Genomic DNA, 72,089 nt, shown 5'->3' with positions numbered 1-72,089 from the left:
GGTGGAGGTGTTTCTTTTATGAGGTTTGTACTTTGTAACAGGGCATGAGCAATGATGCCTTGCATGATACTAGCTGTTGATGTGTGATTCAGAGCTGAAGGACTTGAATCCTTTGGTGATAATAGAGCATTCCAACAAACAGGGAAAGCTGGTAATTTAGTGGAACTTTAAGAATAACTCTGCCCCTGTCTTCTTCCTTCAGTTTTCTGGGTAGCAAGAAATACTCCAGGGATAGGTGGAAAGAGATGCTGCCCTTTCCTCCCAGTAGAAATACAAAACTATGAACTCATTGTAGACAAAGCACATGTCCTGCCTAGGCAAGTAGAAGCCTGAGTTTTTTGGTCAGCCTCATCTGTGTTTGTTCTTTTGTGAGTATAGTTGACTGTATAGCAGTCTCAAGATGGGCATGCTGAATCTTGAATGCAGCCATGGGAGTTTGAGAAATTAGGAGACTTGAGGTCTTCCACCAGAGATGACTGGTAGCAGGGAGATTTCCTTCATCAGAGCAGATACCATCCACAAAAGAAAGATCTCAACCCGTGGTCCAACTTGCCAGGAGACATGATCCTATAGGGAAGTATTTGGACAGTGCAAAATCTAGGTGACATGTATATACATATGTGTGTATGTGTATATATTTATGTTTTTATATAAATATCAACTTCCTGAGAGAGTAGTTATAACTCATGGTATCCTATTTTTAATCTTTCTAGTAATATGCACAGATGACAGTATTTTGTGATAAGCATTTCTTCTGTGTGTAGGAAAAATTTTGTCCTATACCAGATTTACATTGTATATTGAACACCTTTTTATTTCTCAATTTGGCAAGACCCTAAACCTAAGCCAAACCTAAGCTTTAAATAATTTTTCCCTTGGGGTACTAGGATAAGGGTGTAATGAGCCAAAGAAGCTGAAGAAAGGAATCTAACCCCTCTTTTAGGAGATCAGGCTATTTGAGGATTGAACCTGCTCCATTCCCACTTGGATCCAGAACAGAAGGGCTTGTGAAATGCTTAGCACAGTGCCTGGCACATAGCAAGTGCTATATAAATGAACAGGGGGGAATCTGGGTGGCACAGTGGATAAAGTGACAGGCCTGGAGTCAGGAAGACCTGAATTCAAATTTGGCCCCAGACACTTACTAGCTGTGTGACCCTGGGCAAGTCACTTAATTGTTTTCTCATCTGTAAAATGAGTTGGAGAAGGAAATGGCAAACTTCGCGAGTATCTCTATCAAGAAAACCCCAAATGGAATCATGAAGAGTCAGACATGACTGAAACATCTGAGCAACAGGAACAACAAATGTAAATATTAGCTATTATTTTTATGATTTATTATATTTCATTATATATTATTATAATACTAAATAGAAATTTTTTTATTAGTGAAAAGACAGGTGACAGCATCCTATTATATTGGTTTCAACAGCAGTTGTTATTGTCAGAGCTTTATAAAGTCACTGAATAACCACAGATTCATGAAAATTAAATCAAGACCATATAAACAAGAAAATACTGCATTTTTCTGGCTTTGTCTTATACTTTTTTTTTAAAGAGTGAGAAATAAGTAGTTCCACCAAACTCTCTGCTGTTAAGACCACATCTAGAATAATGTGTTTAATTCTGGTGGGGCATATTTTAGGAAGGATATTGACAAATTGCAGTATGTCCAAAGGAGGGGGCCCCAGGCAGTTATTAGGCTAAAGACAATATCATGTGTGGATCATGTGAAGGCACTCAGGATGTTTAGCATGGAAAAGGGTCATAGGATGATAGATTTAGAGCAAGAAGGGACCTTTTTGTTGTTTTGGTTATTTCTCAGTCATTTCCAACTCTTCATGCCTCCATTTGGGGTTTTCTTGGCAAACATACTGGAGTGGTTTGCTATTTTCTTCTCCAGCTTATTTTACAGATGAGGAAACAAAGGAAAAAAGGGTCAAGTAACTTGCCCAGGGTCACACATCTAATAAGTGTCTGAGGCAAGATTTGAACTGAGGAGGATGAGTCTTCCTGATTTCTGAACCAGTACTCTGCACTATACCACCTAGCTGAAGGCACCTTAAAGATTATAAAATCCAACTCCTTCATTTTATAGATGAAGAAACTGAGGATGACAGAGGCTAAGTGACTTGCTCAGAATCATACAATTAGTAGTTATTTAAGGCAGGATTCCAACTCATGTCTTATTGACATTTGCAACACAAACTGGAGGTGCGTGGTAGTGTGTGTGTGGGGGGGGTCGGTGTTATTGCTATATTTTTCTTCAAGTATGCAAGAGGGATTAGATTTACTTTTATTTGGCCCTAGAAGCAGAAGCAGAATTAGGAGCAATGGGCCCCTCTCAGCATTATTTTGTATTTATATTTACTTATCTTCTGCATCCATGTATCTTTTGTAGAATATAAGCTCCGTGAGGGCAGAGACTTTCATTTTTGTCTTTGTAGGTTTAAAGGGTAACATAATGATTTACATAGAATAGTTTAATTGCTTATTGTTTCTATTTTATTTTATATTGTTTATATGTTTCTTGTTTAATTACTGAACTGAATTGAACTGTATTGTAGAGAGACAAATTTAGACTTGGTGTATGCAAGAAAACTTCCTAACAATTTGACAAACAAAAACCTAATGGTCTGCCTCAGGATGCTCTCTAATTGGAGGTCATCAAGCATAGGTATGTATTTGTGTACAAAATTCTATTAAATTTAAAAATGGATAAACATTGGTAAAATATGTTATTTCAATGCTTCTTCAATATGCTTATTTTATCTTTTATCTATATGTGATATATGTATTATGATACAATACATTAAATATATTTCAAAAATATTTTACCTTATACATAAAAGTTCAAAACATGAACATTCCTGAATTTTATTTTAGTTCATTTCTAACAGAAAAAAATGGAAAGTGTCACATCTCATTTTTTTTTTTTTGGCAGGGCAATGGGGGTTAAGTGACTTGCCCAGAGTCACACAGCTAGTAAATGTCTGAGGCTGGGTTTGAACTCAGGTCCTCCTGAATCCAAGGCTGGTGCCTTGTCCACTGCACCACCTAGCTGCCCCCATCTCATATATATTTTTTAATAACATCCTCATTGGGTGGGCTTTAATGGTATTACCTCTAAATACTTTTATTAGCATGTTGTAGTTCTGCAAATTTTAACATGTGAGGATATGATTTCTTTGTATTTGCCTTAAGGGTTAAGTGATATAAAATTGAAGTCCAGATTCAGCCCATAAGCATAGTTTCCACATCCCTGACTTAGGTCTTACAACACTCATAGAAGGTGGATGTCATAATGCTTGTTTTTATTAGATTAGTGAATTTAATGGCACAGAGGTCATGAGGCTTGCTCAAGACCACATAGGAAGTCCTTGACCAAGCAGATGATAGAATTTGGGTTCATGGACCTGAATCAGTTTCTAAGAATTTCTCAAGACTTCTCATTTATTTAAGCAATACATATACATTTATCTATCTATCATCTATCTATCTCTCTCTCTCTCTCTCTCTCTCTCTCTCTATCTATCTATCTATCTATCTATCTATCTCTCTATCTATCTACCTATCTACCTACCTACCTATGAATCCATCTATCTCATTATCAATTTAACTTGGGTCTCTTGCTCAATCCTAATAATACTTAAACACATGATAAACTACCCTAATAGGGCATTCCATATCATGCAGTCATATAATTTTTTTAATTGTTTTTTTAGTGAGGCAATTGGGGTTGAGTGACTTGCCCAGAGTCACACAGCTAGTAAGTGTTAAGTGTCTGAGGCCGGATTTGAACTCAGGTACTCCTGACTCCAGGGCCGGTGCTCTATGCACTGCGCCACCTAGCTGCCCATATAATTTTTTAAAAATCATAGAATCTTGGGGCAGCTAGGTGGCGCAGTGGATAGAGCACCGGCCCTAGAGTCAGGAGTACCTGAGTTCAAATCCGGCCTCAGACACTTAACACTTACTAGCTGTGTGACCCTGGGCAAGTCACTCAACCCCAATTGCCTCACTAAAAAAAAAAAAAAAATCATAGAATCTTAAGGAAGAAACTATCCTTAGATATTTTGTTCTTCACCTTATTTTGTGTACCCATGGGGCCCCTTTGACAGTCTGGGGTAACCTAGGGCACTTCTCAGAATAACAATTTTTAAGTGCAGGATATAAAATACATGGGATTACAAAGGGAAATAATGATATTAAAATAGTCATAAAACATTTATAAATGGTCAGGGACCCCAGGTTAAAAATCCTTGATTTAGTCCAATTCCTCACCCAATGCATGAATCCCTTCTATTGTATGTATAACAAGGAATCAGTTTCTGCTTAAATATCTTCAGTGATAAGAACTCATTATTTGAAAAGTTGGCTTCTTGCATTATTAGACATTCATTTCTAAATGTTACCAAGCTTCCTTTTTTATTAAGTTGAAATCCGACTTACTGAAATTTCTACCCATTGTTCCTTGGTTTGAACATTAATGTTTCACATATATATGTATATATATATATATACACATATACTTATATGTATGTATACACATATGTATGTGTATATATAGATACAGATTATAACACAAAGAAAACAAGACTCAATTTTAATTGCTCCATTCATGTTTTTGGCAAAGAGATGAGATGAAGATGCAGATCAACCCACATACGACTTATACATATGTTGGATAAAATAGTGCTAAAGTTATTTATGTATTTTATGTAAATCTTTTATTCAGTGTATACATCTCTAACTTATTTGTCAATCTCTCTAGGGTAATAATTCTAGGATGAAAACTCTGAACTATACAGCATACAACCATGAACCCCTTGGGTTTGGGGTCAATATCTCTCATTTCATTCATGTAAGAGCTGCCAGGTGAGGAAATATATGCCCATATTAATATACCAATAATACCTTATGCCAATGCAGATAGGTTTCTGTTCTGCAATAGTCAGAGGCAACTGAGAGGTAAAGTGATGTGTTTAGGGTTGCATAGTCAGGATGTGTCAGAGGCAGGATTTGAACTGAGGTCTTTTTTGACTCCTAGGTTAGTTCTCTATTTACCATGCCATGCTGTCTTGTTCCCTGATCCCATTCCTTGGGGTATTTAATTCAAATTCTCTAGTTCTCATTTTCCATGAGCTCTTGGGTGAATTAGCCACTGTTGATCAGCATCTCCTTGACGCCTCCTATTCCCTTAGCATCCAGGAAACTACGTTCTCTTACTTCTGCAAGCGCATCTCGATGTCACCTCATCTTCTCTTGTTCTCTAGCTGTGGGCAGTCATCAAGTTTCCATCTTCTCTTCTTTCTCTATAATGACTCCCTGGGTGAACTCATATATTCTTTTTAAAAAAAGTTTTCATAAAAAGATATGATGTTTAAAAGGTTCAAGAGACATAGATTCTGGGTAATTAGTCATTTTATTAACAATGCTAATAGATAATTAATAAAAGGGGTCAGTGGCACTCTCAAATGCCCAACCCACTAAGGTGGGTGTTCCTGAGGGTGGCAATCAACTCTAATTGGTTAACAATTAATGAGAAAATGAACATTTTAAAGAGATGTGGGCTCATTCTATTGAGGGTCTTGGGGGTACATAACTTTGATCACCCAAATCTTGGTCAAAGAGACTTATTAAAATACCAATCAAAGAGGGAATCCACTTCTACCCCAGACCTGTCTGACCAAATACAGTGATCAGGGATTCACCAGTTCTCTCAGCCTGGATGGGTAAGTTTTTCCCAAGATTTCTTACCATGGTTGATTTCTGGATAAGGAAGTAGAAAACCTTTTAATCCTAATTCAATAATTGGTTACTAATATAAAAAAAGAAATATCAGAGATATTCTCAGCTAAGATATAGCAAGGACAGAAGTACAAATATTTTCCCTACATGTTTTCTGCTTTTGGTCAACAGCACTACAATTTCTGCAGCTTCTAAGACTTCTCCACTTGGAGTTAATGTGAGGAAATGGGTAATGGTCTCCTTTCAATAAGGATATAACCGTCACCATTCAAATTACACTCCTCCAGACCTGTTTGAAGACTAAGGTCTCAGTCCCCCTTCCCTCCCCTCTAACAAACAGAACACATGGCTCAAGTAGCCCTGAGCTGGTCTTAATGAGGTCCTCTCTTCTGGGCTGTGTCCATATAAGAGAAGATTGAAGAAATGTCCCTGTGTCACCTCCCCCATTGGCTGAGAATCCAAAGAATAATTATGGAAATTAGGGTTAAGAATACTGCTTTCTAGTTAGCTAGCTTTCCCGGGTAGATTGTAACCCTTAAGTAATCCAGCCAGTGATGAACAAGGGGAGGGTCCATTTCAGTTGGGGACTAGGGATTAAAAATGGACCTGTGAGCCCTCACTTTCTGCACTTGCACTTGTTGGCTGTAGTACATATTTGTAAGTGTCCATTCTTGGGAGAATGAAAATAAATGATCATGCCTTTGACACATTGCTGCTGAATTCCAGAAAATTATTGAGCAGGGGTCACTTTCCTCTCAGCTAACATGGATTCTTTCCTCCTCTTTGAGGAAACATATCCCATCAGAAAACTGGAGGAACTGCTATTTACCTACAAACCAAACCAGGCTACCAGACACTATGTCTTGGAGCAACTCCTATCTTGAGAGCATACTGATTCCCCTTAGTTGTTTTCTGGCCTGCCTCAATGAGCACAGCCCTCACTTTCTTCTACCTATGACTCAGGAATTTTAATCAACTTCCTTCCTTCCTTCCTTCCTTCCTTCCTTCCTTCCTTCCTTCCTTCCTTCCTTCCTTCCTTCCTTCCTTCCTTCCTTGCTTCCTTCCCTACACTAGTACTCATTTGTTTATGACTTGCCAGGGAATTGTTCTCATTTATTCAAGTTTCCTTTCAGGAACTGGGTGACCTAATAGACAATAACACATTGAGGAACAGGGAACACACCTCTCCCCTCCCCCCCTCTCTCATGAAATCTGGCAAGGACAACCTACTAGAGGCTGCTCAGCAAATGAATGAATTAGCTGAATGAATCTGATGATGACATTGGCAATAAGATCAGGTGGTACCACATTCCCATTGGGGAACATATGTCTATCTCTAATTGTAGGAGGGAAAATATTTCCTTGGACACCTGGGAGAGAAGTGTGGGAAGGGGAAATCACTTTTCATAAATTAGCATTGTAGGCAGCTTCAGAATTAACCACGGGGGGTGTGTGTGTGTGTGGGGGGGAATCAATATTTTCCTTTAACTTGTTCTACTTTGTTCACTTACTCAGGCAAGGGCCAGAAGGACACTACTAATGATAATAAGGGGAGCTGCATTAGCAGAGGTAGGGATGGCTGGAATTCACAGGGCAAGTGTATTATAGGGTGAGTAAAGAGCCTTAACATTGGAAATAAAGCCATCAACCAGGGAAAAGCCAGAGGAATTAGCTTGTATTATTTGAATGGGAGCTTGAATTCCCATAGAAGGAAACTGAGTGTCAGTGGAAGAAACAAGTCTTGAAACTCAGAAAATGAGAGAGTTGAGGAATGTGAAGAACCCTGGTAAAGAATAGGGTCCTCTCAAAAGTCAAGTCGACAAGCATTCATTAAGCTCTTACTGTGTGCCCTGCGCCATGCTAAAACAGTGTTCATGCTCTCATAGTTAATGGAAGAAGCATTAAAATAATCGTGTACATAAAAGACACATATATATTATATGTACACACATATACTTCCATATGTATACACATATACATACATGTATATGCATGTGTGGCTATATGCATATACATACATATTCCTATATACATATATATCATCCATATATCCATATATCCATACATACATACATACATACATGAAATAGGAGGTAGTCTCAGAGAGAAGCACTAGCATCAAGAAGGACCAGGAAAGGCTTCTTGGAGAAGGTGAGATTTGAGCCAAGTCTTGAAGGAAGCCAGGTAAGCCAAGGGAAGATGAGAAGGGACAGTATTCCAGATACAGGGGACAGCCAGTAAAAAGCTAAGAAGTGCCTTCTTTAGATACAAAACGAAACGGGAGCACAATAGAGTCCTACTCCCCCAGGATCTTGACTCAGGCAAATGAAAGCTGCTGAAGTAGTTTGTTTAGAAAAGTTTCCCATCATTCCAGAGTACCAGTGATAAAGCCCACTACCTACCTCTTGTCAGAAAACTGATAAACTCAGGGTGTAGAATGGGAAATGATATCGTTGGACAATGCCAATGCTGGAATTTGTTGTGCTTGACTATGCTTATCTGCTATAAAGGTTTAGTTTTTCTTTTTCTATTCTCCTAGAGGGTTTTGGCGGGGGAGGGGGGGGACTGCCAAGAAGGAGAGAAAATACCTGTTTGTTGATGGAAAAAAATCCAATTTTATAATAAAATAAAGAAAGGATTTCAGAGACTGGCTTGCTATCCTCCAACCTGGGAGCCTGGGAAGGATGAGTAGAAGAGATGCTGACTACAGAGTGAAACCAGGAGCTACTTTAAAGAAAATGGGAAGGCTGGGCAAACTCCAGTGCCTTCTCATAGTTTAAGCTGCTTGAGGGATTTTCAATGCATACAAGTTCTCAGCCCTGTGATACAAAGGGAAAATGAATCTGGCCCTATTTGCATTTTTCAGAAGGGAGTTAAAAAAAAGACAGTCAAAACTGACATCATTCTGAATCTCTTGATGAATTGCAATGGATTGAATGCCTTCCAACAATGAATATGATGGAGAAATACCATCTTGTTGAGTTTATTATTACCTAATAATAGCAATCAATGATAACAGTTGTTCTTTTTAACCTTGTGGTTGAGATAAAAAAAAATCTTTAGTTCAGGGGTTATTGACCTTTTTTTGTGTATCTTGGATTTCTTTGGCAGTTTGGTCAAGCCTATGGATCCTTTCTCAGAATGTGTTTTAAATACATGAAATAAAATACATAGGATTACACAGGAAACTAATCATATTGAAATGTATCAGTTAAAATATTTTAAAAACCAACATTTTTTTTAAAAATACAGATTCATGGACCTTAGATTAAGAACTCTTGTTGTTGTTGCTGTTCAGCCATTTAAGTTATGTTTGACTCTGCAAAGCCATTTGGGATTTTCTTGGCAAGGATACTGGAATGGCTTTCCATTTTCTTCTCCAGCTCATTTTACAGATAAGGAAACTGTGGCAAACAGGATTAAAGCCCAGGGTCACACAGCTAGTAAGCATTTGAGACCAGATTTGAACTGGGGAAGATGAGTCTTGCTGATTCCAGTGTGATAAACTAATAGGATTTGGCAGACACCCAGGGCCACACCTGAAGATTAATTTAGAATTGTTTGAATTGGGTGAGACTGAGAAACTGACTGAGTATCTACTTAAGAATGATTAAATTGAGACCATGCCTGGCTGGCCCTGAGTGGGGTGTTGTTCTCAGAGGCTGTGGACTACTGACATCAGCAGGAGACCACTCTCAACCAACCATCTTGAAGGATCTCCCCTTTGGAGGAGGAAGATAGGAAGTAGGAAGCAGAGGCTAGCTGGCTGGATCTCCCTTTTTGTCTGGAACTGGCTTGGTGGCAGCAGGGACAGAGAACAGGAGGACCCCACTTTCTGTCCAGGACTTTGGTGTAGTGAAGAACTTCATGTGGGCTGCTAGGAAGGGAGGGTCCTTCTTTTCGTTTGGGACTTTGGCTTGGTGGGAGACAGAGAAAAGGTGGATAGAGAAAAAGAGAGGAAAGTAGATAGAAAGTAGATAGACTTTTCTGGCGTTACAGGATACCAAGTGTTGTCTTTACTTTTTAATAAATCCTTAAGAGCCTAAACTCTTTCTGAATTTATCAGTAAATCTTAGCCAGTTTCCCCCCAAAACTGGAGGAGGGGCAGGTTAGGATGTACATTAGATTTTTTTTTTTTTGGTGAGGCAATTGGGGTTAAGTGACTTGTCCAGGGTCATACAGCTAGTAAATGTCAAGGGTCTGAGGCTAGATTTGAACTCAGGTCCTCCTGAATGCAGGGCCAGTGCTCTATCCACTGCACCACCTAGCTGCCCCCTACATTAGATTTTATACATCACACCAGGCCTGGGCACTTTATCTGGGCAGCTAGCTGCCCAATAAAACTTTCTTTTGACCAACAAAATGTTTACCATCATGACCTGTTACCAATAGCCTGAATACATATAGCACTGGCATAGAAGGTCACATTTTCAAATTCTTATTTAATTTTTTTTTCATAGCCCAAGTGCTAAACTGGTATATAAGAATAGACTTTTAATATACTGAGGCGATATGACCTCTAATACACTGCATAGATTCTTCTTTGGGAGGAATTTATGGGATAGTATGAACAGGTTTTGCCTAGTGTAAAAATATTTTTGATTGACTGGGTCTGATTTTGGGGGGCTAATCTGACTGGAGTACTAATTTTGGGACTGTTGACTAACTGGCTATCTGACTTTTGTTAATTTAATGTGGGCTGTTTATAAAGTTCCACCACACTGCTCCACTCCCAAATTGATAAGCAAAATATTAAGAAGCCTCTTAACTAAATAATCAAAGCAGAGTTTATTTATGAGATACTATTGAAAATTAAGAATACAGGGAAATAAAATGTACAACCTGACTGCTTTCCTGCAGTCTCTTTCCACTGCTTCTCTTTCCCAACTGCTGCCCTTCGAACTCCTTGAATACAATAAGGGCCTTAGCTGCCACCGGCCTCAGGGCACATTATACTTTCCCTGCTCAGCTACTTTCTTCTAACTCCTCTTAATCTTCACTTTCTCCAACCTGTACCCTGTGCTGACCGCTTCTGTGCTCTCCGCTGCCTCCTTGTAGCCCCATCTCTAGTCTGCCGCGCTCCAACCTCTCTAATCTCGCCAGCCCCCATACCTTGTCAGCCCCCCCTGAGTCTAACCCCCAGGTCTATATATACCTTTTCTTCTCTCCACTCAAATCTTGGGGCTTCTTGCACCCACACACCAAGTTAATCCGCTAGCCAGGGCTGCGGTGGGGGGGGGGGTGCACTCCAGCTTCACATGCCTCAGCACAGGCTATCCAGGATCTCTTGGATAGTTCCTCTCATGTCGGAGGGAGCTGGGGGCTTTTTCTTTTCCCCCAGCTGTCTGACCTGGCATCTTGTACAGCCCACGGGGCTTTTGGGCTCAGTTGAAGCAGAGGGGGAGGGGAAGAGATCCTGAGGGCCTAAGGCTTTATAATCTCAGCCTAAAGGTAGGGTCTCCAAATCAAAATAAATTTCCACACTAGGATAAGAAGGCATGAATGAAAGCCCCAGTGAGGAACCCATCCACATTGATGAGATCAGAGAACCAATCAACTTGCATCAAGCTTTCTATTTGCCCTCACCCTGATCACTCTTATTCAAGCAGCCCAACTTGCCAAATTACCATTCATCACTCAGTCCCCTTGATGGTGAAATTTCTCTCTTTTTTGGGAGAATTTGCCTTCCTTGGGGAACACAATGTATCTTGAAGTTGGTCCATTAGGAGCCCCAAGCATGAAAAATAAGGAAAGGGACAAAGTCTTGGAATCAAAGGTAGTAATAATTATAATAACAATAGATACTTTCTCTGATTCTCCATAAGATGCACTTATATCCCAATTCTCTATCTTCACAATAGTCTATGAATATTAAACATAATAGAATAACAACTTACCCTTAGAATATTTCTTTCTTAACCCCATCAACAAAGATGAGAATAAGATAATATCACACGGTTTCTGAGATATTATTTAAAAACAGTCCTGAAAATAATCAGTTGAAGTAGGTATTTGTTAGATAGGTAATTATTTTCATTTTATGATGAGGAAACAGAGAAGTTCAATGGTTGACCCTAGTGGAAAGATAATTAGATTTGTTGTCAGAGAGTCTGGGTTCAAATCCTACCTCAGCTATTTGCTACCTACATGAAGCCTTAATCATTTGGCCTTTTTTTGTTGTTTAGTTGGTTCAATTCAGTCTGACTCTTCATGACCCCATTTGGGGTTTCTTGGCATAGATATTGGAGTGGTTTGCCCTTTCCTTCTCCAGCTTATTTTACAGATGAGAAAACTGAGGCAAACAGGATAAAGTGACTTGCCAAGGGTCACACAGCTAATAAGTATCTGAGACTTGATTTGAAATCAGAAAGATGAGCCTTCCTGATTCCAGGACCAGCACTGTGCCACCTAAAGACTCCTAAAATTCAAAACAACTTGAAAGGGCTGAAACTAATTCTTCCAATTCCAATTTCATTCCATTTCTTGTGTGGGGCCAACCTATGAAGACTTATTCTATTTTATATATATATATATATATATATATATATATATCTGTGTGTGTGTATGTATGTATACATACATACTTTTGTCTACAAAACTGCACCAGAGGGAATAATGTTTTACCCTTGTGAAGGTTAATTTCATTTAGCATGAACCCTCTTGAAGGTTTGCTAAGAACTGGAAAGAATAGACTTCAAGGAGGATCTGAGATGTATTTGTCAGCTGGGGTACTCCACTTATGCCTTAGTTAAATAGGGCCTAGGGAGTTGCTAGAGGTACAAAGACATTAAATGGGGTTAGAGGGTTAAAGTAACACAGCTAGGAGCTGTCCAATGGTGGGATTGGAATCCAGGTCTTCCCAATTCTAAGTCTAGCATTTTATTTACTGTGCTGCTACCAATGCCCTTGACAAGAACTGGGGGAAATTCTTAAAACCCATTTGTTCCATTTTTTTTTTTTTGCGGGGCAATGAGGGTTAAGTGACTTGCCCAGAGTCACACAGCTAGTAAGTGTCAAGTGTTTGAGGTCAAATTTGAACTCAGGTCCTCCTGAATCCAGGGCCAATGCTTTATCCACTCTGCCACCTAGTTGCCCAAACCCATTTATTCCTAAAGGTTTTTTTTTTCTCCACTGAGTTCTTTAGTGTTTTATATATGTGTGTGTGTGTGTGTGTGTGTGTGTGTGTGTATAGATGTATATGATATATAGGTATAGGTATATATGTGTGTATATGTATGTGTATATATGTATATGTGTATTATATATTTAGTTAGTTAGTTAGTTTTCCACCAATGAGAACCCAAGTAGGTAAAAAAACTGGATTTAATTAGTGGGTTGGGAAAAGGGAGCCTACTTTAAGAAATAAAACAAGTGTTGATTCTAAATACAATTCTTCATTGCAGTGTGATAGGAGGCAGCTCAGCTCTCTCACAAAGAGAAACAGAGCAATTTAATAGCTTTTAGTGAATGTTAAAGGCATTTTGAAGCTAGTAAATTGACCTCCTAAGGTGACTCCTGCTAGAAAAATACCAAAGGTTCTTGGAGAGAGCTCTCTGCTCTTGTTCCCTTTCCCCTGCAAGAGTCTGGCCTGCAGAAGATCAGATAACATTCTGACTTCTTTCAAATTGTCTTCAGCAAGTCTTTACTAGAGGCTGAAGCCTTCATGTTCCTGGAACTCAAATGCTTTTGTGAAATGGTTGTTCTGGAAGGGGAGAGTTCTTTTCTATTCACATTGGTGACCCAAGGAAATTTATGTGGGGAGTTTTCTCCTCTTCTTTCCATGCCTCCCTCCCCCCTCCTCTAGGAACCCTATCCCCTGGCTTCCTCCCATATACTAGAAACAACCCTGATCTTTGTCATCCTTAATCCTGGTTCAACTTTCTCAAGCCATTTTGAAGGAATCTAGGTTTCTACCCCACAAACACTTGACTTCATCCCATTCCCACCCAGTTTTCAGTGACAAACTGGTAAGGATTCCATAAGCTAATTCAAAGGTGTCAATAGTCGATGATGGTTTAAACACAGAGAAGCATGGCATCTTTCTGTCTTGAGGCACCTTAAAGGTGATCTAATGCTTCTATATTCCAGGGACATTTAAGATCAGAACTGATCTAGTTCCTTTTCTCAGAACTATCATGTGTCTCCCCACCCCTAGTTTTCCCTTCTTCAGCTGATCATATCATCTGAAATCAAGATCATTCACTATCCTCACTTCTCTATGTCTACCCTCCAGTTTATCAATGCCCTTCCTAAAATGATGATTCTTAGAACTGAATGCAATGCACCAGATGAGATTTGAGGAGGGCAGAGTATATAGTGGGACCATAACCTCCCTATTCTTGGAAGTTTGGCCATCTTTAATGCAGCCCAAGATTGAATTAGCTCTTCTGGCTGGAACATCAAACTGTTGACTCCTATTTAACAGAGAACACTTAGAAAACAAAATGATTTAACTGGAAACAATGAAGCTTGAATGGTGAAATTTCAGGCATTCTAGCAGACTGTATAGGGAGAGAATTATGAAGCTCTGGCAGGAGAAGCGCCAGGTTTGTGTGGTACATTTAAATGAAGGATGTAGCCTACTACTCGCTGATCCTACAGGTAGAGCTAACTTGTTTGCTAGCATTTGTATAGTGCTTTAAGGTTTATAAAGCTCTTTTCAAATGTTAGCTCATTTTATCCATGTAACCACAGTGGGAGGTAGGTGCTATCATTACCCCAATTTTAGAGATGAAGAAACTGAGGGAGATTGAAGTTAAGTGACTTGCCCAGGGTCAAACAGGTGGTAAGAGTCTGAAGCTGAATTTGAACTCAGGTCTTCTTGCTCTCTCCACCATCTAGCTTCCAGTAAATTTATTCTGTGTATGTTGGGTTCCTATGGGTGGCATATTACAAAAACTTTTTAGCAAGTCCTCAATATCGTAAGATCGTGGATTTAAGGTTGACTTCGTAGACTGACTCTTTCATTATATAGATAAGGAGACCAAGGCTGAGAGAAGTAAGGCAACTTATTTAAGGTCATAAGAATAATCAGTAGCGCAGCCAAATATTATGAGACAGCTAAGTGATACAATACAAAGCTTCTTAAACTGTGGGTTGCAACCCCATGTGAGGTTGCATAATTGAATGTGGGGGTTGCAAAAAAATTGTTAACAGTAAAAGATTATGTTTAACTATTTTATATACCCAGGGTCACATAAACATTTCTTGGGCAAAAGGGGTTGAGAGTAGAAAAGCATAAGAAGCCCTGCTATAAAAGTGTAAGAAGCACTGGACCTGGAGTCAGGAAGATCAGAGTCCTGTATTGTCTCCACCCCTTCTGGAAGAGTCAATCTGAAGACCTCCTTTACTTTATAGCATAAATAAGAAGATCCTAACTGCTTGCTCTTAAGGATTAGAGTTAATAATTTGATCCTGTGTGTGTGTGTGTGTGTGTGTGTGTGTGTGTGTGTGTTTAAGGTGCAGGATTAAGCTGTGTGATCCCATACCCTAGAAAGTAGCCAAAAATGACATCTCTTCCCAAAGTTGCCTGGCAATATATTTGCATAGCAGACTGCAAATTTAGAAGCATGGAGCAAGATTTCCTATGGCTATGTTGTGTGTGGGTGCCCAGGCCTGGTTACTGTGCAAGCTAATTTGCTGGGGGAAAGAAATCTGGGCATGGAGTGAAGGAGTTCTTCATTTTATAGACCAAGAGTCAAACAAATATTTGATTGGTGGAAGGAAGGCATATACAACTGACTGCTGTTGCAAAAGGGATAACTGGGAAATTCCTGATTTGTTTGATGAAGCCAGAGCCTACATTTTGTTGTTGTTGTTGCTGTTTGTTTCAAAAATTGCCATGGATCATAGAAGGTGAGGTGGGGGTTTGAAGAAAAACCTCCTGTAATGTATTATCTTCAAAGGCACTAAGGCTGATTTCCTACAACTTTTGCTTTTAGCTCCTTTCTGAGGATGATGGTGTTTATGGAAGGAGACGGAAATACAAACTTTAGAAGCCATTAAAAAATATCCACAAACACAAAATCCTGTGTAATCATTTTTCTCTTGACCTCAGATACCCCTCCACACACTGCCAGTTCAGAAAGCTCTTTCCAGAGGAAAGACAGATTCTCACACAGACATTTGGCTAAAGTTGCCCCAGTTTTTCTTTTCTTTCTTTCTTTCTTTCTTTCTTTCTTTCTTTCTTTCTTTCTTTCTTTCTTTCTTTCTTTCTTTCTTTCTTTCTTTCTTTCTTTCTTTCATTTTATTTTTTACAAAAGTCACCAAGGGCACAGGAATAAGGAGAGGCAAGGCGAGACTGGACGGCCAAAATGACCCCATTTCACTCATGCATGTTAATCATGTGGGTTGTCATATCCTGTCTGGAAAGGTCATCCCTTATTGTCCGAGCTGGAGCTGGACTTTGATGGGACCCAGAGGAATTCTGTTAGAGCTGAATCCACTGTCTCATTCACTCCACCCTGGCTCACAGGAAGATTTAAGAAGTGCAAGAGGAAAAAGGCCTTCCTGTTAATGGGGTAGACAGACAAGTTGAGTCCTCAAGCAAAAATATCAGAAAGAGACCACAAATGTCCAGCTCCTTCATAGCAAATAGCCACTTGAGTGCTATTTAATCCAATAGAGGGGGGAAAAGGAGCAGCAAGCCCAGACTCTGCCTCAGCCTTGTTCGGCATTGGCTTTGGCATCTTCTTTGTCCAGAGCACCATGAGTAAGGAATATCCCTGCCCCACTCTCTAAGTTGGGTAATTGGGCATCAAGTAGTAGCAGTCAACAAATAAATCAAAGAAGGAAGAAAGGAAATAAGCATTTATTAAGTGCCTACTATGTGCCAGGAACTGTGTCAATTATTATCTAATTTGATCCTCACAATAACCCTGAGAAATAGGTGATATTATTGTGTCCATTTACAAATGAGGAAACTGAAGCAAACAAACATAGCTAAAGGACTTGCCCCGAAGGTCAGGGCTGGATTTGAACTCAGTTTTTCCTGACTCTAGGCCCAATCCTTTAATCCCTGAGCCATCCAGTTTCCTCCACAAGCCTTTATGAAATGCCTGTTATATACTCTGCTAGATGCTACCGATACAAATAAAGAAGTGGGACAATTCACTTGAGAAGCTTTCATTCCACTGGGGGGATACAGCATGTAAATAAATACAGGACACATATAAATTGAATATACAGTAATTTCCGGGTTGGGGCACTAACAACTAGGGGAATTGGGCAAGGCTTCTTAGAGTTGGTCCTCGATTAGAGCCTCGAAGGCAGTTGTCAAGATACAGGGGTAAGAAGACAGAATATTTCAGGCACATGGGGACAGCCTGTCCAAAGACATGTGATATGCAAAGAACTACAAGTAGGCCAATTTGGCTAGAAAGTAAAATATGTGAAGGGGAAAAAATGTGTTAATCAGGCTGAAAAGACAGGCTGAAGCCAGATTGTGAAAGACTTCAAATGCCAAATAGAGAAGTTTACATTTTATTCCAAAAGGCACTAGGGACCCCCTGCAGATCCTTGAGCAGGAGAGTAACATGGCCAGACTTGAGCTGTATAAATAGCAGCAAGTTTTGCTGAAATCTCAGGAGGTAGTGAGTACCCCATCACAGGAGGTCTTTAAGTAGACTATATATCCAGGTGTCAGGGATCGCATGGACAGACTCTATACTTCAGATTCAGGTTAGACTAGATGACCTGCACTTGGTCCTGTCCTTGTTCAGTTGTTTCATTAGAATTATTGGGAAATTGGGTGGGGGTTTGGGGTAGGGGTCCTTAGGAATTCCTCTTTGAAGAATTACACCCTCTTGCACACAAATCCAATTAGAATAAAAGAATAGTTTATTTAGGGGCTAGGGAAAGGAAATCAAGAGAGAAATACTTGGACTTCTTCTCATGGGGAGAAGGCATGGCACAGAGGCATGGCTCTGAGATACTTATCTCCTCAAGCAGGAGACAGGGAAGTCCTTTTATAGAAGCCTAATAGGGATGATCATCTGACTGTGGAAAGTTCCCTTATATCCTCATATCACAAAAGCAGCAGCCACAGCTAATTTTATCTCCCTGAGGGGTAGGGGAAACTGGAATGAAGGGTGGTGGTCCTGGAGCTAATTCAGTCCTGATCCAGTACCACTTATCTCTTTAGGTGTGTCTCCTTTGAGTTTCTCAAGGAGAAGGTTCTTTGATTTACCCCCAGAAAACCTCTGAGGTACCCCAGTCCATTCAAATGAGATAACCAGACCCATAACACTTAGTGTCCAGCTCTTTGTGACCCCATTCCGGGTTTTCTTGGCAAAGATACTGAAGTGGTTTGCCATTTCCTTCTCCAGCTCATGCTATAGATGAGGAAACTGAGGCAAAAGGGTTAAGAGACTTGCCCAGGGTCACACACCTAGTAAGTGTCTGAAGCTGGATTTGAACCCAGGAAGATGGGTCTTCCTGACTACTAGCCCCAGCACTCTATCCACTCACTGTGATGAATTCAACTCCAGCCAATACACATTTACAAAATGTCTACTACATAGCATTGTGCTTGGTACTGAGGAATACAGAGAAAGAAATGAAATAAACCCTGCCCTCAAGAAGGGCATTCTAGGGGCAGCTAGATGGCGCAGTGGATAGAGCACTTGCCCTGAAGTTAGGAGTACCTGAGTTCAAATCCAGCCTCAGACACTTAACACTTACTAGCTGTGTGACCCTGGGCAAGTCATTTAACCCCAATTGCCTCACTAAAAAAAAAAAAAAAAAAAAAGAAGGGCATTCTGCCCAAGTTTACATTCTATGCAAGTTACAAAGGATATACAATTAAGTAAATTACAGGTAACTTGAAGAGAGGAGAGCATTTGTTAGTGTGTTAGTGTGTGTTGCAGGGAGGGAATTGTGGTGATGGTAGTCCATTCAATTTAATAAGTGTTTAATTAACAGATCTAATGAATATTCAGTATTTACTGTGTCCATAGCACTGTAGTAGCTCTGGTAGAGAGACAGCGTTTGGATAAGATATAATTCTTCTCCTCATGGATCTTATATTCTAGAAGAAAGATATGACACAGATAACTATAATCCCAAATTATTCATAAATTCATCATAGAAGTACAAAACAATGCACTTTGCATAATCTAAGGGAGAAGTTATTGCCTGGGGGACATTAGGGAAGGCTTCATGGAGAGGATGGCATTTGAAGTAGACTTTAAAGGATGGATACTGAGGCCATCACCAGTCATCTTGACTTATGTATTGCCACTGGACTCTGATGACTCTGGAAGTGAGAGCAGGGAGGCTGGTGAGTTTGTCCAGCTCTACCTCACTTAAATCTAATTCACTTGCAAATCAAAACATCACCTTCCTGGGGTAGCTAAGTGGTGCAGTAGATAGAGCACTGACCCTGGAGTCAGGAGTACCTGAGTTCAAATCCAGACTCAGACACGTAACACTTACTAGCTGTGTGACCCTGGGCAGGTCACTTAACCCTAATTGCCTCACTTAAAAAAATTAAAATTAAAAAAAAACCCAAACATCACCTTCCTGATGTCATTGGTTCTCTTTGAGAAGGAAGGATGAATAATAACAAAGAATGGATAAGAATTTAATAGGCAAAGCAAGGAAGGAAAAGTATCATACATCCAGGGAATAGTATAAGCAATGGGAGGGTCTGTTCAGGGAAAGAAGGGTGTTTTAGTTTATTTTAACTTCAGTTCCAAATTTTCTTCCTCCATTCCTTCCCTCATCCATTGAGAAAGAAATTAAGATGATACCCATTCTGCATAGGGCATTTTAGTTTGGCCAGAAGATAGAGTATGTGTTAGAGAATTGCATGGGAAAAGGAGGATGGTGTCAGACTGTGAAAGAAAGAGGGAGAGACAGTGGTCATCTCCCCCTTACTTTTTATGTACCCCATAACTATTTATGGAGGGACAAAATTCCTGAAGAAGGCCCTGGTTGGAGTAAATGGAATTCTTTTTGTGGGATTCTAGCCATCAGGGCATCCTTGTGAGTCAGTTCCCTCCCATGACCCTGGGTTTTGCAATTGCCCAACTCTAGCTTAGCTTACTAGAGCCAAAATCTCACTTGTCCTATTAAACAGTATTGTTCTACCAGGCTAGCTAATCTCTTGCCATTTAGTCTGAAGAATCTTTAGAAGGAGGTATGGCTTGCTTCTTTTCCAGAACTGAATGCAAGTATCACACGACCTCATCAAATCCCTAATCTGAGGCCAGAAGTTTTCACAATGCCTCTTGAAATTGAAAAGATTCAATTTAGGAGGCCTAATGTTTATACTTCCTGCAGAGCAAAAAAAGAAAAAAAAAGGTTTTTCAAAACAGCAGCTTTGAAAGGGGGAAAAGTCACTTCATTCATCCATAAGTTATTTCATTCATCCATCCATTTGTTCATTCATTCCATTTCATTCAAACATTTATTGAATGCCTACTATGTGCACAGAATAATAACCAGCTGTTGTGGAGGAGAGACTAAAAAAAAGAAAAAAAAAGAAAAGAATGAAGAAAAGCAGAGGCGTGATTCCTGATAGACCTATCCCTGGACCAAATTGAGAAGTGGGTCTTTGGCATTACCCATCCCACTTTTTTTTTTTTTTGGTGAGGCAATTGGGGTTAAGTGACTTGCCCAGAGTCACACAGCTAGTAAGTGTTAAGTGTCTGAGGCAGGCTTTGAACTCAGGTCCTCCTGAATCCAGGGCCGGTGCTCTATCCACTGTGCCACCTAGCTGCCCACCCATCCCACTTTAAGGATACAATTCATATCCCTTTATCTGTCTCCTCAAAGAGAAGGGACATTAGAGAGCATGTAGTTCCATGCTCCCCCTGCCCTTCCCCCGACATTTTAGAGATAAGGAAGCTGAGGTTGAAAGAAAAGAGGTGGAAGCAATGCATCCAGAATTAGAAGGGATGCAGAAAGCTGGGAAACAATTTTTGTGGCCAGTACTTCTGATAAAGGTCTCATTTCTAAAATATATAGGGAACTAAATCAAATTTATATGAATCCAAGTCATTCCCCAATTGAGAAATGGTTAAAGGATATGAACAGGCAGTTTTCTGATGAAGAAATCAAAGCTATCTATTCCCATATGAAAAAAATGCTCTAAATCACTATTGATTAGAAAGATGCAAATTAAAACAACTCTGAGGTACCACCTGACACCTATCAGATTGGCTAATATGACAAAAAAGGAAAATAATGAATGTTGGAGAAGCTGTGGGAAAATTGGAACACTAATGCAATGTTGGTGGAGCTGTGAACTGATCCAACCATTCTGGAGAGCCATCCAGAATTATGCCCAAAGGGCTATAAAGCTTTGCATACCCTTTGACCCAGCAATACCACTTTTGGGTCTTTTTCCCAAAGAGATCATACAAAAGGGAAAAGGACCCACATGTACAAAAATATTCATAGCTGCTCTTTTTGTGGTGGCAAGGAATTGGAAATTGAGGTTTTGCCCATCAATTGGGGAATGGCTGAAGAAGTTGTGGTATATGAATGTAATGAAATTCTATTGTGCTGTAAGAAACAATGAGCAGGAGGAGTTCAGAAAAACCTGGAAGGACTTGCATGAACTGATGATGAGTGAGATGAGCAGAACCAGGAGAACATTGTACACAGTATCATCAACATTGTGTGTTGATCTACTGTGATGGGCTAGATTCTTCTCACCAGTGCAATGGTACAGAAGAGTTCCAGGGGACTCATGATGGAAGGGGATCTCCACATCCAGAAAAAAAAGAACTGTGGAGTATAGATGCTGATTGAACCATACTATTTCTTTTGTTTTTGGTGCTGTTGTTTTTCTATTTTGAGGTTTTTCCTCATTGCTCTGATTTTTCTCTTATAACATGACTAATGCAGAAATATGTTTAATATTATATATATATATATATATATAAAACCTAAAAAAAGAAAGAAAGAAAGAAAAGAGATGACTTATCCAAAGTTACAAAGGTATTAAATTATGAACTGTATGACCATAGGCAAATCACTTAACTTCCCTGGGTCTCGGTGTCTTACTCTGTTAAATGAGAAGGTGGGATTAATTGGCCTTTGAGGTCCCTTCTGGTTCTAGTCCCATGATCCTCAAAGAATTGGAACTTGCCCCCAGGTCCTTTGACTATAAATGAAGTCCTCTATGTTGGCTGCTTCCTGACCAACCTAGGCCCTCCTACTGTGGTACCCTATCCACTCTGGATTTCTTTCCCTTCTTCTCCCCATCCATAAAGAATCAATCTATCTTGCTTGAAATCTTCCCCTAATAACTCATCTGCCCTATCTCCCATTTCCTCAAGGCCAATAAATCTTATAACATGATCCTGCTAAGATATTAATGAAAGATAATGACCCAGTGTTATCCCTCTAACTCATATTTTCATTTTATAACTGGGGCATTCAACGACTAAATCTGAAGGAGTGATTAATATGAGAATTTCAGCTACTATGGGCAGGATACTAGGGTAGGGGTGGGAGGAGAACAATCTTGAACAAGGGGACCTTTTGTCACACCTTCAAATGACACTACAGGAAACATGATTCATAAGACAGGCTTTGGATGTTGTAATTTTTTAACCTATTTACTGAACTAGTTTCAGAATTAAAGAAATTCTTTTGACAATAAGGATTTGGGGAGAGCTTACTTTAGCAATCTATAAACCCCCCTCTCTTTTTATTGCCGGGCAACGAAGGTTAAGTGACTTGCCCAGGGTCACACAGATAGTAAGTGTTAAGTGTCTGAGGCCAGATTTGTACTCAGGTCCTCCTGAATCAGGGCTGGTGTTTTATCCACCACTGCACCTAGCTGCCCCTTATAAAATCTCTCTTGCTGAGGTTTTTATGAAAAGACCTGTCCTTCACTTGAAGAATTTAATGCTTCTCTGATGAATTGAGTCAATCAACAAAAGGAACATTGAAAGAAGAAGCATTATGACTTTCACATGTGAACATCAGTAATGGTTGGAAGGACCAAGCTCTTCAGAGTCTACAAAGCATTGAATGAGAAGAGAGATCAGAAGGAATTAGACAAAGTGCATGTTAGAAAGGAGCCAAATACATGAAATCACCTAGTCCTTGGTTTGTGTCTGAGTGACTCTGACTCATTAGACTAAATATTTCCCCATTTCCTCATCTTGTTGATAAATATAACATGAATGCTGTCTGGTAAACTGGTGAATCAAAGCAGACAATATTTCATTTGTATTTCACCTGGTAAACTAGTGAATTGACATAAAATATTTCATATTTTGTCCAATTTATATCCTATTGTCCAAAAAAAGATACTGTTTTCTGTTGTGCTCTGTTGGATTGCTCTAAATTTACAAACATTTATTAAATATTATTCGAAGTCAGTGGTTCTAAACCTTTTTTTAATGTCATGGACCTCTTGGCAATCTGGGCTGCCTTGAACCCTAACTCTAAATGATGTTTTAAATGCATAAAATAAAATACATGGAATTACAAAGGAAACCAATTATATTGAAATACTGTTATATTACATTGAATATAACTCTGAGTATATCTATAGATCTATAGAGAGCTAAATCTATGTGGATATAGGTATATCAATATACATATAGCTCTAAATGTAGATAGGTATATAGACATATAACAATGTATCTACCTGCCTATCTGTATAGAAATGTAGTTATATCGATATGTAGCTATAGATTGTGTATGTATATATACATACACATATGTACATATACATCTGTATAGTACTATGGCTATATATCTACATGTAGGTATGTGGATATATAGGCATATAAAGTTAATGAATCCTAGATTAAGAACCTCTGCAAATTGTTTATAAACCCTATACTCATTTGGATCCATTACTCTTTGGGTTTTTGAAATCTCTCTATTTTAAGCTATGTCTACATGAATCCAATACAGTTCAATCTAAAATGCATTTATATTCTTCAAAAAATATATTTCTCTTTTTACATTACAGACACTTGCAGGTTATCTCTATTCTGAGAGATATTTTATGAGAAAACAATTACTAAAAAAAAATAACTACTAAAATAATAATATAATAATAATAATAAAATAATAATAATTACTAAAAAAATAACATCATTGGATAGTGAATGCAATATTACACAGCTGTAGCATTCATCCCCTATTTTTTCTTCTTTTTTAATATTTAATTTTTATTTTTCTCAATTACACATAAACAAATGTTTTTTACATTCTTTTTTAAAATTTTGAGTTCCAAATTCTTTCCTTTCCTCTCTCCCCTCCCTGATCTTTGAAAAGGCAAGCAATTTTATATAGATTATACATGTGTAGTCATGTAAAACATTTTCATGTCAGCCATGTTGCAAAAGAAAATTCAGACCAAAACCAAACCAAAACAAGAAAAATGAAGTAAAAAAAGTATGCTTCAATCTGCATTCAGACTCCATCAGTTCTTTGTCTGGTGGTGGATAGCATTTTTCATAATAAGTCCTTTGGAGTTATATTGGATAATTTTATTGCTGAGAAAAGCTAAGTCATTTACAATTAGTCATTATTACAACATTCCTGTTACTATGTACAATATTCTCCTGGTTCTGCTCGTTTCACTTTCTATCAGTTCATGTAAGTCTTCCCAAGATTTTCTGAAATCATCCTGCTTGTCATTTCTTATAGCAAAATAGTATTACATCATAATCCTATACAGCAACTTGTTCAGCCATTCCCCAATTAATGGGGATCACCTCAATTTCTAATTCTTTGCCACCACAAAAAGAGCTACCATAAATATTTTTGTACATATAGGTCTTTTTTCCTTTGATCTCTTTGGGTACAAACCTAATAGCATGGCTGTGTCAAAGGGTATGCACAGTTTCATAGCTTTTTAGGTATAGTTCCAAATTTCTCTCTAGAATTGTTGGACCAGTTCACAACTCTACCAACAGCACATTAGTGTTGCTATTTTTCTACTTCCCCTCCAACATCTCTCATTTTCCCTTTCTGTCATGTTAGTCAATCTGATGGGTGTGAGGTGGTACCTCAGAGTTGTTTTCATTTTAATTTCTCTAATCAATAGTGACTCGGAGCATTTTTTCATATGACTATAGATAGCTTTGATTTGTTCTTCTGAAAACTGTTCATATCCTTTTTTTTTTTTTAGTGAGGCAATTGGGGTTAAGTGACTTGCCCAGGGTCACACAGCTAGTTAAGTGTTAAGTGTCTGAGGCCGGATTTGAACTCAGGTACTCCTGATTCCAGGGCCGGTGCTCTATCCACTGCGCCATCTAGCTGCCCCTGTTCATATCCTTTTAACCATTTATCAATTGGGGAATGACTTGTATTCCTATAAATTTGACTTGGTTCTCTATATATTTGAGAAATGAGGCCTTTGTCAGAAAAACTTGCTGTAAAATTTCCCCCTGTTTCTTGCTTTCCTTCTAATCTTTGCATTGGTTTTGTTTGTGCAAAACCTTTTTAATTTACTATAATCAAAATTATCCATTTTACATCTTCTAATGCTCTCTTATCTTTTATTTGCTCATAAATTCTTCCCTCATTCATAAGTGACAGGTAAAATATTTCGTACTTCCCTAATTTATCACCCACTATCTTTTTAAACGCATTTTTAAAATTAAGAGACTAATTTTCCTTCCTTCTCACCTCCATAACCCATTGAAAGAGAAAAGAAAAATAAATTCCTCATAATAAATATATAGAAGCAAGCAAAACAATTCCCTCATTGAGTGAATATACACACACACATACATATGCACATGCACATACCCATGCACACACCCATGCACACATATACACACAATACACATACATGCACACGTGCACATACACATGCACACATATACACATATGCACACACACACATATATATAAATACATATATTATTTTTACAATATCAATAAGCATTTATTAAGCTTCTGCTGTGTGTGAGACTATTCTGGGAGTACAAAGACAAAACAAAAAACAGCCTCTGCTCTCATGGAACTTACAATCTATTGCCTCTGGAACAATAGCCCAGTTATTTCAAAACTTTGGTTCATTTAGTAAAGGAGGCAGCCAATCCAGACTCAGGCATCAGGTGGACCAGATGGGCAGAAGACTGACTAAAGTTTTGACTGAACTGACTGGGCGTTTTGGTGTCATGTAGCCACAGTAAAAGAAACTTGTTCATAGGACAAACAGCTTTGTGATAGAGCAGAGACATCTGGAAGAGTGCTGAGGAATGGTACAATGAGCCTGGTAGTCTAGATTCTACAAGGAACAAGAGCAGAATGGAGGAAATTGGGCCAGACGTGATATAAATAGTAACTCTCAAACCAAGTGGCCAGAAAAATATAAACACTGAAGCCATCCAAGGCCTGGATAGAAAGAAAGCTCCCTACTAGATTCTAAAACTTCTTGTAAACAACAACTCAATCATTTCTACTTTTAAAATGAGCTAATTGGGTTTTTTTAATAAAGTAAGTTAAACTTATTGTTTCATCAAAGATTAAAGAAAGCCTTTGTTTTCTCAAATAGTTTATAATTTCCCTAAATAATGCAGCTATGCATTAGAGAGTCCATGGGACTGGGGTCAGAAGATCAAAAGATTGGGATTATACCCCTATAGCTGGAAGGTTAAGATTCTAGTCCTGGCTCTACTATTTACTAACAACCCAACTCTGTTATTGAGCCTCAGTCTCCTCATCTGTTAAATAGGGATACTCTGTGACCTGCCTACCTGACAAGCCTGGAATCATAGTGAACCTCTGCTTCAGCCTCAGTCTCAGTCTTTCCCTCTCCTCTTCCCTCAGCCCCCTCCTCATTCCACCTTGGCCGAAAGAGGACGATATGAGCTAGGAAGAGTCTGGAGAATTTTGTACTTCCTTTGTTCCCATCAGCTTTGCCAACAGGAGCATCTGTATCAGAAGCCAAGGACAGCCTGGATGTTCTCCTGGAAGAAAGCAGACTAAAGTCTTTACACTGAGCCCAGCAGCAAATGACCTCATACCTAAGGGGACTATCTTGAGGATACCAGTGGAAAGATTTCCAGGAACTATGAGTTATCCTTTTGCTGCCTGTGCTTAGTCTCTAAGTTTGAACCCATTTTCTCCTACATGTATGCACTTGTGGGTCATTTTGTATAAAGGCAAAGTCTATGTCACAGATTTGTTTTAGGATATATTTTATACTAATTATTCTTATAATACTTCCTTAGTAAATATCCCTTTAAAAAAAGAATTGTCTCACTGATGTGGGATGGATTTAAGGACAAATTGATCATGAGTCAAAGAATTACAAGACTCAGTGACTCAGTTTCTCTCGTGTTATTGCAATACTCTGAGTGACCACAGGGAGAGAACCAGAAAAGTGGAAAGGTATCTCTCAAATAAAGAAAGAAAATACAGTAATATTTATAGTATGGTTAAATTGATTATCAATCTCATTATAATAATCTCTGCCTTAGGGAGGTACAGGGGAGGGCTTATCCTAATTTGGAGTTCCTGGGGGCTTAAACCAATCCCTGAGGAGGGTACCTTTTTCCATGGAGGTGTGTTTTGGGGGTTTACATGTCATAAGGTGAATCTGGGGACAAATTTGGCCTTTTCTGTGCATGTCACCTTTTCATTTCCATGTCTAGTTTCAAAATATTTTCATTTATCAGTCTGAATTTCTATACCCTGTCAATGTATCATTGTTATAGTTAAGGTCTCTATGGCCTGCCTTTTTATGTTCTTGTTATGAGTGCTGATTAATGTGGGTAACAAGAATCTAGGCCCTGCCTTGTATTAATGAAGACTCAAGTCTTAAGTTATCCATTAATTGGGGTCTGAATCCCTCTTAGAGCTCAGATCTAAATGAGAGCTTGGGTCTTAGGTTTTTCTGTTAACCCCTTTTTTGCCTCCTACATCATCACTATTAAGATGGCACTAATTGAATTAAAAGTTGGACTAATTGATCTCAATGATAACTGGGGCAGAAGCACACACTTGGGAGCTAGTGAGTGGTAGTATTAAGATAGAAAAACAAACCTAACCCCTTGGGGCTACCCTTAGAATTCTGAGGGGAATGTAGGGGCCAAGCTCTAGGGACCCTACTTCTCAGTATGTGTGAGATATGGGATAGTAGTTTGATATCAGAGGTTAGATTTGAACCCAAGTCTTCAAATCTAGCACTATTATCTCTCTCTCTTTCATTATGCAAATAACATTTCTAAAAGTTAAAAAAAAGGGGCAGCTAGGTGGCCCAGTGGATAAAGTACCGACCCTGGATTCAGAAGTACCTGAGTTCAAATCCGGCCTCAGATACTTGACATGTACTAGCTGTGTGACCCTGGGCAAGTCACTTAACCCCCATTGCCCCACCCCCCCCCCAAAAAAGTTAAAACAAGGTTGTTGCTGTTGTTTCAAATAAAGAACATTTTGCAGTTGTGGTCATCCCCTCAGCTGGCTTTGCATTACTAGGCTGAAATCACTGCATCCCCTTCCCTTCCCCCTACCTTTCCCTTCCCCCTTTCTTTCCTCTTCCCTTTTCCCTTCCCTTCCCCCTTCCTTTCTCTTTTTCCTTCCTTTCCCTTTCCCCTTTCCTTCTTTCCTTTCTATCTTTCCCCATTCTTTTTCCCCTTCCTTTCCTTTTCCCTCCCCTTCCCCCTTCCCATCTCTTTTTCCTTCCCTTTCCTTTTTCCTTTCTATCCTTCCCCACTCCTTTCCCCCTATCTTTCCTTTCCCCTTCCTTTTCCCCTTTCCCTTTCCCTTCCCTTCCCCTTTCTATTCCCTGTTTCCTTCCCCCTTCCCTTCTTCTTTTCCTCTTCCCTTTCCCGTTCAATCCCACCTTCCTTTCCTCCTCTCCCTTCCTAATCAAATTCTTTCAAAGGATTCCTTTAGTTTTTAATGATAAAATCTTTTTTGTTTCCTTGCATTGGCTACCTATGTGTCTTTAAAAAGCAACACAGTTGCTTTATGATTCAGTTTTCCCATTTGTAGCCTGGCATAATGAATGAAGTTTTGAATTGGGAGTCAGGACATCTTGTATTTGAATCCTAATCTTGATATATATATTAACTATGCACCCATGAACAAGTCATTTATACTCTCTGAGCCTCAGTTTTCTTATTTGTAAAATAGAGACAATAGTTCCTATAGTACTTTCTGCAGTTGCTAAAAGGAACAAATGAGATAAAATACAAAAAGCTCCTTGCTATCTTTACAATGCTATAAAAATCATAGCTATGATTATTCATAAAATCTATTTATGATAATGCTTGTTTCTCATTAGTTTTCTCTTCCTTGACTAGATTACAATGTCTCCAGGACAGGAGCCATATCTTTTTTTTTTTAATTGTACCTCCCATAGCACCAGGTACCATGACTTGCAGGTAGTAGGCAGTTAATAAATACTTGAGTGATTGCTGAATCCATGTCTATGCATGTCTCCCAAATTTATCAGAAATCAGTATGGGTGTTCCTCACTAAGAAAAACTGATCACTGGGAAACACCTAAACTTTCAAAACAAACAAATTAAGGGATAGAATTCACATGCTAAACTGATTCTTTGCTTTAGAAAGTGATTCCCAATGGGAATATTTCCTATTAATGCCATAATAAAACCAAATTTGGTGTAGATTTTTAAAGTTAAAAAATTTTGAAAGTTACTTGAATTTTATCCCATATAGCAAGTTACTTTACAATGTAAAAAAAGCACAACAAACAAATGTGTAAAAAATTGAAAAATGATTTTCATAAAATGAATGTAAGATGAATGTAAAACATTGTTATAAAACATAGTAAAAGTTTCCATTTAAGATGTAATGGAGCTTCTAACTTCATACTTAGTCACCACAAGTTTATTAACATATCTGAAAATTTATTTTAAAATAGTCTAGGTGGTACAGTAGATACAGCAACAAGCCTGGCATGAGGAAGACCTGAGTTCGAATCCAGCCTCAAACACTTAAGAGCTGTGTAACCCTGGACAAGTCACTGAACCTTGTTTGCCTCATCTGTAAAATGAGCTGGAGAAGGAAATGGCAAACCACCTTAGTATCTCTGCCAAGAAAACCCCAAATGGGGTCACAAAGAGTCATACAAAACTGGACGACAACGACAAAACTACACTTAAAATCTTTTAGTTTGTCTTAAGTTTTCTATTGCATATAAAACTCAAGCTCCACTCTTGTGTACCAAATGAATTTAAGATATAAATGAATTTGCAATAACTCACTTTACAAATAACTTTTCTACTGTGCAAAGCAATGTACACTGAAAAGTATGATGATTTATCATGACATACAGTGACCTGTATGAGTCATGCAGGCCCTCCTCAGGGTACCTGCTCCTAGCTTCCTTATCTGGTTCTTCCAGACACCACAATGGTCCCTTAAAGCAAAGAGGACCTTCTCAGATGGAAGGGAAGGGGGTGGGAAGGGGATGGAAGGGGAGGGAGAAAGGAAGGGAGGGAAGGAGGGAGGGAGGCAGGAAGGGAAGGAAGAAGGAAGGAAGGAGGAAGAAAGGAAGGAAGGAAAGAAGGAAGGAAGGAAGGAAGGAAGGAAGGAAGGAAGGAAGGAAGGAAGGAAGGAAGGAAGGAAGGAAGGAAGGAAGGAAGGAAGGAAGGAAGGAAGGAAGGAAGGAAGGAAGGAAGGAAACATTCATTGATCTCTGAGAATACAAATACAAACAAAAAATAAAGGCAGTCCCTCCCTCAAAGAACTTACATTCTTAAGGAGGGGGAGAGAATACATAAAAGGAAACTGAAGGAGTTAGAAGTGGGAGGTGAAGGCATCCTGCTATTCCTGGTTGAAAAGTCCATAGGATACTGAGGGAAGTTCCAGGATGAGACACTAGAAAAGGTATGATTTTAAAGTCAGAAGTTCAGAAACAAAGCCTGCAAGGGAGGCCCTGAAGTCTCTAACCAGAGGGCAAGCCTGCATATAGCTGCAAAGTCCTATTAGACAGACCTCTAGTTAGCAGCTCAGACAAAGGAGATAAATGCTCCTGTCTGAATGACTTCGAGTTAGCTGCTATGTACAAAGGACACGCTAGTAAAAGATGACATGGTTGTTAAGGAGAAGATACAGAAACAAAGAGCTCCCTTGGTAGGGTGAAGGAAAAAGGTGAGAGGGATTTACTTTGTATTGACTTTGTATTTACCTACTTGTTGGCATATTCCTCAATTAGAATGGAAGCTATTGGAGAGCAGGAGCTATCCTGAGGGAGTTATCATTCACTTGCAGAAATCTCCAATATAATTGACTTTTAGAAATTATTAAGGTACTTTGGACAGGATGATAATATAAATTTCCTTCAAAAAAGCTAGAGTAGCCACAGTAACTTAAAAAAAAAAAAGCTTTTAGGGAATTGTGATTATCCTAAATTCAGACCATATCAAGAGTTAAAAACAAAGAGTTCTTACTAAGAGGAAGCTTTTATCAATAAATCATTTATTAAGCATCTATGATGTCCCAGGTACCATGCTAAGCACTGGGAATACAAAAAGAAGCAAAAAATAATCCCTACCCTCAAGGATCTTACAATCTAATGGAGGAGACATTTTGTTTGGTCATTTCAGTCCTATCTGACTCTTTGTGGCCCCATTTGGTAGTTTTTTGTTTGTTTTGGTTTTGTTTGTTTGTTTGAGGGGCAATGAGGGTTAAGTGACTTGCCCAGGGTTACACAGCTAGTTAAGTGTCAAGTGTCTGAGGCCAGATTTGAACTCAGGTCTTCATGAATCCAGGGCCAGTGCTTTATCTACTGCACCACCTACCTGCCCCCTTCATTTGGGATTTTCTTGAAAAGACATTGGAGCAATTTGCCATTTCCTTCTCTAGCTCATTTTACACATGAGGAAACTGAGGGAAACAGCGTAAAGCAACTTGCCCTGGATCACACAGTGCCCTAAGTGTCTGAAGCGGGATTTGAACTTGGGAAGATGAGTCTTCCTGACAATACACAAATATATACAAAGCAAGCTATGTGCAGGATAAACAGGAAATAATTAATGGAGGGAAGGCACTGGAATTAAGATTTTATGATCTGGTCCTCTCCTAACACCTAGTTCAGCACCTAAGAATCAACCGACCGACCAACCAACCAATCAGCACACATCTTTATATGATACAGTGGAAAGACTCTAGATTTGGAAGACCTGGGTTCAAATCTCACCTCTAGAGGATGCTCACTGCTTGTACGACACTGGATAAATCAATTTCACTTTCCTCATATATAAAATGAGGGAGTACAATAATTGGCCTCTATGGTCTCTTTCAGCTCTAAATTGGTCTTCTTCTTTGTGCCAGGCACGGGACTGGGACTGGGAACACAAAAATGGAAAATCAATCCCAAGCATTTTAAAATACCTTTATTGTGCCAAGGCACTGTGCTGGGTCATGGAGATGGAAGGACAAAAATGAACCAGTTGGCACATAGTAGTCATTTAATAAATGTTTACTGAATTGGGGGAAACTTTAAAAAAAAATTTTTTTTTGCATTGGAAACAAAAGGGAGGCATCTTTTTTTTACGTTTGTACTTTTTTTAATGCAAGTATAACTCTTCTGGCTTTTCATTGTGGGAATAAACAGACGGCCCAGCTCCATGTACTGGATGGATGCTGTGGACAGCTGCTTGCAGGAATTTTAATAGAAGTGCTATTTTGGGTGAGCCCAACTTCATAATGCCAAAAGCCAGAGTCAATGCAATATGTCCACTTAGGGGGAAAAAAAGTTCCCATTATTCAGATATTCATCTTAATCTTCATAGCTTAAATTTAGGAGTGATCCTACTTTTCAGAAAACTCCTTTGTGAAGGCACTTCACAATCCTCTCCTTTCCAATTCCAATTTCAGCACTGGGATTTGTGCCTTGATATTAGATCTACCCATTTGAACCTTGACCCCTCACTGATGACTCCTGCTAGATTTGCTGCTTCTCAGATCTGTGAATAACCTGGGATGGCTTGATTCCATCTCAGTTCTTCTGCCCTGACTAGCTAATTGAGGAGCTGGAAAGAAATATGTGTCACAGTGCCGGCTGGACAGTGATTAGGTCAGCACATCTGCCTGTGAGTCTGAAACAGCAGGGAGAGACTTCAGTCAAGTAAGTTCCAGTTTCAGTCAGTCCAGACGATGATTGGATAATGAGCTGTAATAGAAAATTGCAGTGGAGGATTGCCCAAGTGTGTGTCAGAATGGAGTGCTTCTTTATCCAGATCAGAAATTCAGAAATGGGCAGCCAACATCAGGCCCTGCTATTGAAGAGGGGGAAAAATTAGGTCATTTGGAAAACAATTTAATACTCTTCCTGGGAAATGAAATGGCCCAAATGGATGGATCTTGATAGGCAGAGTGTACCTTCGGTAGTATTTCTCACTTTCTGAAGTTTCATCTGGCTTTGAGGTAGAGCTCTATTTTTAGAGTCTATTATATGTGGCAATACATGAGTGAGAGATATGTGTATGTGTGTAGTTATCTTTTTTCCCCCAACATCAATTACATTTTAAATAGGGGGGGAAAGTAATGGGGGTAAGAGTAATAATGATTTTCAGCTTTCAAAACGTAGAGCTTTTGATGCAGCGCTTTGCTAAAATACTAGCCCTGTGGTATAACATGATAACAATTTTTCCTTTATGTCTTTCATCTAAAAGGCCTCCAAGCAGATTACATATATATTGTGCAAAAGGGGAATGTAGTATTATTTATCCTTCCAATTCTCTGCTTAGGAGGTAGTAAGTCTGATTTATTTTGATGTTCTCTAGGGGGGCAGTGAGATGTTGTACCACATCCAATGCCAAGCACCCTGTGGGTGCTTAGCAAATGTTAATTGAATTGAGGGAGGACTGAGTCATTTGGGAGGTCAGGGATGACACCAGTAGGGGAGCACATCATAGGCTGTGCACAAGCTGGTCAGCGCCTGCACCTACTGTCAGCCCAGGCATGGGCTGGACCCTTATTGGATGGTAAAGGAAATGACCTCTTAATGTTACAGGGCAATAATCTGATCCCCGATTGGATTAACTAAAAGGCCAGAGGCCAAGCTGATCATCACTGGGAAGGCATTTGCGAATTGCCAAGGCAAGCTAGAAGGGCAATGGCATTCTGGCTATTATAAAACTTTAGTGACATTAAATGAACATGCTTCATTTCTAAACTATCAAATCCTACTCTTTTCTGTGGGCACCAAGCCCATCCATGGCTGAGCTGCCTGGGATTTCTCAAGAAAGCATCACTTCTCATTTCTCATTTATTAATGGAGCCTTAATGGAATGCTCTCCTTAAGGAAAGGTGATAATAAAGTAATGAGCTGGCAATGGAATCCGTAGGCCTTAGAATCATGTTTGTTTTCCACCCCCATGAGGTAGCATTACCTCCTGTGTTAACTCAGGCTGTGTTTACCTCCATGCTGAGTGAATAACAGCTATTTTCTTTGTTAAGCAGGGTTCCCTAAAGGAGCCGGGCTCCATCCTGTCTGATCTCACTATGAGAAGATAACTGTGTGTTGATATAGCAGCTCCTTCAGGTGGGCTGAGCGAAGCCCTCACACATATCCACCAGTCCACAAGTTATCCCTGCATGAAGGCAGATGTGCTAAAAAGACAGATGTGCAGTCTGGGCACCATTCCATGACAAATGATGAAGGGGGCTTTTCTTTAACTTATACTTCATGTCCGCCATCAGTGGGATGGTGACTGGACTGGAGAAAGGAAGACATGGCCTTGAAATCTATGGGAGACCCTTGTTAGCTGCAACCCTGGTCAAGTCACTTTATAGCTCTGAGCCTCAGTTTCCTCCTTTGTAAAATGGACACAATAATGCTGCCTACTTTAATCCTCCAACATTCTACCCGAAATTTTTAAGCGGCTAGAGGGAGCTAGGTAGAGAAGTAAATCAGTCAATCCATCGATAAGCATTTATTAAGCAACTGTTATGTTCCAGGCACTATGCTAAGAGCTGGAATGGAGTTCTGAACCTGGAACAGGAAGACCTGAGTTCAAATCCAGCTTCAGGCATTTACTAACTAGGTGACCATGGCCAGGTCTTTTTGTCTCGATTTCCTCATCCATATGATGAGGATAATAATAGCACCTATCTCCCGGGGTTGTTGTGCAGATCAGATACAGATGATATTTATAAAGTACTTTGCAAACCTTGCCACTACCACCACCACCAGCAATTCGACTGCTGCTGCTACTACTACTATTCGCTAACATTTATTTGGGCTTACAATGTTCTAGGCACTGTGCAAAGTGTGCTAAGTACATTACAATTATTATCTCATTTGGTCCTTACAACAGCCCTGTGAAGTATGTGCTATTGGTATTCCCATTTTTCAGATGAGGAAACTGAGGCAAGCAGAAGTTAATCCACTTACCCACAGTCACACAGCTGAGAAGGGACTGAGGTTGGATTTAAACTTAGGTCTTCCTGACTCCAAGTTCAGTGCTCTATCCAAGCACTGTGGGGGATGTTGAAAACACAAAAACAACAATAAAATAATTTCTGTCTTCAAGGAGTTTACAATCTACTGGGTAAAATAAGCATGTAGATAGATAAGTAAATAGAAAATATATTCGTTTGGGGCAAGGCAAGGCACAGACAAGTGGGGCAAGCAATTAGGAGAGATCTCTTGTAGGAGGTCTATTTGAACTGAAAAGGAAGGGAATAAGAGATCCTAAAGGATCCCAAAGGCCCTGTGCAAAGTCATGGAGGCAAAAATGGGATTGCTATGAATGGAGAACATGCAGTGGATCAGTTGGGCTGGGGTGCAGGATGCATGAGGGGAGCACAGGGCATGTGACCTCAGCTTGGAAAGGGGCGTTGGACCCACACTGCAAAGGACTTTAAAAGGCCAGGCAGAGGAGGAGTCTGTGTTTTATCCTAGAGGAAACTGGAAGTCACTGAAAGTATGTTGTGAGGACAACAATTTGAGGATGCTACACAGGGTATCCCAAATGTCTTCAGTACAATTTCAAGCTTTGTTGTTCTCATTTACTCTTTTCAGTAATGTCTGACCCTTTGTGACCCCATTTGGGCTTTTCTTGGGAAGATACTGGAGTGGTTTGCCGTTTCCTCCTCCAGTTCATTTTACAGAGGAGGAAACTGAGGCAAACTGGGTTAATTGACTTGTGCAGGGTCATAGATCTAGAAAGTATTTGAGGCTAATTTGAACTCAGGTCTTTTTGACTCCAGGTCTGGCACTCTATCTAATGCACCACAACCTTGTAATGTTGATGATGAGGCAAGCAGCAGCTAAATAACTGGCCCAAGGTGATGCAGCTAGGAAGTGTGTGTGTGTGTGTGTGTGTGTGTGTGTGTGTGTCTAAGACTGGATTTGAACTCAGGTCTTCCTGACTCCAGGCTCAGAACTCTATGCAAGCACTGTGGGAGAGACTGGACATACAAAAACAATAATTTAGGCTACTGAAGCTTAAGATTGCACTTCGACTTTTGGGACACCATCTATAAATTTGAATTCTAATATTAATCGCCCCTCATAATTCTACAAGTATATCAGACGAGTATTATAGCCCCACCACTTACAGGTAGAGAAATTATGACCCAGGTGGGTTAAGGGACTTACTTAAGGTCACACTGCAGAAAGTTAGGTGTATGTAGACCTGAGTCTTCTTTTTAGTCTTACATGCAGCTTTATTTTCACAATGACTCCTTGAAGGGAAAGAAAAAGAAGGGAAGGGAGAAGGGAATAAGGATTTATATAACACCTACTACACGTCAGGAACTATGCTAAGTGCCTTTTACAAATATGATCTCATTTGATTCCCACCACAACCCTCCAAAGTAGGTGACATTATTTCCCCCATTTGACAATTGAGGAAATGGAGGCAAACAGAGGTTAAGTGACTAACCCAAGGTATGTCATCTATGCTTCAGTTATGCTCTGAGGCCTTGGTTAGAAAGATCTGTTCCATCTATAGAGATCTGCCTCTTTGTCCACTGGACCACCTTTTATGTGGGCTTCAGCTGAGCCTTCCTTTTGGTCAGTGGTGTCAAACTCACCACTAAACTATACATAAAGATCTCCACAGCTGCATATTGACTTAGAAAACCACAAATCAACATTATCTATGTTCAACTGTATTTTTTACTAATTTGTATAAATATTTTCCAATTTCATTTTACTCTGGTTCTGGGGTACTCTGGAGTCCTAGTCAGTCCATGGGTGGTATGTTTAACACCTTTGTCCTTAGAGACACTGCTACCCAGAATGCAACTGCTCCACCAATGTCACCTTCTAGTCATTGGTAGCTTGACTTCAGCTTGGTATGATGTTTTGGGAAGACCCCTGACTCTCAAGTGTACTGCCTGGGATTAGAATCTTTACTCTGCCATTTACCTGCCTAGCCATCTGTGCCTCACTTCCCTTTCAAATGAGGAGGTAGGGGGTCCTCTCTAAAGTCCCTTCTAGAATGCCATAACATTCTGTGATCCAGGCTTCAAATTATACTTTGTAAAATAGTCTTGCCCTGCTGTCCTTCATGATGTTTATTTGGCCAGTGGGCCTGCATTGTGTTTGTCCACTCTGCTTAAGTGTTGAGCTGGTAGCTAGGATACTTAACTTCAAATACACCATTCTCTGTGCTCATAGATAAGGGGATTGGGGGGAAACCTAGAGAAAGAGATCATGACCATTTCACAGACCTACAAACAGAGGTGCTAAGGAGATTAAGTCACTGAAGAAACACCAAAAAAAAAAAATAGGAAGAGGCATAATTAGGAAGCTGTAAGGAATCATTCTTTTTACCAATAGCACTTGCTATTTGTAAATTACAATATATACAATGGCTCTCAGATGCCATGTGGGAATCCATATGGGGTTCTCCCTTCCAGTGGTACAGATTAAAATTAATCCATCTCTGCCTTATCATTCTATGAAATACTGTTCCATGCCCTAAATCTACCATGTGATAAATCTACCACTGCCATTTTGGTGTTCTTCTGTTTGATCTCTTAACATGATTTGAGCTCTGCACAACCTCCTCTATCCTCATCCCTTGCTCTTAATACCTCACTGGCTTACCTTTTCTGGCTATACATGTCTTTGATAAATCTTTTATTGTCACTTCTTGTGTCCAGACCATCATTACTATTAAGCTGCTATTTACATCTATAACAAACTTCTTCTTTACCCTTTGGGTGACCTTTAATCTGAATGTGAAATATCTTGACATATCACAGTGTCATGTAGGGGGCTATGATATTAGAATCCTAATATTGTGGTTCTAATAGCCCTTGACAGAAAAAGTCGTCTGTTATAGAAATTTTGGCAGAGCTTTTCCATTTTTTTGTCTGGTTCTCCCCCCTTTTTCCAGTTGCAACCTTAAGTACTCTCATCTGACTTAATTAGATCTCATGACAAGTTTTCTATTAACTCATTTTCCCCTTCATTGTGTCCCACTGTTTTATGAGTCAATACTACTCATAACCATCTCCTATCCTCCTTGAGAATATTTTGCAAATGAATTTATATTCTAGCTAGTGTTGCCTTTGGCTGTCTTATCTTTTTGGCTGGCCTGGGGCCAGCCAACCTTCATCAGAGCTGTACTTCTGATTTTCTGAACTTTGTTGCCTTGCAGTGGAATTTCTCTCAATGCCTGGGGCCTCCTGTCTTTCGAACATCTATTTCCCCCTGTTGTCTTCTCATCCTGGACCATCCCTCTACTATACTGGCCTCTTTTTCCCATTGACGAACTCCTCCCAGGGCCTCTCTTTTGGGGAGGGGCCCAGATCTGCCCACCTTCATTCCCCTCCTGGCTCTGCTTCCGATTTTCCAGACAATATGCCCAAGCACAGGTACCTTCTGCCCTCCACCTCCACCCTACAATTTCTTCAGCTCCCTTTTGTTTGTTATCTTCTCCCATAAGAATGTAAGCTTCTTGGGGGCTGCTAGGTGGCGCAGTGGATAAAGCACTGGCCCTGGATTCAGGAGTGCCTGAGTTCAAATCCGGCCTCAGACACTTGACACTTACTAGCTGTGTGACCCTGGGCAAGTCACTTAACCCCCATTGCCCCGCAAAAAAAAAAAAAATGTAAGCTTCTTGAGGGAAAGGTCTTTCTTTTTTGCTTGTATTTGTATCTCCAGTACTCAGTTCAGTGCCGGGCATGTAGTAAGTGCTTAATAAGTGCTTGTTGCCTTGGCTAGGAGAGCAAATGCTTAATGGTTAAGGTGGTCTTTAGGCTCCTGTGGCCTCCTTGTTGGATTTATTGCTTTGCATTGCTTCAATTTCCACAGGTAATAGAGACAATCCATGTTGATATTTCTTCCTTCCTTCCTTCCTTTTTTGGTGTCAACAATGTTATGGGAATGTAGTGGGACCCCAAGAAACCTAAATATCCCAACCTCCCAAGATGGAGGGAAAAGCAGCTCTCTCTCCCACCTCAGGTATGAGATGTGGCAGGACATGACCCCAGTATGCTGAGAAGCAATACTAAGGTCTACAAGAGGATATGCAGGATATGGTTGGATGCTGCATATCCTACTGTTACCCTGTAATTAAAGATCCCCACTTAGTTATTTGGCCCCAGTCTTTGTTTTTCCCCTTACCTTGTAATTCCCTTCCCTTTCTTTGTTTTGTAAAGATAGGAAAGATCAGTCTTCTCTTACTCCAGTGTGAGAGTCAATAAGGTGATCTGTTCCCTGGCCATACATTCCTCTCCTAATAAATCTTTTTATTTTATAAGATTTGTGATGAACCTCCAATTCTTTGGGTGAGCTAGCCCCCCAACTAGGTCTCAAAGTCCCCCCCAAAACAAATTACATGTTTAAGTAGGTCAGATTAGAAGTATTTTACTCCTATGTGTAAATGAATGAATGAATGAATGAATGAATGAATGAATGAAAAAGTGTTCATTAAGCATTTATATGTCGGGAACTATGTTAAGCATTGGGAATATAAATATAAAACAAAATGAGACAGTTACTGCCCTCAAGGAATTTGTACCCTAATAGAGACAATATATAAAAGAGATTGGAAAGTAGGGAAGGAATTTTTAGCCTGGGAAGTCAGAAGGATGGTTTGGTTGATCTATAGAGCCACATGCTTCTTCCAGAAGTGATCATAGTATTGATCTGATTACTGTGCCCAGAAGAACAAGTGGAAAGCAGAAGTTAGGGGGTAGGTATACAGATATGTTTGTGGCAGTAGAGTAGTTGATAAGATGACTCAGGTGGTGTTGGATCAGGTATGAAGCATAGTTTGGTCTTCAGATGGTTAGATATAGTAGGCTAAGTGAGTTTATTCTTATTCAGGAATCAATACAGCTCAGTGCTAAGGCAAGGGAATTTCATAACCTAAGAGATTAACTCCCCCAGGGACTAGTGATCCAATCTAGAGGACATATCCATTTCATGCACAAGTCAAGACATCACCCTCTTGATGTCATTGGTCCTCTTCTAGAAGGAAAGAGGAATAACAAATAAACAGTTCCACATTGGGAGAAATAGGGAAATAAAAGAGCTAATGACAAAATGGCCCCAGTCCAACTGGATGGAATGTGAACTCATTTGTTGGGCATATCTTCTCATTTTCATTTTTCCAATTTGGTATTGATTTTGATCTTTGTTCTAACAAGTTGATGGTCAGACTGAAGAAAGAAGCTAATTGAGAAATAATTCTCATGATACTAATCATGCTTTTTCAGTCCATTAAGAGTTGACTTCCCTTTTTTGTTTTGGTTTTTTGAATGTAAAATATACTTGTGGGCAGCTAGGTGGCACAGTGGATAAAGCACCAGCCCTGGATTCAGGAGGACTTGAATTCAAATTTGACCTCAAACACTTGAGATTTACTAGCTGTGTGACCCTGGCAAGTCACTTAACCCTCATTGCCCTGCCTCCCCCCCCAAAAAAAAAATATATATATATAGTCATGTTTAGTGCCTCTCAAATCTTTTTCTCAAAGAATGTATTTGTGATAATAAAAAAAGCATGAGATACCTGAATGGATTATAAGCATTTCACCTTCTTCATTTTTTATCCTAAACCCTGTTTTCCAACACTTTCCCCACCCCATCCCCCTGCTCCCATGCCTACCTTAGCTTTGAAGACAAAGAGTATCAAATCATATGCTGATATGATTTGGGGGGGGGGGTCTTATAGAGTTCTTGGGAGAATTCCAACATCCTCACCTTCTGCCACGTCTATTGGTACATAAGCTTTATTTATCCTCAAAGTGACCTCTTTGCTTATGCTTATCATGAACCCTGAAAGTCTGGAAGACCAAACATCCCATTAAACAAATGGCTTTTCTTGTTCCCTTCTCATGCATGATAAAACCAATTCCACCAACTCTTTTGTTTGTTTCTCCAAGAAGAACCTGTGAGCTGTATTTCTAGGTTACTGTGACTTCTTTATCTCTTTTGGTAAAATTTACAATAAAAACCTTAAAATTGGTCATTCAATTCTTCCATTTGGTTTGCTCATCGATCAAGTCAAAGACTTTACATTCAGAATTTAAACAGATTTTTCCCTTATATATTTTATTTTCCCCCAATTACATGTTAAAGTAATTTTTAACATTTTCAAAAAGTTTTGAGTTTCAAATTCTAACCCTCCCTCCTCTACCCCTCCCTGAGTTAGTAAGCAATCTGACATAGTTTATACATGAAGCAGATAAGACTATTTTTTAAAGATAAGATTATTTTTTTAATTTAATGTCATTTTGTTTTCTCCTCTCTACCTCTCCCTTCCAATTAAAAAAAGAAAAAGAAAAACAAAATCTTTGTAACAAATATGCATGGTCAAGCACAACTAAATTCCTATATTGATCATCTCTAAAAAATCACATGTCTTATTCTATAACCTAAGTCTATCTGCACTTTGTCAGGAAGTGAGGAGTATGTATAAACAGTTGAATTAATGATGAGGTGAGGAGGCAGTGGAATTATCACTAGGCTTTGGAGTCAAAAAACATGGATTGAAGTCTTGCTTTTGTTGTTGTTGTTTGTCCTTCATTCTCAAAGAGGACCATGACATCAGGGTGATACCATGACTTGCACTGAATTGGATTTAAATGAGAGAGGGCTGTGCAAGGTCACCAACCTCACTTTCTCCTCCAGAGTCATTTGGGTCCAGTGGCAAGATATACATCAGGATGACAGGAGATGACCCTGGATGTTTAAAGCAATTGGGATTAAGTGACTTGCCCAGGGTCACACAGCTAATAAGTATCTGAGGTGAGATTTGAACTCATGTCCTCCTGACTCCAGGGCCAGTACTTTATCCACTGGGCCACCTAGCTGCCCCTCCTGCCTCTGTATAACATGGGGTGAGCCACTTGCTTCCTCCTCTATAAAATGAAGGGGTTGGACTCCATGGCCTCTGAGACCCCCTTGCAGCAGTGATCCTGTGATTTAAAAATTAGGTGACCCTTAGCACCATCTGATCTCTTTCCCACTACTTTTCCATCATCCATTCAGAAGGAGAAGGCAGCATCACAGAATCAGTCATTTTGATTTTTCCCTTGTTTCATGTATTATCATGGCCAAAGAAATAAATCATCACTGGCCTGTAGGTGATGAGCCTCTCTGTACCTAGCTAGGCTGGCCTTTGGGCATTCTCTCATTGGGATTGTAGTTAACATCTTCCTGTCACAGAAGACCTGCCAAGGCTGGAGTCCGCAGGCCTAGACTTTGAGAACCCAAAGGTGTTTCTATAATGCCCTAAGGCATCAAAATAGGGTGTTTGTGGAGGCTACTATTCTTTTCTTAAAAACAAAACAAAACTTGCTGCTCCTAGTACAAAAAAGAAGAAGAAGAAGAAGAAGAAGAAGAAGAAGAAGAAGAAGAAGAAGAAGAAGAAGAAGAAGAATCTGAAAGTTTAAATTTCCCTGGAGGGGGTCAAAGGATTAAGTATTTTGGGAGTACATGTCTCTAGATCTTTAAGAATTTATAATCAGCTATACTGTATGTAGTTAAGCAGACTGCCTACCTTAGCGAGCTCTCACTGGCCTCTCTTTTCAATTCACTAACGCAGGGCCCCCATCTCAGATCTCTCATCTTTCTCTCTTATCCCTCGAGTGGTTTCGATTCTTCTTTCATTCCTCGGCAGCTCTATTATTTCTGAAGTACATTATGTACTTTTATGATTCTGCTTTCCTGCTGTGACATCAGCACTGAACTTTAATAAGAATGTAAACACCATTTTTTTCAATGCCTTTTGCGGGCTTTCAATTCTGCCATTATTCTGGGTTCATTTGTCTCTCCATGAATAAATAAATCTTGAACCAAAAAACTAGGGTGAGAAAATGTATTTCCTTTGTTGTTACAGCCTTTCTTGCTCAAAGCACTGTGACGGCTGGTGGTACTGAGAGTAGTACCCCCTCCCCCATCTCTCTTTTCCTCTCTCTCTCTCTCTCCCCCTCTCTCTCTCTCTGTCTCTGTCTCCCTTTCCCTCTCTCTTTCTCTCTATATATATCTCTGCTCTCTCTGCCTTGTCTTTTCTTTCTTTGTCTCTCTGTCTTTATCTTGTTCTCTCTCCAACACCTCCCCAATCATTTCTCCCTAAAGGGCAAAACAAAACAAAACAACCAGCTGGAGTATTCTCCCTCTCACCTGTAATGAAACATTCTTTGGTTGTTACGTTGGCATGTAAGTGGTGCACTTTACCACTAAAGCCAACTGGAACAATTGAGCACTCAGGAATGTCTGTTAATAAACAAGAAGCCAAACAGGAGATTTAGGGTATGAACCCTATACCTTTGGTTGGTGGTATGTGCAAAGGAAGAGACAACAGATGCTGAACACAGGGTTGACATTCAGTAAATGTAAAGCACAAAGTTTTGAATACATCAATTATATAACCTTGGTGCTTAGAAGTTTTATAATATGAAATTCTGAAGAGACAAAGTATAGGTTATTTTGAAACGTAGCTAGACAGGGAAAGGAAGAAAGAAGTTTTTAAAATTCAGTTTTCAGCATTGTACCATTGTACAACAGAAAAAGCATAATCTCTGGAGTCAGAGGACCCGAATTCAAATCTCATTTCAAAAACTATCTGTGTGAACTTGGCCAGGTCACTTATCTTCCATGAGGTGGCTGGTGGTTACAGTGTACTGGACCTGGAATTAGGAAGACCTGAATTCAAATCCAGCATCTGGCATTGACTAGCTGCATGACCTTGGGCAAGTCACTTAACCTCTTTTTGCCTCAGTTTCCTCAATTGTAAAATGGGAACTAATTTCACATGGTTGTTACAAGGATCAAATGAGATAATATTTGTAAAGTGCTTAGCACAGTGCCTCACACACACTAGGTGCTATATAAATGTTTATTCCCTTCCCTTGGCCTTAGTTTTCTCACCTGCAAAATGAAGGGTTGAATTGTTGTTCAGTCATTCTTCAGCTGTTTGTGGCCCCATTTGGGGTATTCTTGGCAAAGATCCTGGAGGGATTTGCCCTTTTATTCTCCAGCTCATTTTACAGATAAGGAACTGAGGCAAATAGGGTTAAGTGACTTGCCCAGGGTCACAAAGCTAGTAAGTATCTGAGGTCAAATTTGAACTCAAGAAGAAGAATCTTCTTGACCCCAGGCCCTACATTCTATCCACTGCACCACTTATCTGACCAGGGTTGAATTATTTGATCTCAAAGACCCTAAGTCTGTGATTATCAGCCTTGGAGTTTAGGACAAATGTTGCATCCAATTCCTGGGTGCTGATCATATCTGTTTAAGTTAGTATTTTGCCGACATTTGGGGGCAGGGTGGCACCTCCTCATCCTCCTGCCTGAAGAAAGGGCTGGGATAGAAGGAGGTATGAGGTTCCTTCTTTTTCAGCAGAGGGCTATCTAGGCCAAGGGGCACTCTTCCTCAGGTTGCCTGAATTTTGAAAGCAATGACAGCACTTTCAGCCCATCAGCAAATAGAAATGACCGAGTTTAACATCTAATTAGCAAGAATAATTAATTAAGTGGGAAAGAATGAATGCATTTATTAAATGCTGTCTATGTGCTAAGCACTGTGCTAAGTGCTGGAGGCACATATACGAGCAAGCAGGGCAGTCCCTGCCTCAAGAAGCTTATAGTCTAATAAAGGAAGACAGCATATGTAGGAAAGTAGGGACTGAGAGGAGTTTTTCAGAGAGGAAAAGTCAGAAAGAATGGAAAGGGGCAGAGTAGTAAGACAGAGGAGGCAGCATGGCAAGAAACTGGCTGAGACCAGGAAACAGAAGGTGAACTTGGGAGTGTGCTGGATCCAGCTCTTACTGGCTCTCATGAGCCACTGTTCAATTTTCACTGTGAGAATGTATACCATGGGATTGGCAAATGGCACAAAGCAGGACTTGATTTATTGTTTTCTTGACTGTTTAGACTTGAGAAATTGATGGGGAAAAAATTTAATGATGCAAATTAAACTTAAAAGTGCATTGTGGGTACCTGTTCTTTTTTTCCCCCTCAGAGAGCCAGTTGTTAAACATTTACCTACACACTCCTGCATCAATCAGAGCCTAGGATTTTATGGATGAGAATTTCAAATTCTTTCCTCCCCACCTGGGGCTGCACCAGGTGAGCTCCTCCCAAGCATACTTCCTCCCCCCTCTGTCATTGGCCTCTCTGGTGGCCTCATGTTGTCCTCTGACTTACCTTAAGAAGTTGACTGTAGGGTTTTTGCCTGTAGCATGTTTTGTGGTGTTTTCCCTGCATGTCAGAACTGTTAGTTGTGGCTCCTCTTTTACACCAGAACATTTAATTACTAGTACATCTCCTCTTTCTCTTCCCAAAGATTAAGTCAAACAGCAGACAAATGTCAGAGGAATAAGGGCCTCTTGAACCACTACTTCTTGCATAAGGGGAATATCTCTTTCCCTGAATGCAATATGAATGCAGGTTTCCAGGATTTTTTTCCCCAACCGAGGCAATTGGAGTTAAATGACTTGCCCAGGGTCACTGCTAGTAAGTGTCTGAGGGAAGATTTGAACTCAGATTCTCCTGATTCTATCCACTGAGCTTCCTAGCTGTCCTTTTTCTCTGACTTTTCACATGAGAGTTGTGCAAGTTTATGAAAATGAATTTTTAAAAATTGAATCATATATTAGAAGTACTGGAGAAAGCAATCCTTTTTGTAGTTTCTTTTTTCTTTTGTGGGGCAATGAGGGTTAAGTGACTTGCCCAGGGTCACACAGCTAGTAAGTATCAAGTGTCTGAGGCTGGATTTGAACTCAGGTCCTCCTGAATCCAGGGCCAGTGCTCTATCCACTGTACCATCTAGCTGCCCCAAAAGTGATCCTTTTTACAGGAAAACTATGGTCAATCTTCATAAAGTGGGAAATCCTTTGATAATGCAATAACCACTAAATTTGTTATATTGGATTTTCTTGCAGAAGGGAAACCTTTGCTTCAGTGATGGGGTGCATATGTGCAGTAGCAAGAGGACAATTCTGGATTTATATATCTAGCCTTGCTCTTTCTCCTGAGCCCTAGTCTTGGATTACCAATCACCCAGTGGTCTTCTCCACTTGGGTATCACACTGGCACCTCAAAGCTCAGCATGAATAAATCAAACTTAACCCCTTTTCTCTGAAGCCTCCTAACAGTGCCATAAGATAATAGATTTAAAATTGAGAAGAAGTCAATTCCCCATTTCTCTCAGTGACAAAAACCATTTTCCTAGTAATTTAGGCTTCTAACCTCAGACACCTATTAACCCTCTCATTCTGGACAGCATGTTTCTTTTTAGTGCAGCCATGAATATTATTAATTTTTCTGACTACCTCCATTAAATCCTGAGATTCTCCTCCCCCCCCCACCCCTGCCCCCAGGAAATCTCTCTTAGCCATACCTCCTCAATTTCCTGTATCTGTAGAGTTGATTTAATTAAAAAACAAAACAAAACAAAACCCAAGCACAGCCAGGTCCCTTTTAGTACAAATAACGGGTCCTGTGAAATGATCACATATCTTTGAATTCATACTATTTGAAGATATACTTATACAAAATATGATAATTGGTTCCAGCCCAATGTAAATATGCAATGTGAATTTGAATAATGCAGTGACTTCAAGGGATTAATTATCCCCACTAAATTGGACCTAGATTTTGTAGAACTTTTCATTTTTCCCCACTAAATTTCATCTAATTCAACTCAGGTTATTATTCTTTCCTTTGGGGAACTTTTTGGACTCTATGAAATCTAGGGGGTTAGCTATCCTTTCTGGCTTGTAGAATCTGCATATTTGATGAGTGTTCCTTCTGTGTTTTCATCCACATCGTGGTGCATCTTTTTGGGGGGAGGTCTTAAATATCAAAATGATAATATTTCATGGGCATATGAATATAAGGACCCCTGGCTATGACTCCTTAGTTCCCCAGGGGCCGTTAGTCCACTGGCTCAGAAATATTGATCTAAAGCAAGTAGTTTGCAAAGTGTGCAGTCCAGGAACCCCTGAAAGTTCCCAAGATTCTTTCAGGGGGATTGAGAGGTCAAAATAATTTTCATAATAATATAAATGCATTTTAATTTCTAATACAGTATATATCTATACATATAGCCCACTAAACAAAAGCACATTGGGGAGGGGGGGGGAGTCTAAATAATTTAAAAGTTCAGAGACCAAAAAATGTCTAAGAAATCCTAGTCTAAAGCTTTCTCCAATTTAGTCATCATAAGCAGAAAAGCAATTAAGCTAATTTGGCATTATTTATTTTAAAGAACACATGTTGTCTTGTAGTAATTACCATTTGGATTTTAAAAAATCAATCTCTTCATAAAAATTCCACTAGAATTTTGTAAGGAATGGAAATCAAGTTCACCAGCCTATTATTTTAAGAAACTCCTTTCTTGGGCAGCTAGGTAGCGCAGTGGATAGAGCACCGGCCCTGGATTCAGGAGTACCTGAGTTCAAATCCAGCCTCAGACACAACAATTACTAGCTGTGTGACCCTGGGCAAGTCACTTAACCCCAATTGCCTCATAAAAAAGAAAGAAAGAAAGAAAGAAACTCCTTTCTTCCCATTTTTGTAAAGGAAGACAACTTTTGCTTGACCCTTACTCTTATAAGAGGTTTAACAATTCAATTAAATTCTACAAACATTTTAAAGTCGACTATATATTTTCCTAGGTCAAGGTTGCAAAGTTAGAATGCCTTCAAGGCCAATGCATTGAAGAGGGATGGGGAAAGGGCTGGAATCAATATGTACTTAGATAAATAAATATAAGGTTATTTGAGGAAGATGGACAAAACAGCTGGATTAAAGATAACTACCTGTTATTTTATTGATATAGGGAACCCCTGATGAAGAAATTCCCTCTGCCAGTAAAGGCTAGTCCCTCTCTGTTACTTATAGTCATAAAGTGTCGTGAGTAAAACTATTTGTGGTAGCCTTATTTCTGTCCCAAGTTTAGGGAAAATTAGCTGGGGTTTCTAATATATTTGTTACATATAAAGTAGAAGCATTAGCACCAGTTTGGGGCATTAAGCATTTATTAAAGCATACCAAATCTTAGTAAAGAGAGAACATGTCTCAGAAAGTTAAGAAGCCTATCTACTATAGAGGAGAGATAAGAGCTCAGCCCAGTCTGCTTCTTCCTCCAAGTCTTCCTCCATGAGCATGTTTCTGACCCAAATTGAGAGTGGAAGCTTCCTCTGGGTCTGAGGAGAGGCGGTCCTTACACACTGCTTCAAGTTAATTGGCCAGCATCACCCAAATCCACTGGTTCACTGGACTTGAGGGCGGTCCATGAGCAAAATGTGCTGAGATCAGAGTTCAGAGAACACATCCCCTGAGGGCCAGGCTCTCAGGTAAATATGGTTTCAATCAAGTCAACTTTAAGTGAGTTAATCAGCAAAGTCAATCCAATCAATCCCAATATTACCCTATGGGTGTCCCAAAACCTATTATTTTCTCACAAAGGAATTGACCATAGCACTGGGAGATTAGAGCACTACAGGATTGTGTCCAAGGACACACCTCTGGTCTTCCTGTATCTGAGATCAGTTGTTTGTTCACTAGGTCAAGAGATCCAACTCAAAAACAAAGGCAGGCCACTAAAGCATAGTAAGCATCCCAAAGACTACTTGTTGACTTAGAAAATCACTAATTAACAGTTCTATATTTGTTTTTACTTATTTTATTAATTGTTTCTCATATTTTAGTCTGGTTCCCCAAGAGTGTTTTAGGATTGAGGCCTGAAAGCATTGTGTTGGACACCTCTGCACTAAGGTAAGCCATGTGTAAATAGAGATCATTGTGGAGACACAAGATTGTGGAGGCATTAAGGATTTGTTTCATGAGGGATCTCAAGGAGTGGAAAATATCAACAGCTTGGAAAGAATCTCAGACAGACTCTATTATTTACTTTTTTAAAAGTGACCAAGAGAACATGAACAACTACATATATGTCATCAATATATATTTGGGAAAGCAGGTATATAGGTCAGTGTGCATATGTGAAATATACACATATACACAACACACATACATGTATGTACAGACACACATATATGTATATGTACATATATATTTTTTAAATTAAAGTAATATGCACAAACATTAAGAGCATACTTAAGTAAAGTATTAGCAAGAAAGATGCAGGTTTTTACAAGCAATAATTAAATAATAGATATAATCTTTACTATCATGTAATTGACTAAAAGATTTAGAGAATACAAATTTATTATTTGTTGAGTGCAAAAAAAGTTTTTGATTCAATAGAACAAAATGCAGCCTTAAAAACTGTCTGCAAGTGTCTTCCATATATCAAAATTATACAATATTCCATGAAAGATATACTAGTAGAAGATAGTGGAAAAAAGGCAGTAAGTGCTCAGAGCTCCTGACACAATTATTTCAAAAAACTCCAAACACAGCCATAAGTCAATTTCTGGAGCAACAGAACCCACAAAAGAAGGGTCTGGGATACTTTTCCACTCAAAGATGGCTTAGAAGTTTGACAGAAGGGGTCTGCTGTAACAGGGTGGGAGTAAAGCCCAACCTGCAGCCATGCTGACACAGATCCAGCCCCAGGCAGGCCACACCAGAGAAACTTACCCCCAGAGCCTCCTAATAAGCTGTAGCACCAGGCATCTTTTGGAACTAAGCTCATGGTCTGGTGAGAGGGTTGAAAAGCTGGCTGGGGTGGGGTAGACTACAGGGGTTTCTGCTACAGCTGAGGTGGAAATTGGCTGTTCTACCCCAACAGAAAACCAGGAAGAAATCTTGAGTGGCTATGGCCCAGGTCAGGGAGGGGTTGCAGGCTCATCAGAGGTAACAACCACAGAAAACAAAATTTTGTGCCCTAGTTAATTAGCAAGTTGGCCTGGGGTTATATACAGAACAGAGCACAGGCCAGGAGCCTGAATAACCTGCCTCTCCTTAAATCGTACCAACTGGGACCCCCTGAAGCTTGGGAAAGTGCAGCCTGATAGCAGAGTCCCACTTAAAGATGGAGTTAAAAGTCAAGAAATAGGTGATCAAGATGAGCAGACAGAAAAAGTCAGACCATAGAAAGTTTCTTTAGTGACAAAGAAGATTGAGGTGCACCCTCAGAAGAGGATAGCAAAGTCAGGGCTCCTACATTCAACACTTCCAAGAAAAATATGAATTGGTCTCAGGCCATAGAGGCTCTGAAAAAGTACTCTGAAGATAAAGTGAGAGAGGTAGAGGAAAAATGGAAAGATAAATTAGAGTGATGCAGAAAAGTCATGAGAAAAAAGTCAACAGCTTGAAAAGTCAAATGGAAAAGCTCTCTGAAGAAAATAATTTCCTAAGAATTAGGATTGAACAAATGGAAGCTAGTGACTTTATGAGAAATCAAGACACAATAAAGCAAATCCAAATGAATTAAAAAACAGAGGGCAATGTGAAATATCTTCTGGTGAACGCTGCTGACCTGGAAAATAGATCCAGGAGACATAATCTGAAAATTATTGGAATACTTGAAAACCATGATCAAAATAAGAGCTTAGACATCATCTTCCAAAAGATTGTCAGGGAAAATTGCCCTGATATTCTAGAACCAGAAGGTAAAATAGAAATTGAAAGCCTCCACTGATCACCTCCTGAAAGAGATCCCAAAATGAAAACTTCCAGGAATATTATAGCCAAATTCCAGAGCTCCCAGGTCAAGGAGAAAATATTGCAAGCAGCCAGAAAGAAACAATTCAAATACTGTGGAGCCAGTCAGGATAGCACAGGATCTAGCAGCTTCTACATTAAAGGATTGCAGGGCATAGAATACGATATTCTAGAGGGCAAAGGAATTGGGATTACAACCAAAAATCACCTACCCAGCAAAACTAAGTATAATCTTTAAAGGGAAAATATGGGACTTCAATGAAAAAGAGGACTTTCAGGTATTTGTGATGAAAAGACCTGAACTGAATTTCACTTTCAAATGCAAGACCCTAGAGAAGCATAAAAAGGTAAACAGGAAAAAGAAATTATTAGGGACGTTAACAGGTTAAACTGTTTACATTCTTACATGGGAAGATGATATGTCTAACTCATAAGAACTTTCTCAGTATTAGATGACAGGAATAAATTTAGAAAGAAGACACAGGTATGAATTGAATATAAATGGATGATATCTTTAAATCATTTATTTTTTGTTTATAATTTTTTGTGGGGTGATAAGGGTAGTGGCATGCAAGGGGTCATGGGGTTGGTGTCTTTTGTCTGAGACTGGATTTGGGCTCAGGGCCTCCTGGGTCCAGGGTGGGTGCTTTGTCCACTGTGTCACCTAGCTGCCCCATTATGACAACTTTAGGGTAAAATTGACGGGGGGAGAGGATTACAGTGGGGGAGAGGAAGAATGATGTGAAAGCTCACATGAAAGAAGCAGGAAAGGGCTTATGGAGTAGGGGAAAAGATGGGGGAGGAGTGGTGTAGTGAATGAGCCTTATACTCATCAGAATTGGCTCAAATACCTTTATCTCATAAGAGTTGGCTCAAGAAAGGAATAACATACACAATTGGGTAGAGTAATCTATCTAACCCTGTAGGAAAGTAGGAAGGGAAGGGGATAAGGAGGGAGGGGGGAAAGAAGGGAGGGTAGAGCAGTGGAGGGAACAGTCATAAGCAAAACACTTTTGAGGAAGGATAGGGTAAAAGATAAAAATTAGAGTAAATATCATGGGAAGGGAATAGGATGGGGGAGAAACAGTTAACAATAGTAATTGTGAAAAAATTTTGAAGCAGAGTCAAGAGTAATGGAAGATGATGATGATTGATGGTGGTGATGATGATAGATCAATTGATGGATTGATGATGATTGGAAGAAGATGAAGACTGATTGACATTGATGAAGATTGACTGAGGATGATGATGATTGATGGATGACTGGATGATGATGATGATGGCAAAACATAAGGTACTTACTCTGCTGGGCTATTGTGAAAAAAAATTCTTTTTCAAAGATAAGGTAGTATATAAATGTTCTCTATTACTGTTGTTGCAATAACCAACCTCATGGGTTTATTGTAAGGAAATCTCTCTTTAAAGTACTAAATAAATGTAGTTTACTATAAAAAATAGTGAGCAGAATGCTATCAGAAGGACCTGCATGAGCTGATGCAAAGTGAAATGTACTGTATACAAAAGAACAATAATATTGTGAGGTGATCTGCTGTGAATGACTCGGTTATTTTCAGCAATGCAATGTGATCCAAGATATCTATGAAGGTCTTATGAAAAATGCAATCCATCTGCAGAGAGAGAACTGATGATATTTGAATACAGATTGAAGCATAATTTTTTTGTTCCTTTATCTGAAGTTTTGTTTTTGTCTGTTTTCTTTCACAACATGCCTAATGTGGAAATGTTTTGCATGACTGCTCATGTATTGCTTATATTGAATTGCTTGAGTTCTTGGTGGGGAGGGAGGGAAGAAGAGAATTTGGAGCACAAAGTTTTTTTTAATGATGTCAAAATTTGTATTTTACATATAATTTGGAAAATAAAATTATAAATATAAAAAAGAAAGATACACCAGTAGGCCAAGGTTCTACCTCATATATGTCAGATCAGCAAAGCTGACCAAAAAAAGGAAAATAACAAACACTGGAGGGGATGTGGGGAAACAGACTCATTAATGTATTATTTGTGATCTGAATTGGTCTGGTCATTCTGGAAAGCAGTTTGGAGCTATGCTCCTAAAATTATTAAACTAGGCATTGACCTAGTGATGCTACTACTAGTACTGTGTCCCAAAGATAAAAGAATTAGGAAAAGATCCTCTGCACAAAAATATTTAAATGACTCTTTTTGTTATGGAAAAGAAAATAAAAGGAGTGCCCATTGTTTAGTGTGAAGAAATTATGGTGTAGGAATGTTATGGAATACTATTGTGCTGAGAAAAATGGGAAAGCAGACAGTTTCAGAAAAAACTTAGGAAAATTTATGTTGCTGTTTGTCCTTCATTCTGGAAGAGGACCATGACATCCGGAAGTGATGCCATGACTTGAAGTGAATTGGATTTAAGTGAGGGAGGTCACCAGCAAAGTCACCAGCCTTACTCTCTCCTCCAGAGCCATCTGGGTCCAGGGGCAAAATATACATCAGGATGACTGGAGATGGCCCGGGACTTTTTTTGAGACAAATAGGGTTGAGTGACTTGCCCAGGGTCACATAGCTGGTAAATGTCAAGTATATGAGGCTGGATTTGAACCCAGGTCCACCTGGGCCAATGCTCCATCCACTATGCCACCTAATTGCCTACTAGGAAAACTCATATGAAACAATGAAGACGTAGTGAGCAGAATGAGGAGAACAATTTACACAATAACGACAACATTTTAAAGACAATTTTGAAAGACTAGAACTGATCAATTCAATGACCAACCACAATTCCAGAGGACCAATGATAAAACAGCATGCTATGAACTTCCTGACAGTGTGGTGAGAGACTCAGGGTATAGAATATATATTTATATTTTTGGACATGGGCAAATATATTTTGGGGCATAATCAATAAGGGAATTTGTTTTGTTTGATGATGAATATCTTCATAAGGGGTTTGTTTTTCCTTCATTTTCAGAGGGGAATTATGTAGAAAGTAGAGAAAATAGATTTTTGTTCATTGAAAAAATTAAATAAAAAAGAAGAAAGCAGTAGAGATTACCTTGTTCAATAACTCTAATTAATGTCAGATAAAATATTTAAAAATAAGATATTTGCCCCTATCTCTATGAACCTTAAAGGTTCTCTCAAATAAGGTGTCTTCCACATATAAGTAAAATTTATCCAAGATTCATTGAAAAACACAGCAATAGCAATATACATTTTGGTGATCCCTCTGATCATGAATATCAGGTGATTTTTTTTTTTAAAAACCAAGACATTTGCTGAATACCTTTGCCCCTGTCATGGAAGAAAGTCACATGGAATCCAACATCATGAAGGATATCTTATGGATAGAGATCTCTTCCAAATGTTCCAGTTTGCAGGGGACTTTGTGCTGGTAGCATCAAGGCCCAGAATACAGGAGAAACTCCTTAACAAGAGCTGTAACCACTCCCAAGAGTTTGACCTAACCATCTACACAGGAAAAACCATAAGGAATTACTTTTGTCCATACCATAACATAGAGCGCTCATCAATGAGTGTATATATACATATCTAACATATGTTATATGCACATAATATCATATATATGAGCATATATTCACATACTTATATAGGAAAGACACTTCAAGCATGCAATGAATTAGACTCTGAATATAATAGGAGGATACAAGCAGACTGGCTTGCATTAAGCAATTATGAAATCCTTTGAATGAGCTAAAACATCTCCCTAAAATAAAGACCCATCTTTTTGATGACAACATTCTCACTAAGTTGTTGAATGTCTGCAAGTCATGGAATCCAAAGTCTCCAAAGAATTATGGAAAAGTATATGATGAATGTGAGTAGACTACAGAGCATAGCAAATACAGAACCATGAAGAAGAACTGGAGTAAAAGAAATCATCCCCAAAAAAGGATAATATATATTTTTAATTTTTAAAATTTATTTGCAATTCATGGGACAAAACAAGCATTTCCATAACTCAGTACAATAAAAAAGATGATTGCACATGAAGTTGCAAATATACCATGTACAACTTACTATTCCCTCCAAATATACAACAAAGTTATCACGTGAATTTCTCGTTTTCCTTTTTTCTTCTGTTTCCTCCCAACCCTGCCATAGAGATATCTACCATTAGACACAAATAGACATATATATGTACATATGTATATATTTGTATTTATAAAACTAGTCTATACATATTTATATTTATCAGTTCTTTCTCTGAATGGAGATAGCATTTTTCTTCACACGTCCTTTAATTTTTTTCGTATGTCCTTTAATTTTAATTTGTATTTATGATAGTCAAAATTACTTGGTTGCTCAAAGTCATTCTTAAAAGAATATTGCTATTACTGTACACAGTGTTCTCTTCATTCTGCTCACTTTGCTCTTCTTTTTGCACAAGTCTTTCCATGCTTTAAAGAAAGGAATAATAGGAAAAGACTGGCCAATCATCTCCTGACAGTAAGGGATAACTGATGGATAGACTGTGTGTTTCATGAGTATTCTCTCCCTCACAAGAGAAAGTAAGGAAGGTACATTGGGAGAACCTCCTGTAGTGAACTTATTGGAAGATGTGGACAAAAAGTTACACAAGATAGGCAGCTATGGATGGATTGAAATCTGCATGGTTGGAGGGAACATCTGCATTGATAAGATTACAGGTCTTTTTGAGTGTATCTACAACTCACTCCATTGATTATTTGTTATTCGAGTATATCAATAAATCCCAGGGAAGTCCTAGGGTTCCTTAATTATTTGAGTGCCCATTATCCAAAAACCTTTAGTGCAGAAAAACAACTCTCCTGCAATTTATAGTCTTAGGATTACATGGTACACTGAGAGGCTGTGACTTGCTACTATGGGTCCTAAGCAGAACCCAAAGCTGGGTCTTCCTAACTTGGGGACATGTTCTATCCCCCAATCCAAGCTTGCCTCCCCAAGAGATTGCATTGGAAAACAAAAGTCATAGCAGTAAAATACTAATGAACTGACCACACAGAATTAGAAATCATTTAAACATTCTTCCCTATTTAACACTAGAATGAAGAAAGACCTTTTCCTTATGAAAATTGGTGAAACTCACTAATGTTTTTGCAACAAAAGATCTCTTTATGATCATGCCGTGAAAAGGCAAATAGGAAGTGAAGGATGTATGCTGTCATTGAATTTTTATCCTGGAATGGTTTGCCATTTCCTTCTCCAGTAGATTAAGGCAAACAGAGGTGAAGTGGCTTGCCCAGGATCACACAACTAAGGAATGTCTGAAGCCAGATTTGAACTTAAGTCTTCCTGACTCCAGGCCTAGTGCTCTATCCTCTGAGTTCTCTAGATGCCCCTAAGAGTAGCATACAGTTTAGTAATAACCTCTTGTGTTACATAGGAAATAAAATTAATTTGTCATAATTCTTAGTTTTATTTTTCCAAGATAAAACCCACAATCAAATAAATTTTTTTCTCACTAGTTAATAAGAAAAGCCAGTAACTATTTTAAGTTGATTAATTCATTTTAGGTGGATTTTTTCTAGTGTCAATTATTATTTTTTTTCCTGATAAAAGTATTTTATTATTTTCCAGTTACATGTAGAGATAGTCAATTATTCTTGAGTAAGGAAGAACTCATATAGTTTGTCCCAACCAAGTGACTTGAAATCATTAAGGGAAATTGGCACTCTCTTACTATATCTCCACTAATCTCTTTCTTGGATTTCAATTTCCCAGGGATTTGGGTTTTTTTTATAACCAAGAAATATCCCCTTGGAATACTTAGGGGTGATGGTAGTAGTACTACTACTTTCATATAGCATATTAGGGTTTGAGAAACACTTTAAATACTATACTTCATTGATTTGGGGGTGGGGTGGGCTAGAGACATTATAACCACAATGAGATGAGTATTTTAGCTTTTTTCCATCATTTGTTATCATTGTCCAAACCATTCCCCAAAGAGTTGTTCTATCCATTCTTTGTTCCAGCTTCATTTTGGCATTCAAAGCCCTTTACAACCTTCCTTTACAACTTCATTATACAATAGTCAGTTGGTTGGTTGGTCAATAAGTATGCCAGGCAATGTGCTATAAGCATTGTGTAGCTCTCTGCTCTCCTCTGTTGATTTCCAAGCCATCCTTGTTTGTGCATACCATCTTCCATATTACCTTCCCCTAAACTGTGACCTCCTTAGGAGTAGGGACTATCTTTTGCCTTTTTTTGTATCCCCAGCACTTAACACAGGGCTTGGTACATGGTAGGCACTTCGTAAATGTTTATTGACTGATTGACAAGTCCAGCCAATATGACCTCCTTGCTATTCCTTACACATGCATTCTATTTCCAATCTTAATGTCTTTTTTTTTCTTAATATCTTTCTAAAGGAAGTTCCCCATGCCTGGAATGATTTTTCTTCTTACCTCTGCTTCCTTCAAGGTTCAGCCTCAGTGTGACCTCCTATAGAGCGCCTGATCACATGGCTATCTCACCCCATCCTGTTTCCTATGGCTCCTTCCTCAGGGATGTTACTTGTATATATTCTTCATTTTCTTCTCTATGTTCTTAATGATTCCTCTTCCTGCTCCCAACAAAATGAAACTGATCAAGGGCAGAGACAATTTGATTTTTTTGTTTGTTTGTTTTTGTATCCCTAGATCCTTGCACATTTTCTGTCATGTAACAGTCACTGAATAGTGGTTGAATGAATGACTGAATTCTGTTGTTCCATATAGTTCAATAGGCCTTCTTTTTATGGTTCTGAGTATTTTTTGCAAGCCTTGGCTTATTCTGAGATATCGAATTATGACAAGACAGCCCTGTTTTTGTATTTGTCCTCTTGTGACCTTTCTTCTATCTTTTTGTGCACATCTTGAGTTCTGGAGCTGTGGGGGTTGAATTCCATGCATGAGTACAATCCCCTTTCTAAAAGGCTGAGCTCACTGATGAGCTCCTGATAAAGTTTCAGAAATCTCTTTACATGTTTCCTCATTTTCATTTCTCCTCAGAATCATTCATGTTTCTGCTAGAATTTTGTTCTGTTGGAAGAAGGCTTTGAAAGATGGGGAGAAAGACCCAAGGTGATTTTTTTTCTCTCTCCATATTTTGTCTTCTCCATGTAAAGCAAAGATCAAAGCTGAAGAAATAACTTCCAAACCCAGCTGGGGTTCAGAGGCTTCAGGCAGGCCAGATGAGGCTAAGAGAGATGAAAGAAGGAAATGGCGGTATGAGTGACATCTTTCTTTAAGAAGGCAAGCAGCTAGGTCACTACTTCCCTCATAGGGATGTGGTGGAGAAAGTATTCTGCAAACCTTAAAGTGTCATAGAAATGTGAGTCTTGAATTGTGTAGATAAGGGCACCAGAGGGTTGTTCAAAGGTAAACTGTGTCAAGCTCACCTGTGAGAGGCTGGCTACACACAGCAAGTTGGGCAGTTCAGGGAGGACAAATCAAGATAGGGAATTTCCCATTATAGCTGTTCCACATCAGAGAGATGGAAACACTGAGCACTTAGGGAAAAAGGCCTCTGAATCTCCAAAACCATTCATGTCAATTTGCAACTCAAGAACTGAGAGCAAATAAATGTTTGGAATTAGCAGGCCATTGCACTACACCTTGATATATAACCCATGACTTGAAGTCCATTTGCATAAGACTCTCCCACATTGGTGGAGATTGATTATTCAAAGCTCCAGATCTTCTTGAAAGGCAGAAGCATATTTATTCATCTCTTTTATTCATCACTTAAAGATTCCATGCTATCATTTCAAGAGAGACAGAGTTTTATAGGAAAAGCGTTTTCACATATTTGAAATGTGAGCATTCTCTTGTCACATTTATTCACTCCTGGAGAACAACCTAATCAAACTAGATTGTAAGCCCCCGGAAATCAAGGGCCTTCTGTAACTCATGACTCAGAATCTCCCAAGACTCTAGGTTCATATGGATTAGATCTCCATGTTGGGGGCTGATCCCAAATGTTCATCTCTCTTTTGACTGATTTATATCCAACCAAAATTTTCTCCAGAAAAAAATTCAAATATAGCCTGTATTGAGATTTCCACAAATATGGGTCACTGGGGTTGCCAGCATGTATGTAAGCCTCAGAGTAACATATGTGTATATGTAGAGGACAGGCTTTATTTTACCACAATGAGGTCCACAAACAGATACAGAAAATGCATAAAACGTCTTCAGTAATTTCCCATAGAAGAGACTAAACTTGTAGTAACCATCTTTTGTTGTTCAGTCATTTCAGTTTCGTCTGACTCTTCACAGGCCCCTTTGGGGTTTTCTTGACAAAGACACTGGAGTGGTTTGCCATTTCCTTTTCCAGCTCATTTTGCAGATGAAGAAACAGAGGCAAACAGGGTTAAATGAGTTACCCAGGACCACACAGCTAGTAAGTGTCTGAGTCCAAATTTGAACTTAGGAAGATGTTTTTCTGACTCCAGGCCCTTTGCTCTATCCACTGTGCCACCTAGATTCTTCTAGTTACCATCTAGTTGAGGACTTCTTAAACCTTTCCCACAATTTTTTCATGACCTGGGTATATAGGCATATAAAATAGGTATACATAACCTTTCACTGTTGCCAAATTTTTCGCAATCCCCACATTCAGTTAAGTGATTCACAGCTTAAGAAACAAGGATCTAGGTAACAGTTAAACATTTCAAGGAATATCTAGCTCTCCCACAGGATCCCATACAATCTTTCCTAGACTAGTAGTGTTCCCTGTTGTTTGGATAATTCCTAGGAAGTAAGCATAATTTGTAGCTGCTGGACAGACAAACCAATTCCCTCATGGTAATAGGAGGAAACATAGCATAAGTCTTCTCTGCTCTCAGAATCATGACTTTAATCATTTGTTGCTCTCCAACAGAAATAACCATTTGGGCAAGCCCTTCTTTCTCCAAGAGGCATGATGCTCAGAATATCTATCCCTTTCTCTCTTTAAAATATATATGTATATTTTATCTAAAATGTATATTTAAAATGTAAAATGCATGTATATTTATTTTTTAATATATGTATAAAATATATGGAAACACACATATGTACACATGTATACATATGTGCATGTGTGTATGTATATATATGTATATTTATATAAAGACTGAATGTCCTGATCTCACAGATAGAGGAAGTACAGGGGATACTCATGGGCTGGGTCTATTCTGATTACCACATGAGCTTTGGCCTGCTCTCTTTCCAAACTGGAACTCATCATATTAATGTTGAGTTTAGGGCAGACCCATTAGCTTATTCTACTGCAGCTCAGAACTCCTGAGTTGCAAAGATCCACCAGGCTCAATCTTCCTAACAGCAGGAATTACAGGCATACAATAATATACCTGGCTCATCTCTATCTTTAGAAAGTCTAATCCCCAAACTTTTGGATTTAGGTTTATTTTTGAGGCAATTCCTGATTGCCAAAGCTGATACATGCAAGAAATCTCCTTTCTTTTATAAAACCGGAAACTAGTGTCATTCTGCCTAAGAAACTCCCTTTCCCTTTTACTAAGATATTTGGGGTTTAGGAACAGCATTTGTGAACTCTCTTCTTGGGCTCTGAAGGCACACATACGTTTCTGGTTCTTCCATGGACTTCTGCAGGAGCTTTTGACCTTCTACCATTTCACCAGCTACTGGCATCACTTTGATTAGGAAAATCCACTATCAGGAACTCTCCTCTTGAACTGAATGGGCAAGAAAGCTGTGGGTGAACACATGAAATCCATATATATATATATGGATTATTTGCCCAGGGTCACACAGCTAGTAAGTGTCAAGTGTCTGAAGCCAGATTTGAACTCAGGTCCTCCTGAATCAAGGGCCAGTGCTTTATCCATTGTGCCACCTAGCTGCCCTATGTATTTCTGTCATTAATTTCAAGAATGGTTCCTTTGGGGAGAGGACTATGCACATACATCAAGTTCCCTTCCTCCTTTGGAACCCCGGTATACACCAGGCTGTGTTCTGGTCTACCTTCTCAACTGGCAAAGGTGAAACAAAAGGGCTGAAAAGGTCTGCGGTTCCTTTTTTAGAACAACACAAAGGTATGGCTCCTCCCTCAAGAGTTCATCTCATGAGTCCAAGCCAATCATTCATCTTTGGAACAGCATCATTCACTAGAAATTAGTCAGGAATTGTCTTTGTCCTCTTAATATATTCTATAGAAGGAAAGATATGGTCACTAAATTGATCAGGGAACTCCCCTAATGAATTCCATTTGTATTTCTTTTGATTAATACCTTCTAAGACAGTGCCTATACATAATAAGTGCTCAATAAATATTTCTTATTTCTATTGATGATGATGATGATGATAGCCTGGCTTATAGCACATAATCTAAGCTTTCCAATGGCTTCAAGCCAATTTAAAGGCAGAGGGTCTAGGAGGAATTAGCTAACTCCAAGGAGCGTATCTTTCAAATTCAACTCAATTTCAGTGACAGCATATATCACAGAGACCAAAAAGGAGGAATGATGAGTCTAGAGCCTTCTTCCTTTCTCTCCTTTCTCCAACCTCCAACAGATTTGCCCAGCCCAAATTTCTTGTCTGTCCTAGTTTGGGACAAGACTAGAATGAGACTAGAAGTTATGACCCTGTATTTGATCTTATGCCAGAGTTAGGGAAGGAATATATTTTTGTGGTTACCATTGGGAACAGCAAGTGGTTGGATCCAAAGGTCAGGGAAGGCCAATACTTTGGTTAGGGAAGCCTGAAGCTGCGATTTCACTGGAGTGCATGTCTAGATAGCTAAAGAGTAAATCCACCAACTCACAGGGCTATTACAGGGGTTGATTCTAGAATTCTGACCATGTTAACTATAGGTTGGCTGAATCACCCAATATTTATTAAACTTATAGGTTCTTGCTCATCTAGATATATAACACGTTAGTGGAGCCAGACCAGAGAGCTCTTACTTGTTCAAATAGGTTGCTTTATTGGATGAAAGTTTCGTATAGAAGCAATGTGTCATCCCTATGGGGGTAGTCACTTCTTAGGTTCCAGCACTCCTGAAATCTGGAAAATGCAATGCCATGGATGTTATAAGAGTTTCCACCATTTAAGAAGAATGCTGAGACACTAACTATAGAGTCTAGGCTAGGGCAAAGCAGAAAGTAATTGAGATTGCAAACCCTTTTCATAATGTCAGCACAAAAACAGTCATAGTCCCAGGCAGTAGCCCAGCAGGGATTAAGCATTGCAGTTTAGGTGAAGGTCAAGATTTATCTAGCTGTAGCAAAGGAATCAAGTACTATTTCTACCTGTATTGTGTAAGCATAGGAGATATAAGGCAAGGCACACAATAATTCAAAGCTTAAAAAGAATAGTAGTCATATACCATAGAAGTCTGTGGAAGAAGTTCCCCTGGGCTGGCAGAGGGATATTATCTGTAAAGCACTTTCAGCTACTTTAGACTCTGCCAGGATAGTATGAAAAATGGGTAAAGGGTATTGGTGGGAAATGTTACCCACTTGGGATATTCCATGGACCTTTGAGAAGTGGCTCCTCTATGTGGAAGAGTGTGAATCACAGAACTGAAGCTTAATACTACTTTTATATCTACACTTGTGGAATGTTTTAATGAGTTATGAATTCTCACAGACTGGGAGGCATGTCAACTTGAAATAATCATTTTTAATCTATTAACCAGCCCAATTTTCTTTATCCACTATCATTTGCATATAGAAAGATCTTTATTTAGTTTGGTCAAAATAAGTGGTCACTTCCAAAGGGGCATTCATTTTGGATCAAAGAATATCTATATAATGATAATTGACATTTATATAGGGATTCAAATTTTGCAAAGCAATTTACATGTAACCTATTTGAGTGAGGGAGATAGTATAGGTAGTTGATTTATCATTTTTTATAGAGAAGGAAATTGTGGTTGGGAAAAGTTAAGTGTTTTGCCCATGGGCACAATGAAATCATCAGAGGTGAGATTTGAATCTGGCTCATCTTTGCAGGTCTAGAACTTTATCCTCATGCTGTCTCTATTGCAATGTCTACCTGATTTAATTCGGCCTGCAATTATTTTTTGGCCATATTGCTGTAGTGTCTATATTTGTGTTTCATTTAAAATTTTTTGTAGTAGCAAAGAATTGGAAACAAGTATCCACTGATTTGAGAATAGTTAAATTTTTATGCCATAAGGAACAATGAATGTGAAGAGTTCAAAGAAACATGGGAAGATTTACATGAAATGATACAAAGTGAAGAAAAGAGAACCAGGAAAATAAATATGGAACAATGCCAGTGACAATGTAAATGAAAAGAACAGCAATAATAAGACAATGTTATGTAATTATAATTACTAAGGTTGGTCTCAGATAAAGATAAGAATTATGTAACTCCCTTTATCACAGAGGTAGGTGGGGGACTATGGATACAGAACATTGCATGTATTGCTAGACTTAGTTGATATGCTAGTTTTACTGAATTCAATTTTTTTCTCTCTTTCTTTTCTTAGTTTTGTTATGAGGGATGGCTTTTGAGAGGGTGGGGTGGGAGAAAGGGATATATTCAGAAACAAAAGTGATGTAAAAACAACAGACATGAATAAAATTTTTCAAAAAAGAATTGCATCAATATTGATTCATGAACTTGGTTGATAAGCCTCTTTCTCTAATTTGTCCCTTTCTGATTTGGGTATCAAGGCCATATTTGTCTCATAAAAGTGTTTTTTTTTTAATAAAATGTCTTTTTCCTCTATTTTTGACAATAGTTTCTGTAGCTTTGCTATTAGTTTCTCTTTAAGGGTTGAACTGGAAACACAGTCAGTGCCTATCAATTTGGAAATGGCTGAACAAACTGGTATGTGAATGTAATGGAATTTTATAGGGAAATAAGGAAAGAGAAATACAAGGAATTCAAAGAAATTTGAATTTAATGAAGATGGCAGAACAAAGAGAATAATGGCTACAAAAATGTAAATGAAAAGAATATTAAAAGGAAGCTGGATTCTGAGTAATTTTAATATCCAAGCTTAGTCTTCAATAACTGATAATGAACTATACTCCTTCTTCTTGGCAAAGACATAAGATGTGGTTATTATATTGGTTATTTTTTTCTTTAGCTGTCTGTCTTCATAAAAGAGGGGGTTGAATGGTTAGGGGTGATAATTGGATTTGAACAGCATATTTGAGAATGACTGTGATATAAGAACACAAGGCATCAGTAGAACTTATTTTAAACAAAATAAAAATAAACAAAAATTTAAGCTAGTTTGGAGTGGAACAGATATAAAAACAAAGGGATTTCTAAAGCTGTTTCCATATTGCCAAAGCATTGGAAGCTCCTGGATGCTCCCATGGTGATCTGAAGGTTATTCTGGTCTCCTCCCCTCAGACCCCAACTAGCTCCAGGAGTCATTAGGGTTGCTTTGAAGTCACATAGCACAACCAGCATGGGCTTTGGCAAAGTCATTCTTTCCAGAATATTTTTCTGTCTGGTTTGACCAAAGTTGTCTGGATGTATTGTAAGAGATTTAAAAGAGTTCTGGTCCCTCTCTTCCTCAAGTAGTCATAATCAGTTCCAAGTAGGTGTTTGAGTTCCAGTCTGACCCAAGAGGTAATCCCCACCCTGAAGGTTCAGAGCAGAGAAGTTGGAGGTCAGTCTAAAATTATCCCAAACTCCCAAGACTTCTGATTTGGGGAAAGAAACCCCCTCCTGTTGCTTCCTGGGCCTCCTTTAGCTCAAATTTAAATATCTAGTAAACTATTCCAGGATCCTTCTGATACCCTCTATTAAGTATCAAATAAATTCTTGATTTTACCATATATATATATATATATATATATATATATATATATATATATATATGTATATATATACATATATATATACACATATGTATATATACATTAGAAATAAAATAGATTAAATTTTAACAAAGAAAACTTTATTCTGTAGATGACATTTTTAGTATCATAAAGTTCTTAAATGTTTGTTAGAATGTAGCCAAATAAGTCAGGCCTTTGATTTTTTTTTTTTTTTGTCAACCAATAGTTTCACTCTCAATATAGTATTTAAAAGAGATACTGACTCTCACATTCAGCCTCTAGTTTGCTCTTTGCTCTGTTGGATTTGATTGAGAACAGGACTGAAAATCTCAATTCATATATTTAAGTTATAAATGGAATTAAAGCCTTATGAGCTTATTTAGTGTTTTCTGTGGAGAGGAAGGTATGCTTTTCTAAGGTCATACCAAAAATACTGCTAACTTCATCTATTGGAAATCAATTTGGAATTTCTGGTTATTTTGGACATAGTTCAGTTCATCTTTCATTGGGTTGTTGGCAATGTTTTTTTCTAGTTCAGCAGGAAGAAGGCTTTTTACCCAAACCTCATTTATTAGGTCTTGAACTTTAGGAATTATTCTAATGGTCTAGTTCAAATTTTTCAGATATAGTAATTCTCCATGTTTCTTACTTTACCCATACCTCCTTGATATTCTCTCTCTAGTCCAATGTTTTTCACTAACACCACTATTTTTGGAATATTTCCATAGGATGATATAGTTATTTGCTGAATATTTCCTTTTTACCCTTCACAAGCCTCTTTTTCAAAAATTCCCCAGATTGGAGAGCCATCCACCATATCCATGCTGCCTCTCATCCTCGATGTTAATATATCAAAGATCAAGAAGCAGCAAGAGCGATGGAAACAGGATTTTAAAAGATTTTTTTAAGAGCAGAAGAAAAGAGGATATGGTTTCTAATAATGAGGACAATGTGTAAGAAATATCTGATGCTAATTAACCAACTCTAAGACAGTGGTTTGGGAGTTTGGGTACATCTGTCTCCTTTCATATCCTCTTTCCATTCCTTCCTTTCCCAAATACATTATCCTTTTCCCACATCCTGCTTTGATGCCTCCTCCAGGATGTTCCATTATTTCCTTTCCTTCATATTGCTTCTTATGCCTGAGATGTGTTGAACCATAATGGGAACTCAAATCTCTCCAGAACTGATCCATCCATTCCCTAATTTAGAAGTCAGCAAACTACAGCTCCACTGCATATTTTTACAGAGACTGGGAGGCTGAGTCTTTTTTTCCACTACAATATAAAGCTTTATTATATTTTAAAATGTTAAAAAAAAACATTATTCTTAGCTCAGAGACCTGTGCATAAAAAGGCAATGGTAGGGTTTAGCCTTCTGGCCACAGTTCACTAACCTGGATCTATTTGATGGATTATTAAGCAGCTTTAATGATGAATTTTCAAACCCTGGGTTCTACTTCATCTACCTATCCCCTCCTTCCTATCCCCTAAGCTATGTAATTTGTATCACACAGATCAATCAATCAAAGAACAATTTTTCATCTTAAATTTTGTTTAGTCTTTGGGAACATATATATCTTTATCTATATAATACATATATGTAATATTTTATATTTCTATCTCTCTATCATCTATCTATCTCAGGCTGGAGATTTTAACATCTACTTATACGGATCTTCTTTTAGCAAGTAAACCACATCATCTTATACATGAATTCTCTAGTATAACAGTAGCAGATACTTAAAGTGGTGATCAATTTATCAAAAGGGAATAAGGCTTCAATCAGCAAGATTCAATATTCAGTATGTTCATTGATAGATCAAGCAATAGGGTTCAATAACCCTCTAAAAAAAATAATTCTGGTAGCTTCTGAGGCCCAATGGCCTTACCCACAGCATATACTTAAAATGTCTTTGAAAAGTCACTTAGTTTACAAAATTGAATTTAAAAAAAAAGCAAAAGAAACAAAAGTAAAAAAACAAAAACAAAGCAAAACCAACTCTCTCCATAGTGGGGAAGTAGATAACGTGCTGGGCCTGAAATCTGGGAAACCTGAGTTCTAAACAGGTTTCAGACATGTAATAGCTGTGTGACCGTGGGAAAAACACTTAACCAACCTCTGCTTGCCTGTTTCCTCATCTGTAAAATGGGGATGATAATATTGCCTACCTCAAAAGGTTGTTGTGAGAGTTAAATGAAATAATATTTTTAAAGTGACTGGAGCAGTAACTAGTGTTTAATAAGTACTTGGGGCAGCTAGCTGGTTTAGTAGATAGAGCATTAAACAAATCAGCCCTCAAACACTTACTGTGTGACCCAGGCCAAGTCACTTAACCCCGTTTGCCTCAATTCCTTATCTGTAAAATGATCGCAAGAAGCAAATGGCAAACAATTCCAGTATCTTTGCCAAGAATACCTCACATGGGGTCACAGAGAGTCGAACATGACTGGAAATATATATATATATATATATATATATATATATATATATATATATATATATATATATATATATATATCACTAGTATATCCTCAGTTATGCAGCATAGCAAGCATTTTTACCATCATACTGTCTTTGGTGAAATTAATATGAGATTTAGGAAGTATGGAAACTTATAATTTCAGAGACTAACTTACTGTGAACTTTAATGCAGGCCCTGGAGAGAATATATGTGCGACAAAAGGAGAGACAGGTATATGTAAGTCCATGGTTTGCTTATGATGGTGACTATGTAGAGCACAATTGCTAGACACAGTCCAGTTCCTTCCTCTCTCCCTCCTAATATAACCTAATTTAACTGAACTTGTTTTCTTTTTTTCTCACTCAGTCTAATTACCTGTGGCCTAGTACAATCACTGGCTGTCTCGAAACCATGAGATATGGTATGATAATCTTTCCATAACATTTTTCAGGTGTCATGAACACATACTAAATTTGGCTTTGATCCAGACACATGGTGGTAAGAAGTGTTATAGATTGTATAACTACCTCAACCCTCTATTATATGAAGGAGGTAATGGAATGGAATTTATTAATTTAATCATTGACAATGCTATGCTAAGGTTTAGTAAAAAATCCAGCAATTCAAACAATTAAAGAAGAGAATCCAGCTTTCCAGACCAGAGTCCAGAATCTAGTTTTCCAGATCAGAGTCCAGAGTCCAGATCCCAGTTTTCCAGACCAGAATCCAGCTTCCTCCTGATGACATCTTACCACTTCAAGAAGACAAGAGAAATCAGAGACCTTATATGAACAGTTTTGTTTTGTTAGTTTTTGTTATCTCCTTCTATTATTATATACCATCTGTAACATGTACTTTCTGCAGAGGCCCTCCCTCTGCAAGACCAATGTCAAAGCGTCGCATTCACGAGGGACTGCCCCTCTGGACAAAACTTTTCTCTCTCCCTTTTTCTATATTGATATTAACATATTATTAGTTAGCATAGGATATTATTTTTGGCTGTTTCATTGAGCAAATTCATTCATTTTTCAAATGAAACAAAGGGGGGTAAAAAACCAGAAGTTTTAGCTGAATCATTTGAGAGTTGAGCGCATGCTACTGAAGTGGCTTTTGAAGGACCTCCCTTTTGGGGTGGAGACTGCAATGAACTTCCGGGACGCCAGCTTAAAATTGAGGGTGGAATGGAAGTTTGGGCCCTCTCTCTGGTTTTTTTAAACTTAGCCATGGCGGCGCACGCTTGTGCTGGTTCTCGGCCTGGCAGGCAGTTTGGGAATCGGTGAGTTTTATAAAGGAATATAAACTAAGCTTAGATCTAAGATTATTCATTTGTATTTCTACTTTCCTATTTCCCTAATTGGTATCACCTTTTGTTGTCTAGTTAATTCCCAAATGATAAAAACTAATGCCTCACTGATTAAAGCTCAGAGGCTTCTTTTTCTTAGTGGTCTGGGAGATATATAAGGGAAAAGTCAAAAGGGGGAGTTTAATGCTCGTATATCCAATTTTAAATCTCACATTGGTGTGTAGAAAGAACACTGGCCTGGGCTCAGGAGGACCTGATCTGGACTTAGACACTAGATGTATGATTGGGAGCAATTCAGTTGACTTTTTGGAGGCTTTAGATGATGAAATCCTAATACTGCCTTTTGATGCTCCACTGTGACCTGAGTCAAAGTGGCTTCAGGTCGGGAAAACTGTAACTTTGTGTTCCATCTTTTGCTTTTACTCTCCACTAAATTGCTTGCTTTGTTAAAACAAACTATTATGAACAGAAAGTCATACTGTTCTTTATACATTTACAAACCCATGGTTTAAAAGAGAAAAAGTTTTGTCTGTCTAAACAAGGGCCTGATTCTCTGTTCTCAATAAAGAGATTTCCCACGTATAGGACAAGTGAGCAAAACCCAGAGGCAGTCCCAATCATTCTCCCAGTCAGAAACTTTGAGGTTCCTAATGAAGGCTTTGTTTATTTAGAAAAGTTACTCATACCCAGACTACAGAGGATTTATTTGTGAGAAAATCACTTAAAGGCTTCTCCACCCTTATCCCATGAGGAGCTCTAGGCTGGTTAGCTCAGGCAATTAGAGGGATAGCATTGAGGGCAAAGTTGTAGGCTTCAAACATGTATAGCTCTATTAACTGGGTTCCATTGCTGGCCCTCTCCATCTTCAACCAAATCTCTTTTTGTTGTGTGGCTTTCACAAAAGGGTATTTACTGAGAAGGCATAGCAAGAAATGTAATATCCTCCTAATTTAGGAATACACTCTCTTCAAGAATGGGGATAATGTACACAAATTAAAGTGGTTGCTAGAAAACATTCTCCCAATCTCACATCTGGGACATAGTCCAGTGGATGAGTTGCACCCTTGCTTACAGGATATGGTATCTCTGGTGCCTGGTTCGTTCACCTCTGAGTTGGGTCAAGTAAGTCATTCCTGAGATCTGGATGCTCACCAGACTTGGGTGCTGTGGTTATGAGGGGTCTCTCTTACCACGTCTGGTTGTTGCATGTCTGAAGGCAATTTTGACCTTTCAAAGCACACGAGGTTATAACCTGGTCAGTTCATTCTCCAATACTATTCAACTAAATTCAGGAAAAAGTATACCCACAGAAGCAAAAGAAACAGTAGAGCCATAGCCACAGAGACCCTTTACCCACTGGAGGTCCACCAGAGTTCTTGACTGATTCATTATCAGAGAAAAGCTTCAGCTAAATACTTTTTAGAGATGTACAATCATTATTTTTTGTTTTTGTTTTGTTTTCTTTATTTTGTTTTTATTTTGGTGTTTGTGTTTTTGGTTTTTTGAGATATACAATCATGAAGGAGAATGGCCAACCTCATGGATGGTTCAGTGAAGATCTGTTATTATTACTAGGGGGGAAAACTACCATCACAATTTAAGTTCTACTAATGGCTGCAGGGCCAAGACCATTTTGAGGATCTGGGTCAAATCAGACAAAATGGCACCTCATTTCATTCCCCTAGCATTTTTACTTTGTTGAAATCAGAGTAAAATGAATTCTAGAAGTAGGCTTGAAAGGAAATAAAGGAGAAGATATGTCACAAAGGACAACATACAGCCCAAATGTGTGGTATGGTGCAACTAGCAAAGCTGGTTCTCTATATTTAGTAACCAATCCTCCTTCCTGTTTTATTTTGCTAACCATACATATGTTAGCCTTGAGTCCTTTGTCCTAGAAGCAGCATGGGGTTCCCTAAAGCCTGGGACCCGTCATTATTGTCCCATTTCCAGCATCTTAGGATCAACTCTAATCAGTGACACCATCTTTGTATGGTAATATACACATTGATTTCAATTTCCTAAAATGTTTGGATACCAGCTCTGTTACTTTTTAACCTCTGTATCTTTGGAGAATTAAAATAATCTCTCTGAGTCTCATGTATAAAATGAAGGGTTTTAATTAGATATCCCTTCCAACTCTAGATAGAGGATCCTAGACTATGAACCAAAGCTCATAGATAAGGCAATTAATCTCTCTGAGCATCAATTATCTCATCTGTAAAATGAGGTTTATACTAGATGACCTCTAAGGACACTTTTCACTCAAGGTCTAAGATCCCATGATCCTAATAGCCTTTGTTGTCTTTAAAGGGTTTTTTAGTTTGCAAAATATTTTCATGTGGTGTTGTGGTTGAGTCGTTTTTCACCCATGTCTGAATCTTCGTGATCCCTTTTGGGGTTTTCTTGGCAAAGATACTGAAGTAGTTAGTCATTTCCTCTTTCACCTCATTTTACAGATGGGTAAACTAAGGTAAATAGGGTCAAGTGACTTGCCCAGGATCACACAGCTAGTAATTGTCTAAGGCCAGATTTGAACTCAGGAAGATGAATCTTCCCAATTTCAGACCCAGAGCTCTATCCACTGTGCCTCCTATTTGGCCATTTTCATGAACATTCTTCCACTGAATCTTTGCAACAACTCTATGAGCTAAGCCAGGACATTTTACAGTGAAGAGGACTGAGCTTCAAAAAAGTTAGGGGACTTGTTCAAGATTACACAGCTGGTAAGGGGCAAATTCAGGAGCAGATTCCATCCCAAAGTTCTTTTCACTACATGAATCCCAACCTGTGCAAGGAAAGCCCTTCTCCTCCTCCACCTCCCCATGTATCTGTGTTTCGCCGCAGTTCGAATAAACAGACAGCCAAAGTGGTCGCCATTCTATGACTTTCCAAAGATGCCGAAACCTTACATGACCCATACCTCCTTCTCCCCTCTCTCTGTTTTCCGTTAGAAGCAACACAGCCGGGTGTAGGAGCCTGGTGGAAGCTTCCCTGGAAAATGTCCTTGTGGGACCCTTTAGACTGTCAGATTACATAACATAAACAGAAGAGATCATATTCAAACATTTGTCGGGCCATTTTCTTGCCTGAAAAAGCACACCAGGAGGCTATTTAGTTAGAGTCAGAAGCAATTGGAGCCCCGCTGGGGTGTCCTGCGCTCGGGTCCATAGGATGGCTCTCCGGAGGCATTTCTTACGTGCATCTTGTTAACCCTAATGCACATACAATGATGGGCCTCTCTGCTATTTGACCTATTTTATTGGATGTAGCCCCTCAAAATAGTGCTTTTCTCTTGCCATAAATTGCTTAACTAGAAATCATCAGCTGGCAGAGAAAGCTTGAAAACTTTTAATGGAACCAAGAGACTTTGGAAATGTACTTCCATTAGCTCAGCAATATGGTATGAGCAATTTCAATGCCCTGTAGGCCTAAGCTGGTACATGAACTACGGAAAAGGGAGAGACACAAAATAAGGAGCAATGTGGTGATGTAGAAAATGCCCTGGACTGAGTAACAGGAGAGCAGCAAGTCACCTTCCTTCTCTTTTGATTACATTTAAATGTCTTCCTCTGTAAAATGAAAGGATTGGGCTAGATGACCTCTATGATCTTTTTCCAAATTTACAATGTTAATGGTACCATACTTACTCTGTGGGGAAAAAAAAACCCAACCCATCCAGCTCATTAAAAAAAAAAAAAAGTCCTACATATAAGAGAGATAATTGAGATTTGGCAGTATTTCAGTTTTTCTCAGTGAAGAATCACTTTCCCATAATTTCAAACTTCTCTCCCAAGAAACCTTTAGAGGAGCTGCTAATAAGAAAGAGATGTTGATTGG

Source organism: Dromiciops gliroides, chromosome 3 (genome assembly GCF_019393635.1).
Source record: "Dromiciops gliroides isolate mDroGli1 chromosome 3, mDroGli1.pri, whole genome shotgun sequence".
NCBI lineage: Eukaryota > Metazoa > Chordata > Mammalia > Microbiotheria > Microbiotheriidae > Dromiciops > Dromiciops gliroides.
The sequence above is the reverse complement of the archived record's forward strand: the minus strand, read 5'-3'. Positions refer to the sequence as shown.